General features: G+C 47.1%; 6 protein-coding genes and 1 pseudogene across 7 annotated transcripts; 4 read left to right on the top strand and 3 right to left on the bottom strand.

Annotated features, from left to right (window-relative positions):
- Positions 1–3,565: 3,565 nt before the first annotated feature.
- On the bottom strand, positions 3,566–8,270 carry LOC136466741 (4-coumarate--CoA ligase 3-like). The gene is made up of 5 exons (XM_066465245.1): positions 7,439–8,270; positions 6,508–7,060; positions 4,330–4,543; positions 4,127–4,229; positions 3,566–3,951 (listed from the first exon to the last, which is right to left on the bottom strand). Exons 1-5 carry the CDS (start codon positions 8,114–8,116, stop codon positions 3,835–3,837), a joined length of 1,665 nt encoding a protein of 554 aa, XP_066321342.1. The 5' UTR covers positions 8,117–8,270; the 3' UTR covers positions 3,566–3,834.
- A 15,175-nt stretch (positions 8,271–23,445) lies between these two features.
- Positions 23,446–27,472, bottom strand: LOC136466742 (probable LL-diaminopimelate aminotransferase, chloroplastic). The gene is made up of 11 exons (XM_066465246.1): positions 27,273–27,472; positions 26,486–26,673; positions 26,315–26,400; positions 26,096–26,163; positions 25,886–26,002; positions 25,681–25,743; positions 25,105–25,209; positions 24,964–25,014; positions 24,472–24,792; positions 24,091–24,297; positions 23,446–24,016 (listed from the first exon to the last, which is right to left on the bottom strand). The coding sequence occupies exons 1-11, from the start codon at positions 27,291–27,293 to the stop codon at positions 23,726–23,728; spliced, it is 1,518 nt and encodes a 505-aa protein (XP_066321343.1). The 5' UTR covers positions 27,294–27,472; the 3' UTR covers positions 23,446–23,725.
- Positions 27,473–27,656: 184 nt separating this feature from the next.
- LOC136466744 (probable small nuclear ribonucleoprotein F) lies at positions 27,657–30,247 on the top strand. Its single transcript, XM_066465248.1, has 5 exons — positions 27,657–27,831; positions 29,216–29,303; positions 29,407–29,444; positions 29,583–29,647; positions 29,961–30,247. The coding sequence occupies exons 1-5, from the start codon at positions 27,826–27,828 to the stop codon at positions 30,022–30,024; spliced, it is 261 nt and encodes an 86-aa protein (XP_066321345.1). The 5' UTR covers positions 27,657–27,825; the 3' UTR covers positions 30,025–30,247.
- A 169-nt stretch (positions 30,248–30,416) lies between these two features.
- Positions 30,417–31,531, bottom strand: LOC136466743 (fasciclin-like arabinogalactan protein 3). Its single transcript, XM_066465247.1, has one exon. It carries the CDS (start codon positions 31,481–31,483, stop codon positions 30,848–30,850), a length of 636 nt encoding a protein of 211 aa, XP_066321344.1. The 5' UTR covers positions 31,484–31,531; the 3' UTR covers positions 30,417–30,847.
- A 250-nt stretch (positions 31,532–31,781) lies between these two features.
- On the top strand, positions 31,782–32,459 carry LOC136465238 (uncharacterized). The gene has a single exon (XM_066464054.1). It carries the CDS (start codon positions 31,782–31,784, stop codon positions 32,457–32,459), a length of 678 nt encoding a protein of 225 aa, XP_066320151.1.
- Positions 32,460–33,936: 1,477 nt separating this feature from the next.
- Positions 33,937–38,086, top strand: LOC136462881 (uncharacterized). Of its 2 annotated transcripts, none has more exons than XM_066461919.1 (9): positions 33,937–34,179; positions 34,793–34,842; positions 34,997–35,109; positions 35,615–35,882; positions 36,458–36,554; positions 36,652–36,902; positions 36,995–37,085; positions 37,199–37,274; positions 37,614–38,086. In XM_066461919.1, the coding sequence occupies exons 1-9, from the start codon at positions 33,990–33,992 to the stop codon at positions 37,852–37,854; spliced, it is 1,377 nt and encodes a 458-aa protein (XP_066318016.1). In that variant the 5' UTR covers positions 33,937–33,989; the 3' UTR covers positions 37,855–38,086. The 2 variants fall into 2 exon arrangements, with proteins under 2 accessions (XP_066318016.1, XP_066318018.1); XM_066461921.1 differs by lacking the exon at positions 37,614–38,086 and adding an exon at positions 37,448–37,528.
- A 23,932-nt stretch (positions 38,087–62,018) lies between these two features.
- LOC136465239 (calcium-dependent protein kinase 6-like) lies at positions 62,019–68,398 on the top strand (annotated as a pseudogene).
- The last annotated feature ends 1,921 nt before the right edge of the window (positions 68,399–70,319 follow it).

Consider the following 70,319-nt stretch of genomic DNA (forward strand, 5'->3'; position numbering starts at 1 on the left):
TCGAACATTATAAGCGTGTAGAATACGTATATTATTAGCAGCGTAGAATGCGTATTCGAAAACCTAGTCGAAAACCAAAACGAATCATCAATTGAAAATAGAAACAAAAAAAAGAAAACCTTTAGCCCCGGTTGGTAATACCAACCTGGACTAAAGGGCCGGCCCACGTGGCCAGGCCAGGAGGCCTCTACCAACCGGGACTAAAGGGACCTTTATTGCCGAGCGAGAAACTGGGACTAAAGGAGGGGCCCTTTAGTACCGGATTCGTGCTCCCGGTTGCGAAACTGCCGCTGGGCGGACGAATCACGGGAGCGAGGTTTCCGTTTGAGCTCTTTCCTTTTGCCCCGAGGGGACGGGCGTACGAGCGTCGACTCGTGGGATCGCACGGGCAGGACTATGAGCCCACGTTGGAATATCGCACCGAAAAATATCTACTCTTTGTTCTTTTTAGTTGTGGGAGATTTAACAATTGCTACCAAAGAGCAACTCCAAGAGCCTATCTAAAAAGATTTGCCAAATTATATGATTTAGTCATTATCTAAAATAGAAAACTCACTTAAAAAGTGAAATACTCCAACAGGCTATCTAACAGCCTTTTCGCTTGGTCGTAAACGATCGTGGATTATAAGTCAGAACAATATTTTCTCTCACACCAAACTAGCCAGCAGTAATAATCCACGATCGTTTCAGCCGAAATGAACATGCTGTAAATTTTTTGTTTTCTATAATTAAAACTGTCAGGTCATCTCGATTTCTTCAATATCGGATTGGTAGCGTTGCTGTCTACAGTCAGGTTTCGTCTAGTCCCACAGCACTGAGTCTCGAACTTGAGTTGCTTTGGGCCACCACCTCGGGGACTCAAACCGAATTAGCCTCGGGCCTCCTTCTTGACTTGGACACTCTTGCTGGCCTCCTACCCCTCCATACCATGCGTCAAACATGATCATATGCATGGGTGTCATATCCTCATCATCAATTGTACAAAACAAATTATATGTTTCCCAAGTCCTCCAATGTCATTGTATTCCTCAGTAGGTTTCTCAGCTACTTCCAATGCCATGACCCGTGAGTCATACTCTTAAGGCAATGTGTAAAGTATCAAGTAGTTGTCTTTGTTAACCCAATAATTTAAAAATGAATATGAGTTCTTCATAACTAACAAAATCAACCAACTACAAATGGCATGTGGAAGTAAACATATGCATTGTTGAATTACAATACGTGAAATGCAGAACAAAAATGTAATCCGACTCTAACAATTAGGGATCAGGATACCATGATTTTTTATAAAAAAAGCATAGAGCTTCAGTTTGAGGTAATTTCTAAAATTGAAAAGGCACAAAATGAAAACACTATTCACAATAACTGAATCTCTGAAATTGAAAACACTAAAAATGAATGAAACTCGACACTCATATATTGAGAGATTCACTTGAGGACCGAAGGATATTAAATCGGTGACTAATCGTACACTAAGCACAAATTGAAAATACAACCACCCATGCCTCACCTTCTAATGTGGCAAAGAGGAAACAGAAGGGCTCCTGTTTGTCCCGGGTGGCGAAGTGAGACGTCGGCGACGACGGCCGTCCCTGCGAGCACATAGATCCCGATGCTACGGCGGCGCGCGCTCCGCCGCTGTGTATCTCGAGCATGTGCGGCCGCATGGGCGCCGCAGGATCCACGTCCCACATGACCGCATGGCCAAGGCAGGCAAGGACGGGCAGCCCCATCTGTTCCTGTTCGACTACTCGATAGGATCGACAGGTCGTGTCGTGCGGCGTTGCACGTCGAGAGAGGACGCGCTGAGGGCAGGCGCTCAGGCGAAAAGAAGGCGTGGGAGAGGATGATGCATATGCCAAGCGATTTGACGAGCCAGCGGCGTCGTCTATCTTTGGCAAACGAGATTTACGGAATAGCTCCTAGGTATTTTTATAAAACAAGATAGATAATCTATGGAGGTTAGATCGTCCGAGGCCGCACATAGGCCAAAACATGCAGTAGAAGGAGGCCCAAATAGCGAAGTCGGTTATGCAGTTTAGACGCTCGTTTGTCGCCCAAAACACCTTCCTACATCTCATTGAGAGAGGTGCTAGACAAAAGGGGTTGGGAAAGTTTGTGGTAGAAGAAGAGGGTAGTAGATTGGTTTTTTTTGACTGATTGTGCGTGGAGGGGGTGGTCTTATCACATTAGTAAACCTATTCCACACGAAGGATTTCTCACGGGATTAGACAAGTTCCCATCAAATTAGATTTGAATTGAACTTGTACTGCCAAAACCGGCTCAGACCGGTTTCAAAACTAGCTAGGGTTGGTGTTTTGAGCCTCGCACAAAGACTCCGGAAAAACCAGCCTGGGTCTATTTTAGAAACTAGCATAGGCTCGTTTTGTCTGAGGGTGCCATGATCTAAATTGCTCAAGGTTAATGGTGCAGCTTGAAGTGAGATTTAGGAGGGACAACATGCTAACATCAAGAGAGATTAATTTTAAGCCTAAAATCATTATTTACATGAAATGAATTTCAAAAAACTAGTGGTCATGGTTAACTTTAGTCTCCACTAATGTCATTCACTGCTTAATAAAATAGAATGCTTACAACTACACTATCAATATAGATATGATAGAATGATTTGTGAAAATGCATATATTTCTCTAAGAAATACCTAAATGAATTATTTCTATGGATATTAATATAGTTTTAAATGAAATCTTGTTATATTTGTAGTTAGGAACTTTTCATGATTGATGAATATGGAAATGCTATATTTACATCTCATGTAAGCATGTATGTATACCTGCATGATAGCATAGTATGTATGTATTATTTATCTTAGTATTATATGCACCATTAGTGATAAAACTAGGTAATTTACAAGCATACATAGACTCAATTTATGGTTATTTTTCTAATTATTATGCATGATGTGATTTGAATGAAAATTTGAGGGTTATAATAACTATGGGATGAGTATTTGAGACAAATTGTTAGCAATTTAGTTTTTATAAACAATGACAGGGTAATTTGAATGAAAATTTTGAGGGTATAAAATTCATGAGGTTACCTTAGATTATTATATTTTATAATAGTGAGGTGGGTAATTTAGAAGTAAAAGCAAAGATTTATTTTATGCCATTGTTCATAATGGTAGATTTGGGCATTTTTTAGAAAACAGAGTGGTCGCCATATCTTTATGATTTTTGAGAAATACTTTAGGAATTTTTTCTACTCCTTGTGCTCTAAATTATAAGTCGCTTTGACTTTTTTTTGGTATACGTAGCAAATTCGGTGTACCAAAAAATCAAAGTGGCTTATAATTTATAACGGAGGGAGTAGTGCATCTTGTTGTCCCTTCAATTAGTAATAAGTAATAATAATAAGAAGAAGAAGATGGCTACAGTGGCTTATCTGATTATCCAGTTGTTTTACTTGCAGACCGGCACTAGATTAGCATCTAACAACTTACATGGTATCGCTGTCTTAAGCTGTTTTTTTCTTTTTGACTGTCGTCTTAAGCTGTTCTATAGGTGCGTGATTGAGCTACAATAACTTGTGACAAACAAACATCCAGTCAACTGAAACATGGTACTCCATAACTGTATTGCCGTAATCAGCCTTGTTCTTTGGGTCAAAAACAATATAGATTATACATATATATATATCGTTTATGAACATTACACAAACAGGGCCAACAAACAAACTAACTAAAACCTCTTTTGGCAACATATTTCCACAGGATTAATACGTGCCCCTTCTGTTGCCGTTCCATGAATAATGTTACCGCTATTACATTGCTTTTTCGCAGCAGTGTGACCGTCTGAAAAGCTGTATACGGCCTCAGTGAACGCCGGCGGCGAGCCTGGCTCTCAAGTCCTTCCTTAAGATCTTGCCGGACGGGTTCTTGGGGATGGATTCGGTGAAGAAAACCTTGTGGACCTTCTTGTAGAAAACCACCTGCAGCATTACATTTATTTGAGATTTCAGTCTCAAGACCCAGCTCTTTATTTGCAGAAACTTCTGCAACGGTGTTCTGGTCTTACTACTAAATAATTGTTCCTGAACAAATGCGGATAATTTCTTGTATTGGTTTGGTTCAACGGAAGCATAAGAAACATGGTGTTGTTTTTACCTCCTTGGCGACAAATTGCTTGATCTCATCCTCGGTGACTTCAGAGCCTTCGGTCCGCACGATGAAGGCGACAGGGATTTCACCAGCAAGATCATCCTTCATTCTGTGGGAAGAGATGGAGAGGTTTTTGAAAATTCAATCCAAGAAACTGGCAGTGCAGGCTGCGCTGTGGTTCCATGTGAAGGCATCGATGAGCAACTTACGACACGACGGCGGCGTCCTTGATCTCCGGGTGCGTGATGAGGAGCGCCTCGAGCTCCGCCGGCGGCACCTGGAACCCCTTGTACTTGATGATCTCCTTGAGCCTGTCGACGATGAAGATCTCGTCGTCGTCGTCGACGTAGCCGATGTCGCCGGTGTGCAGCCAGCCGTCCTTGTCGATGGTGTTCTTTGTCGACTCGGGGTCGTTCAGGTAACCTGAATGGTTGATCGGTAGCATCAAGTTAGTTTGGCAGAGCCAGAACCGACCGGTAAAACAAATTCAGCAATGGCAGAAATTGTTTGTCAATTTAATTTTTATTTTTTAAACAAACAAAGCAAAGGTGTGGGTGAAAAGATCCTGTGCGGACAGATGCCATCAAATATAGAGTTTGGTTTGGTCAGGTTTGGCAAGACATACTCTTCAACGATAAGACTGAAAAAAGGCAATAATTGACTTGTGAATTGTGATGCACCGATTTCCTTTCCTCGCCCAAGCATTTGCTTGCTGTCTCGGTCACGCGATGGTTCACCAAACATTTGCTAGCATTTCAGTTTCAGGTCCTCGTTTCTCTGATCGCTATGTCGTCAGACAGAGATAGGTAGGACGAGAGAACGACGGACATGACACTGCAGCGGACGCGACGTGATGCCGTCCTCGCACTCCCACGCCAGGTAGTACCGACGACCAATCATGCGCTCATATTAGGTAGACCAATAACCTAACCAACTGCCGTTCGGAAGTCCAGCGGAAAAGCAAGCTCTCTGCGTCTGTCCTCGGCTAGTGTTCACTGTTCAGTGTTCGCCGACGCGGTGGTGCCGTCGGATCATGCGATTCTGTGGCGGTGCAAGCAGTCAAGCTCAGGTCAGTCGATGGCAATCAGGCAAATGGTATGGAGGTGGATCAAGTGGAGGCCAGCACAGCAGCATTGGGCATTTGGTTGGTGTTGGTTCCTGGAATCCTGGTCGACTGTTCCACCACCGGCGATGGACGTGAACGTTCATGACCCGCCATGACCATGAGCGTCCAACTTTCTCCACCAAAGTTTGACTTCTCTAAAAATTCTTCTATCTATCTATGTGCGTCCAAAATTCTTCTATCTAAAAAACATGCCAACAAGACTTGCTATGCTAGCTGCAGTGCACCCTCAATCATGTGGCGTGGTGGCGACATGGTCCTTTTTTTCGCAAATAAAAAAAAAAGGAGACTTGCGACTTGGACGCCGCGGCCGTGCCCCCATAGCGACGATGCGCTGTTCCCGGCAGCTGGAGAAGCGGGGGAGAATGATACGCAAGTCGCTGCTCGCCATGCCCAACTACCATGCCCGCGGCTGCTATGCAGAAAACGCGAAAACGTGCGGTGGACGGGGAACCAAACGTAATGGAAAACTTGGACCAGATCACCACTAACAAATCCCTTTTCCAAAGTCGCCGGCTACCAAATTGGCGCGAACGAACGGAGCACCACCGAGCACGCCACATGGTTTCTAGCGCACCTTTGTCGACGAGTGGAATTCTTTCTACCCCCTGTGGCTTTGCAGACGGTGTCAATGGCACGATGGTCCCTCATACGACGATGACGAAACCGACGAAAAAGATGTCCAAATTCCTCCTACATTTCAAGAGAATGGTTGGTGGGGTTCGTTCAAAGCAGGGGATCTTCAACTGCTGATTCACGTGGAACGACTAGCCAGCCGGTTTTTCTTGCATTCAGATGCCCCCACCCCCCCCAGTTTAAATGCCGATTTGCGAATGGGTTTTGGGCGACTGTTGTCGCGTGGCCTCGCAGGGAACAAACGGATTAGTTGCAACCTAAGTACTCCGACCAAACAATGGAAATTTCTGTCCACATCACCATTCACCAAAGCTGTACCCACCACTGTTCTCCCCAAATGGGACTCGTGCTCCACTAGTGCAGCAGCACCACATGGGCCCACGGCGCGCGGTGTCCGCACTAGCGGCACATGGGCCCACGTGACAGTGCCACGGACGTGGCCTCAAGCGCCAGCCAGGTCGGCGTCAGGGGCGTGGCGTGCCAGCAGCCGGGTTGGCGCTCACGACATGCGAAAGTGAAGCTTGCAAGGATGGATAGCCCCAGTACGAGTACGAGAGCTACAACAAGCCTACGACTACGACTACAAGGTGGTCAGACAACGACTGGGGCAGTGGCCAGTGGCGCTTACCTATCATGATCTGCTCCCCGCGGATGCAGATCTCGCCGGGCTGGTTCCGGCCGAGGGCGGCGCCGGTGTCGGGGTCGACGATCTTCAGCGCCGCGTTCCGCACCACGGTGCCGCACGACCCGGACTTGACCTGGAACGGCTCCTTGGCGAACGCCAGGCACATCGCCAGCACGGGCCCCGCCTCCGTCATCCCGTACCCCTGCCCGAGCACGGCGTTGGGGATCTTGGTCATGAAGGCGTCCTGGAGCTCCTTGCCCATGGGCGCGGCGCCGGACATGACCATGCGGATGGAGGCGAGGTCGTCCGCGGTCACGCGGGGGCTCTTGGCGATCTCCACCACGATGGGCGGCACGAAGGGCGCGATGGTGATGGCGTGCTTGCGCACCAGGTCCACCAGCGCGCCCAGGTCGAACTTGCGCATGATCACGATGGTGGAGCCCGCGCGCAGGCCCGCCAGCAGCACCGAGTTGAGCGAGTAGATGTGGAACAGCGGCAGCAGGCACAGCACCACGTCGTCCTTGCTGAAGTACAGGTTCGGGTTCTCGCCATCAACCTTCATCATCAGACATCAGTGGTCAGTTAGCATCTAGCAGCAGTCAGTTGCATTTCAGCATTTGCAAAACTAGTGGTAGTATGTTTTGGCGCCAATGCAAAGAAGAAAGAATCGTCTCGGCGCGAATCTCAACGCGGTTGGCTACTACTTGTTCGGTGACAGTGGCGGGGGACGTGAGGTGGGCCTGCCGCATCCGAACAAATCGAGGAAGCTGCCGGCCGTATGAATCCATGCCATTATTTATGAGCCTAGCGAATGTTCCTCGGCACAGGTTGGGCCCAGCTGTCCTGTCCCCACATGGACGGGGATGTCACCGTGGCCGCGGCGACGGCGACAGAGAGAGAAAGAGTAAGACGTGGAGCACGGCATGGTGTGTACCTGCTGCGCGACGCTGGTGATGAGGCTGCGGTGGGTGAGCATGACGCCCTTGGGGAGTCCCGTGGTGCCGGAGGAGTAAGGCAGCGCGACGACGTCGTCGGGGTGGATGTCGGCGTCGGCCTCCAGCTCCTCGGCCGCGATCACCTCGGCGAACTCCACGCAGCCGTCGAAGCGGCCGTCGACGGTGACGACGGGGATGCCCCGCCCCGCCGCGAACTCGCGCACCTTCTCCACGGCGCAGGCCTCGGTGACGATGATCTTGGCGCCCGCCGCCTCCGCCTGGCGGTGGATCTCGTGCGGGGTGTAGAACGGGTTGGCCGTGGTGGTGGCGGCGCCCAGCCGCGCGGCGCCGAGGAAGGTGAAGGCGAACTCGGGGCAGTTGCGGAGCAGGTTCATCACCACGTCGCCCTTGCCCACGCCCATGGCGCGCAGGCCCGACGCGGCGCGACGGGACAGGGACTCCACCTCCGCGTACGTGTACGACGCGCCGGTCTGCCCGTCGATGAGGCAGGCGCGGTCCGCCACCTCGCTCATCTTCCCGAAGCAGTAGGCGTGCAGCGACTGGCTGCTGTTGATCTCGATGTCGGGAAGCTTCGACCGGAACACTACGGTCTGTTCCTCTGCCGCCGGCTCCGCCACCGGCACCGGCACCGCGACCGCCGTGTCCACGGAACCCATCTCTCCGGCCGGCGAGCTTTGCCCTCTTCCTCTCGGATGGACGACTGGCTTGTCGAACGAGCAGGTAACGCTGCGCTGGGCGGTTGGTTGGATGGTACTATTGGAAGGAAGGAGACGATGGCTGGTGCGGTGTGCGACCTCGCCGGGGCTCTGATCTCCTGGAGGGCAGAGGACCGGCAGGTGACGGGTTATATACGAGCAGGGGAGGACAGGGAGTTGGTGAGTGGGGCCTCGTGGGGATGACGGGTGGGGCCCGGGTGGAAGTGGGGGAGTGGGATTGGAGAGCTACGGCCTACGGGGTTGGTGAGGTGAGGGAGAGAGCGGCTGGGGGCTGTGGTTCGTTGACTGGGACGGGGGCGCCACGTCAACGTCGTTTACCAACCCCATTAGCAGCGGCTGTGTGGTGGCCATTTTATTTTACGGAATCCTTCTCCTCCCATGGAGCTGACCTGAGCAGAGCTGCCAGCTTGCCACCCCGCTGCCAGCGTTTCCGTGGGTGCGGACCTGCGGTTGGTGACGGTAATGGCCATTGTTCATCCAGACCTTCTCAAGTGTCTGAAATCTGAATGCCATACCTGTTCGGCTGGTATTAAAGTCGACTGAAACTGTTTTGTTGTGAGAGAAAAATATTATACCTAATAAGCCGGTTGATAAGTTCCCTGCATTTCCAGAGCCTGGCATGGAAACCTTTGTCTTCCCGTCGAGTTTGCCTAACAGAGCCATACCAGTTCATTTGCGTATTGTCACTTGCCCATTTTGTAGCTCGATTCAGCTGGCTGTCACAGCTGCTCAAGTGATGTAGTACGGCCCTCTCGGCGGGACTGATCACTGATGTGGTTCACCTCCCATAGTCCCAATTAAATTCCCGATCGGCATTTTTTCTAGTACAATTTAGCAATCCCAAATAAATTCTTGATCGGCAATTTTTCTCACGACGGAAGTTCCATGGGAAGCAAATGATGTAAAGCTATACAAACAGGCCACATGATGCTGTTGTCACATAATGTTATTCAGCATGGACATTGGACGGTGAACAACAAACGTTATCAGACGATCTACAGTGTGTCCTCGCTGTGGCGCAATGGTGAAAGCTGAACATATGCACTTGGGGACGAAGTTCAGATTCTGCTGTTGATGACTCCTTTGATATCCTACACGGGAGCACGGGAGTAGACATGCTCATATAAAAGGGATGAAAACTACGGGTGGAAAAAATTCTCCTCCCATTTCCGTTTCTATATTTTTAACGGAAACGGGATCGGGTTCAGGAAAAAAAACGGAATTAAAAAAGGATGGAGATATACGGAAATATGGAAATAAACAAATACGGACGGAGAGCCAGAAAATTAATTTAGAATAACATGATCAAATATTCTCGAGTATACATGAACAAAGTTACAAAATAATATACACGTACGAAGTTATCGGTCCAATATTCACTAGCATGCCATTCTTTAACATATTAACATGCATAATTGGTGATTAGTAGGTTTATGAACATATCAATTCCTAGACATATCTCACATAGATTGAAAACGGGATGAAAAACAGAACAAATACGGGTCAATTCCGGATGAAAACGGGATACAGACGGAAACAGACAGAAAAAACCCCTCTCCAATTTCCGTAAATACGAAAACGGGACCTCACAAATACGGAAATGGATGGAACACAGAACGTTTCAGAACGGGATTTTTTCCATCCGTTTTCAACGCTACTCGTATATACCAATTTACACTTGAGCACTACTCTTATATTAAGTACTTTATCCATCCTATAAATTACAGGTAACATATGTCTTCAGCTATAAATTATATTTAGAAAAAATAGAAGTACTTATCATTTGAATCGGACGGAGCTCTTATCACATAATCATCTTTGGTTGTGGAAATTCGGTTTATGTCATGAGTCATGACCGGTTCAGACCGGCCCAGCAGGTTCACCTACCATGGACCGTCGCGGGCGCAACCGGAGAGCGGCGAAGCATTTCGTCCCGGTCAGCTCGGTTGGTGGGAGTCCGACTCGGGGTGACGCCAACGCCAACGCGATGGCACCCCAGGCAGTCGGATCGCCCCCAGCGGCGGTGCCGCACTGCGCGTTGGGAGCGGCATGGTGGGTCGGTACGTGAGTGGCTCTGTGTCCCCCTGCCGGTGGGCCCTCACGCCCGAGTGGGGTAACCATATACGGCCATACGGGGAAAGGTCGCGGGGGAAAAGCCAGAGCGGGTGGGCGGCGGTTGGGGGAGCGGGTGTTGGTGGAAAGCTGCTCCAGGTCGAACGGGAACCGTCCAAGTCCTGTGCGTGCGTACGTCGCTGCGCCTGCGCGTCCAAAGTCCAAACCCAGGCGACGCACGGCACGGTGGTGGGTTGTTGGGTGGGCCCGCGGTCCCGGCTGCACCAGCCCTCAACTACTACTCCGTATATATATCTTCGGTACAAGTTCACGTATCGACGGGCGATGGCCACGGCGGCGCTTGCAGCTGCGCGTACGTCTTGGTGCGGCTAGCTGGTGCGTGCAACGCTACTCCCCAGCCTGCCACACCGTTCGTTCACATGGACCACGTAGGCGGAGGACCCATGCGCTCTATCGGCACGTGTTGGTACTAATTACTGCTCCTAGTAGCTACTCTGGAGCACCACGATGCGACGACGAATTTGAAGGACGCACAGCAGGTGGCTATGATGATGGTCAGGCGTCTGCTGTCTGCATGTGTGTTCGGACGATCGAATGATCGTTGGATGCTGCTAGTTGTGAACCATACTCTAGTAACCTTGTGCAGGATCGGAAGTCGCCTGAAAACCGGGCCTTGTTTAGATACACTCAAAATTCCAAGTTTTTTCACTCTCTCTCCATCACATCAATTTTTAGCCGTTTGCATGGAGCATTAAATGTAGGTAAAAAAAATAACTAATTGCATAGTTTAGTTGGAAATTACGAGATGAATCTTTTGAGCTTAGTTGGTCCACAATTGGACAATATTTACCAAATAAGACGAAAGTGCTACTATTCATCGGATTGAAATTTTTTTCAATCTAAACAAGGCCCGACTGGCGAGGCGAGGCGAGCTTGCGTTTCCTGGCTGTCGACGCCACCGGAAACGGCGCAGCTGCTAGCCTGGAAGTGGAAGGGAAGATGCCTAATCCCTCTAATGCTTCAGTCGCATCACCTAACACGTTGGAGCATTTGATTATGAGCTAAACACTTGACCATTTCAAACGGTTTTTTTTTATATAGTAAATCGGCTTTGCTCATGTACGCACCCTGACCGGCCGGCCGTACTCGTGCGCTTCCACTCACCGAGTTTTAAACTGTTGGACCCACCCGACAGACAAAAAGTCCGGACCGATACGGCACGCCAATCAAATATGTTCCTTTAAAAAAAAAACATTTACCAGTTTGTACGAGCATGATCGACCGTGGCGTGTTATGCACGCATCACATGATTCCTATTCCTAAGCCGAGCCTTTCCTCGTCCTCTTCTTCTCTCCTACGACTAAAAAAAATAAAGTGTGGATATTTTTGATGCGACATTTGTTTTGATTCGTTCGTCTGCCACGCCTACGATCCCACGACATCTCCCGCATGCTACGATCTTAATTACTGATTGATCGTGCCATTCTCCTTATTGAATATTGCATGTCATGTGATAGAGGAATCATGGCAAAATAGAAAGTAGAAAATTATTGTGCTATCTATATACACATTGCATGTTTGTATGCACCAGCATACATGGCAATGAGCAAAAGAAAAGAGAATTAACACAGAAGGAAAGAGAATTAAGACAAAAGGAACATCTTTGCATTTCTGAGAACCTTGCCAAATATGTCCACATTTAATTACTTCCCCTCTTTGTATTTGCAAAAGGGACAACTTTTTCCTTCTTTTATTTGGTTTTACGCTCACATGTTCCATCGCCCTCACTTGCTGTTTCTTGTTGAAATTGCCCTTGTGTCTGTTTATTTTGAATCATTTCCCCATATCCACGTTCCCCAATCCATTGTCCATCGCGACAGTAGAAACCAGACATCATTTCTTACGTGAACCATAGTTGATGTCATATGTCTTTCATGGATTAGCCTCACAATCCTAAGAGAAGGTCCCTACCTCTCCCTGACTCGAAATCCGGCCTACCAGAGAATCTCCTCGAGTCCATCGGGCAGCGTCTCGCGTCAGGCCACGACACGGCGTCCTTCCGATCCGCTTGCTCCCCATGGCGCCGCTGTCCCGTTCGCGACCTTCGGGCCGCTCTTACTGCTCCCGTTCGACCTCGACTCGGACCACGTCGGCTTCTACTGCGTCCTGGAGAAGGTCTTGTTCAAGACGTTGCCCGACGTACGCGGCAAGGTGGCGTGTGGCTCCTCGTGTGGGTGGCTGGCGCTCATGGACGAGGCGGCGTCCATGACGCTGCTGAATCCATTCGTTGGTGCCCGTACTCCCCGCGTTGAGCTCCCGCCAGCAGGCAAACACGTCGCGGCGGCGTCCTCATCGGAACGCGTATCTAGGGTCCACAGCCGGTGGGTCCTCCATCCCACCAATGACTATAGGGACGCGGATGCCGCAGGTAGAGCCATCAAGCTGAAAGACATGAGGGACGTGTTCTTCCGTGAGATCGTGCTCTCGGCGTCGCCTGACGCCGCCGGCCGTGAGTGCGTGGCCATGGCCATGCTTGGGTGCTCCACGGAGTCACGTTCTGCTAGGTTGGAGTCGACAGTGCATGGACACTACTCGACACCAAACTAGAGTTCTTCGTGGGGTCCATCGTCCACTGCCAAGACAAGTTCTTGGCGATCGACTGCACTAGAGAAATCTTTATCTGTAGCAGCAACGCCGCCAACGCTACTCCAACCACGACGCTGCTGCCATTGTTGTTGCCACCTATGGGGCTCTACCACCGTAGCTATCTGGAATCAAACAGTGAGCTACACATTATGGGTGCTATGGTGAGCACGTTCCACGAGACACAGAGCTTCACCTACAGCAGCGCGATCTACAAGTGTGAAAGGTCCATATGTAGTTTTGGTAATTGAGTGACAACCTAGGTAGACTAATTGTGTTTATATGAGATACATAGGTGAATAGTCTATAGGTACATATGTGTGAGCAACATATGACATGAAGGTAGAAATGGCTTGGAGATGTTGCAAAGCTTATACATGTGATGATGAATGAGCTCATTGCACATGAGACATGACATTGAGTCATGTGATCAAGGCAAAGAAGATCAAGATAAGACTTGGCTTGATGGACCAGTTGCAAGCGTGAAGGGCAAGTCGGAGGCTTTGGAGCGATGGACCGCATGGCAGTGAAGCTTGAGCAAGACTTGACGCTGATGGACAAAGGCAACAGTGAAAAGCAAATGAAGTCAAGATCGATAAACCAATATGATCACGTGATGATATGAAGTTGATCATATCATTGTTGATCGTGTTGGTGCAAGTGTTGCATCGATATTGGAGAAGATGGAATAGAATGCGCAAAGCAAAAGTATAACCTAGGGCATTTCATTTCATCGATCATAGGTGTGTAGAGAAGTTGATAACCGGATTTAGGACAGATGGTCGTACTATCAAGAGGGGCAAACTTGTTTACATATCGATCATCTTGCCACTTGAGTGATCTAACTTTGCATCGTCGCTAGGATTGAGTGGCGTGGTAAGTTGAGTGGCTAATCCTTTGAAAAATGATTATGAAAATGCTAACACACATACACATGGTGGTGTACACTTGGTGGTGTTGGCACATTTACAAAGGAGATGAAGTTGGAGTTGATGCGGATCAACTCGGTGATGAAATGGAGGCGAGAAGGGTTCGCAACTTCATCGGCGAAGTATCCGTCCGTAGAGTGTGGACAGTCCGATGGGGCCACCGACGCCATATACAGAAAAGATAGGGTTTCATAGAGTGCACCGGACGCTAGTCACGCAGTGACCGGACGCTGGGGTCCTACGTCCGGTCAGTGGCAGCAGAGAACGCGCAGGCGTCGGTCTTCGACCGAACGCTGGCGTTGAAAGTGACCGGACGCTGGCTGGGTGCGTTCGGTCATGCTGGTGTGGTGGCGCACAGAGGAGATAGTGAGTGATCGGACGCTGGGCGAGTCCGGTCGGGGGTGACCGGACGCGTCCAGTCATAAGTGGAACCTTACTGGAAGTGACTAGACGCTAGGGTCCTACATCCGGTCGTGGCACTGTGCTACGTCCGGTCATCACTTGACCGTTGGGATCGGGTGCTCACTATTTGAAAAGAGATGATGTGGCAGCCATCCGTTGACCGAACACTGGAAGGGTGCGTCCGGTCAATCTGACCAGAGCATCCGGTCACCCCGAGCTGTGCCTAGTGAAGGGGTACAATGGCTCTATTTTTGCAGAGGCTATAAATAGAAGGGGTCTTGGCCTTGGGCCAGTTGCTGAGCACACTAGAGCCTTAGTGGCTTATGTCGTGGTGCTTGGGAGCTCTCTAACTCACTCTAGCTTAGTAGTGATCATCCGATTGAGTGAGTGAGCGATTTTAGTGCGATTGCATCGTGAGGTTGCATCGAGTGGTATTAGGTGATCGAGTTGCAAGCCGATGGTGCTTGTTACTCTTGGAGGTTGCCACCTCCTAGATGGCTTGGTGGTGGTCTCTGTCGAAGCCCACAAGAAGCTTGTGCGGTGCTCCGGAGAAGAGCTTTGTGAGGGGCATTGTGCTCGCCCCGTGGGAGCCACAAAGAGCAACTCTAGTTGAGCGTGTCATTGAGCTACACTCACTTTCGGGGTAGGTTCTTGCGATGCCCGACGTGTGGGCTTGGTGGGTAATGCCAATTAGCCGCCGAACCACCAAGTGAGCGGTCGACACAACGGAGACTAGCGTGTTGGCAAGCACGTGAATCTCAGAAGAAAAATCATCATGTCAACCTTGTTCTTCCTGTTGGTTTGCAATCCCCTTACACAAGCTTGTAATTACTTTTATATACATTGTGCTTGTGTAGTTGCTCTTGTAATTAGTTAGCTTATGTAGCTCACTTGCATGACTAATTTGGTTTATGTAACTTTATTAGTCATATTGCTTAGTTTGTGTTGCTAAGTATTTACGCTCTCTAATTAGGCATTGGTTGCTGAAAGGTCCTAATATGGCTAGAGGGGGGGTGAATAGCCTATTTAAAAATCTACAAATTAACTAGAGTAATTTGATTAGTATGACAAATAGCGTAATGCAAACTTGCTCTAGCTCTACAAGGGTTGCAAGCCACCTATCCAACAATTCTAGTTGCAATGATTACTTAGGCACACAAACTTGCTACTTCAAAGAGCTCAACTAGATGAATGTAAATAATAAAGCAAGCTCTCAATTCTAATTACACTAAAGAGCTTGTATCAACTAGTTTGCAAGAATGTAAACAAGTAAGTAGGGTGATTATACCGCCGTGTAGGGGATGAACCAATCACAAGATGAAGATCAAGCCAATCACCAGGAGAATGCAAATGACAAGAGACAACCGATTTTTCTCCCGAGATTCATGTGCTTGCCAACACGCTAGTCCCCATTGTATCGACCAACACTTGGTGGTTCGGCGGCTAAGAGGTATTTCACAAACCTCGTCCACACGATTGGACACCGCAAGAACCGACCCACAAGTAAGGTAACTCAATGACACGAGCAATTTACTAGAGTTACCTTTCGGCACTCCGCCGGGGAAGGTACAACTCCCCTTACAATCACCGAAGGCGGCCACGAACAATCACCAACTCGTGTCGATCCTCCACCGCTGCTCCAATCGTCTAGGTGGTGGCAACCACCAAGAGAAACAAGTGAAATCCGCAGCGCAACATGAATACCAAGTGCCTCTAGATGCAATCACTCAAGCAATGCACTTGGATTCTCTCCCAATCTCACAATGATGATGGATCAATGATGGAGATGAGTGGGAGGGCTTTGGCTAAGCTCACAAGGTTGTTATATCAATAAAAATGTGCAAGAGTTATCCCTTGAGCCGGCCATGGGGCTATAAATAGAGCCTCCATCAAATAGAGCCGTTATACCCCTTCACTGGGCAAAACGCGCTGTGACCGGACGCTCCGGTCATACTGACCGGACGCTGGCCCTCAGCGTCCGGTCGCCCGATGGATGCCACGCGTCACCAGCTTCAAACGCTGTTCGTCAGATTTCAACGGCTACGAAGCTGACCGGACGCTCCGGTAAAACTGACCGGACACTAAAGCCCCAGCGTCCGGTCGTTTCCACTAAGCTCCCCGAGGCATATTTTTCCGACCAGACACGTCCGGTCCACCTTGACCGGACGCAGCCGGCGTCCGGTGCTCAACCCTTAGCCACTGTGCAGACCCGTCAGTTTGACCGGACGCAGAAACCAGCGTCCGGTGCATCTCAGGTCCAGCGTCCGGTGCAACACCGAAACTGGCGACCTCTCTGCCAGCTCGACCGGACGCAGCCTTTCAGCGTCCGGTCGCTGAGTGACCCAGCGTCCGGTCAGTAGACCGACGCCAGCATCATTTTGACCAACTCCATTTCAACTCTAACTTCTTCACCCTTGCTCAAGTGTGCCAACTACCAACAATTTTGCATCCAACGCAATAGAAAATAGACATTCCATTTTCCCGAAAGCGCCGAATGCACATGTGTTAGCATATTTTCACAAATATTATCAAGGGTGTTAGCACTCCACTAGATCCTAAATACATATGCAACGAGTTAGAGCATCTAGTGGCACTTTGATAACTGCATTCCGATATGAGTTTCACTCCTCTTAATAGTACGGCTATCTATCCTAAATATGATCACACTCACTAAGTGTCTTGATCACTAAAACAAAATGGCTCCTACATTTTATACCTTTGCCTTGAGACTTTTGTTTTTCTCTTTCTTCTTTTCCAAGTTCAAGCATTTGATCATCACCATGCTATCACCATTTTCATGATCTTCGTTATTGCTTCATCACTTGGAGTAGTGCTACCTATCTCATAATCATCTTGATAAACTATGTTAGCACTTAGGGTTTCATCAATTAACCAAAACCAAACTAGAGCTTTCAGTTGCCTTATTATTAAGCATTGCTAGTGAGCTTAGGCGGCTTGGTGCTTTTGCTTACTAGCATGTGTAGAAGCTTCTCCGTTGTTTAAAGTACTAGTGGCATAGATTTGTGTGATCTTGCTTTCAGAATTGATTAGGTAAGTTCTAACTAGCCCGACATCTTAGTTACTTAATTAGGATCTTTGTAAGGTACTAGAGAACTTTGATAGAGGGGTATAGTCCTGACTAGACCGAATTATTTTAATTCCACATTTGTTTTTGTTAGCCGACGTGATTATTTTTAGAAATGACTATTCATCCTCCTCTAGCCCGCCATCTCGACCTTACAAAATGCAACCTTCACGATCGTACGCCGGAGTGGTCTAGGGTGATGGACATCGGTGATCAAACCCTATTTGTGTCTAAACATTTCAATAAAAGCTTCAGTGAAATAAGTATATCCAGGTACAAGAAAACAAAATCTACATATCTAAGTCATTGTATGGGGATCCATACGACTTGGTCCATCGATTGAAGATCGTTGATATTGCTACCGGCGCATCCGAAGTGAAGCCTGTCCAGAAAAAGATGTAGGGTTCTAAGGCTCTAGGTTAGATTCGACCCAATCTTTAAAAGGGAGGTACGTTGATGTTCTTCAGAGGTTTATTACTTCAAATACTCATATTAGGGCAAGCGTGGTTGGGATATTTTTCGCTTCTGCACACAAGCAGTGGCTAAAAGAATTCGATATATGCCACATTTAGTTATTACTATTAGTTCGCGAACTAAATTAATTCAAACAAAATCTTAACTGACATACATTATATGTACGAATGCAGCCAATTCTCTCCTTTTATATTCAACTAGGTAACGTGACCATACGTTGCTACGAGATAATTAAATCTTTTATACTAAAAATACACGGATCCCACGATAAGATAACAATACTGTTAAATTAAATACCGACGTTAAAGTGACATTTAATTCAAAAAGCAAGTTTGTGAAATTAATACAGTCACAAAGAGCGCGGCGTCGTAGGCTCACAAACTCTACCGTATAGACTTTTTCTTGATATGGCTAAGATAATATTTTATATCGGCAGAAAGAATTCTCCGATATCCATTTCTTTCATGCGCCAATAAATTCATAAATAAGTTCCGTTGCATCTCCATATAATTCTGTACACAGGCTCGAGTATATATGTCAGTGCCTGTCGCATGGGTAATACTGCGTCTCTTGAAAAATCTCTCATAAAATTTTAAAACAAAGTATGTTATACTCACCGTATAAATATGTGTAGCTTTAGAACTATTCCACACAGACATATATTGTATAATATTGGTATCCACTTGAATGTTTGTTCCAAGATATTGAATTGGGTGTTGTAATTCTTAATTTCAACACATTTTTTAGGTCAAGGTAACCAATGGTGATACTTTTCTTAGTGGTGCATAATTTTATGGTGCACCTCTTGATTATCTGAGTAAGGACAAGTTAGCACTGCAAAGACTCAGAAAAGCTGCTGAGAAGACCAAGGTTGAGTTTTTCTCTACTATACATACTAAAACATATGTCCCCGTTTATTATTGTCGATGCTTTTGATACAAAACAATTCAACATTACCATGATCAGATATAAGTTTGAGTCTTTTGTGAGCAATCTCATAGAGGGACTCTCATCCTTTATGTGATCTGCCTTAAGGATATTGGTAGGACTATGGACCCATATTGGAATGTCGCATCAAAAAGTATCCACGTTTTGTCCATGATTTATTTTCCATGAATACATGTGGATACTATGATAACACTAACTACACCAAATGAAAGATTAGAGAGAATTTACATTGCCTCTAGAAAAATTTATTTATTAAGTTCTTTGGACTCTACATGTAATTTTTAAATATCTGTGTGCATGTCTTACCTCGTATCCTAATTTAAAATTTTGTAGCTTAATTAGAATATTTAGGTGATTGTATTTATATAATATTCAATACAAGAATAATCTATGCATGATCTTCTTGAAAGATTTCTACAGTATAAAGACATCTTCGTTTTTCATGCATGCCCGTGCTAACGCTACGGTAAAAACAAAAGGACAATATATCAATTAAAAAATAAAAACAAAACTCATGCTCAAAATCAAAGAGATAAATAATGGATGCTTGAATTTTGTCATCCATTATCTACTGGCGTGCCTATAAAATAGACTGAATAAATAATTAAACATAGATTGAAAATTAAATTAATGAAAGGATCATTGCAAGACATCAATCATCTTATAACTTCGGACAATATCGCAAAGCTACTAAAAACTGTAACCGTACCCTCACATCAAACATCGTCTAGATAAATGAATTATAATGAAAGAAATGGATATCGGAGATTTTTTTTGCTAATATAAAATATTATCTTAGCCCTATTACGAAAAGATCTATAAAGTAGAGTTTGTGAGCCTGCGACGCCGTGCACTCCGTGACCGTGTTAAATTCATAAACTTTGCTTTTTGGATTAAATGTCACTTTAATGTTGGTATTTAATTTTTACAGTATTGTTATCTTATCGTGCGATCCATGTGTTTTTAGTATAAATTATTAGTTATCCCGTAGCAACGCACGGGCACGCTACCTAGTCTTATAATAAAAAAAAGAGTCTGGCTAGTCAACAATGGAGTGTTTTCGAAGCTTTTGACACCTAATTTTTTTCCATGTATTTGCACTTACTTTTAGCTATATTTACACTGTCTTATTACTATATTTAAAATGGTTTTCTTCGATGTAATTTATTGGACAGAGTAGTGTAATTTAGGAAGATTGCAGATCTCAGAGAAATATATGCCAATTTTTTTTTAAAATAACAAATTATTTCTATAGATTGCAGATATGAGAGAGATGTATGTCAAATTGTTCATAAATTTTGGAAAATTTTTCAAATTGCTCACAAATTACGGTGGGTCCCACCCTCCCCAACCTTACCCTTCCCTTTCCTTCTGTGAGCAGTACATGCCCGACGCCGGCGAAGCTACTGTGACTGCTCGGCCTGGGGCAGCAATGGTGGAGGGAGCATGCCTAGGGACGCCGGCCGGCTTGGGGGCGGCGGTGGAGGAGAGAGCAGGCCTGGGGCGACGGCGGCGGTCAGCTTGGAACTTCGGAGACGCACGACAGGAAGCAGTGTTGGTTGGGAGAGATAAAAAAATCGGGTGCTGGGTTCGTCTCAAACGCAATTGTCTAAAAATAATGCTCTGAACTTTGACTGCGGTAGATACACAACTGAATTCACTTTGCAATACATTATCGCTTCAACGACTGCATTTTGAGTGCTATATTTGTACTCCCTCCCTCGGTCCCTAAATAAATAAGTGTCGCTCTCGGTTTCCTAGGAGTCAAAGCTCTTTTAATTTTGACCAAATATATATAAGAAAATATTATTATATTTACAGTACACAATTAGTATCGTTAGATAGATGGTTGAATCTATTTTTATAATAAATTTATTTAGAGATATAAACATTGTTAATATTTTTTTATAAATTTAGTCAAACTTAAGAAAGTTTGTCTGGCACAAATAACATAGCGACGCTTGTTTAGAGACGAGGAAGTACGTCAATATCTCGTGTTGATGACTGCTGAGTGATAACACTGTTAGAAACAAGAAGACCGTAGTCCATATACTCCTCGATACTAAAATAATACTCCCTCCATTCCAGACAACAATCCCAGTCCAAACCTTCAAAATATAGACGCTTGGAATTTATACCAAGTTAGTCTTGCCTGGATTCAAACCAAACAGGCCGTTCACAAACCCTGCAACTCCACTGAAACCATCGGCGCCAAATGCGGACATGCCCACATCCATTGGTCCTCAGACCTCAGTAGTCAGTTGTCGTGTGCAAATTATATTGTTGAAGATGAAGATATCACAAGGCGCTGCCAATAAACCTGTATCATCCAGTAGTAGTTTTTTTTTTGGAGCAACAGTAGTAGTTTTTAGTGTAACATACAGTAGTAAATTCAAGGGTACTGATAGCTTCCAATTTTGCCAAACACTAGCATATATCCACCTGTCATTTCTTGAGCAAACATCACGGAGGCCTGACAGCTACGGCTACGATAAATCTAGCGTGGTATGCTGCGGTAGGGTCGTGTTGTGTTTGGACCGCATGTCCGCATAGCGAGCATTTTGTTTCTCCTGGCCAACCAACCTTGACAATGAGAATAGCACCTCTCTCTTACGGGCGTGACGTGTGCAAAATAAACAACAGCTGAGCAACTTGTATCGAACAAAAGTGACTGAAAATGTGTCTGTGATAGTCGATTGATCGTGATTGCATTCATCCCTTACCAACAACATTATTATTTGTTACTGAAACAGTACAAAATATGTAATTGTCATAGGAACATAGCACTCCCAATCATACCATAAGGAATACAAGAGCATCTCCAAAAGTCTTTCTTAGACTATGTATCTGAATCCTCATTTAGAGAACTATTTAAATTTCTCTATATCTTGTGTACACTTTGAATAGTCACTCATGATCCCCGTCTTTGACTAGCGAGAAGCCAAAAATAGATGATGGCAGCATTTGAAGACCTAATTAAAGAAGCTATTCGTATCAATATAGAAGAATATAAAAGATCTCTTGGAGTTGCTCTTGCTTCCATATTATTATGAGGTACCTAATTACATGTTTTCTCCACTAGTACAAAAAAGATTTTTAGGAACGCCTCCCTTTTCTATCAGAGGCGGTTAAACTAATACGCCGCCTCTAACGTCGCCGGGGAGCACCGTAGCTCCGTGACTGTCGCTAAAAATCTATTTTCAGGGGCAGTTCCATTAATAAATCCGCCTCTAAAAATGTATCCATTTTTAGGGGCGATTTCGTTAAGGGAACCGCCTCTGAAAATGTTATTTTCAAGGACAGTTGCTTATGTCAACCGTCTCTGAAAATAAGTGATTTTCAGAGGCGGATGACTTAGTCAACCGTCCTTAAAAATAACTGCAGCACAAATAAATTCATATCTTTTTTAAATAAAGTCGGATGAAGACAAAATTTATATCAAAATTGTAGAGCTCGACGAGATTTAAAACTTTGTAGTTGATAAAATTTTTGTTTGAGATCATTTAGAGTTCCAAATATATAAATTAAGTCTCAGATTTTTCATTTCAAAATTTTGAATTTCTCAAATGACCTTGGATGGAGAAATGTACTATATGAAAGTTGTAGTGCTCGAAGAGCTCTAAAACTTTGTAGTTGAAAATTTTCCCATTTAAAGTCGTTTAATAGTCCAAATATTGATTACAAGATCCATACGTATTAGTACAAATTGATAGCATTGTATATCGTGTAGTGGTAGGGGACGCATCGCGCGGAGCGAGAGGTTGTGAGTTCGAATATTAACTGTTGCACTATACCGGATAGTGGCGAATATGAAATTCTACGAGTGACTGGTTGGTCCTCTAGGCCTCTAGTCACACTAAATATTTTTTTCTTATTTTTATTAGACTCTAAATGATTTTTAAAAAAAATAAAAAATTATTTTTAGGGACGGTTGTCTTAAGAGAAACCGCTTCTGAAAATCGATTTTTTAGGCGGTTTTAAAACCGCCTCTGAAAATCATTTATTTTTACAATTAGTGGTATTGTAGCGATTTTTAAACCGCCTCTGAAAACTTATTTTAATCGCCTCTAAATTTTTTTTGTATTGGTACTCGGAAACAATAACAATGGAGTTTTTTTTTAATAATTTATAAATGTCTTGTGCAAAAAATTGCCTTAGTGGGCTTTAGGGGAACGGGACTCCCGAAAATCAGGGACGAACCGCCACCAGAAAAGTGGTTGGGCTGGGCCTTTTGGGCCTCAACCCGTTTAGCAACTTGAGGATCCTTATCGTCGATATTATTCTTCATTTTTTATTTTTTTTTTTAAATAAAAAAATAATTTTATGAATGAAAATTGTTCGTATTGAGGAGTGGAGTATATTTCTTCAATTTTTTATTTGGGCAATTTTTTTGCACAATAAATTATTAAAAAACACTATTATTATTGTTTCTTTCTTGGAGAAAACATGTAATTAGGTGCCTCATAATAAATATGGAAGTAAGAGCAGCTCCAAGAGATCTCTTTATATTCTTCCATATTGATAGGAATAGATATTTTAGTGAAAAAACATCCTCCATAAGCTTCTTTAATTAGGTCTTCAAATGTTGCCATCATCTATATTTGGTTTCTCGCTACTATTTACATGCCAAGAAACGGTTCCAAATATTTGTAGTCAATTATGTGTACCCTGCGTGTATAACGTGTGGACTCATCGTAGAGGTATTCGGTACCCCGAAACAGCAACAGCACACAAGAACGAACACAGAAGAGACAACTTCACCAGTGAAGAGTCTCAGGACTACAGCAAGCATTGTCTTGAGTTCAAAATGGTTTGAATATAGTTGCACCACATGAAAGCCTATTAAAAAACCATGTTCCAAAAAAAAAAAAAATCATGTCCCACTTAACATCTTCTGGCAGCTTCACCAAGCGAATTTTGGTGTCGTCCCAAATGCTGATGTGTTCTTATTGACATCATTTTCCCAGGAGGGCACAGAAGCTGCATCGGTGCTCACTAGTACAGCTGCTTAAATCTCCTCGCGGCTTCAATGATGTTCTCTCTGTGTCCGAATGCGCTGACCCTCACAAAGCCTTCGCCGCCCGGTCCAAATCCCCTGCCAGGAGTAGTGACCACATTCGCCTTCTCCAGGATCTCGGCGAACACATCCCAAGAATTGCGGCCAGGGAAGTGCACCCATACGTAAGGAGCGTTCTTGGCACCATACACGTTGAATCCAAGTGATGTAAATGTGTCAACAATTATTTTAGTGTTCTCCTTGTAGAAGCCAACAACATCATGCATAGCCTGCACGGGAACGATCGGATAAAACAAACAATGCAGAAGAGCAATATAAGAATTCCAAGAACCAGGAATCCTACCTTTAGACCCTCTGGAGAGAGGCAAGCTAAACCACCAGCTTGTGCAATGTTTGATGCACCATTGAAGCAAGTGCAGACTATGCGATTGAAATCTTTAGCAACTGGATGTCCATCAGAGAAAAGGAGCTCCTTGGGGACAACAGTCCAACCTAGACGGACACCAGTGAACCCAGCATATTTCGAGAATGACGCTGTCTCAATAGCAACCTGCACATAAGCAAAACCACAATGAAAAAGGTGCAGTCTATTTACAAAGGGGAATATGGTGTTCATAGCACTGGCACTGTAATTTTTAGGATAACCATGCAACTGAGGCATTTTAAACACCCCATATGTAGTATGAACAAGTAATTAAAGTAAATATTGGAGCATATTGCCTACCTCCTTTGCTCCAGGAATTTCAAAGATAGACTTTGGGCTGTCATCTGATATGTACATTGCATAAGCAGAATCATAGACTATGATGGACCCATTGTCCTTTGCAAATTTTACTAATTTGTTTAGTTGGTCCCGAGATGCAGCAGCACCAGTAGGATTGTTCGGTGAACAAAAGAAAATAATATCTGTCCGAGGGACAGTTGACAGATCAGGAAAAAATCCATTTTCTGGACTGCATCTCATGTATTCAATGTTTCCATACTTCTGAACATCTTGCTCATATAAATCAGTTTGGCCCATGATAACACTTGAATCAACATATGCCTGTCAAAATGAAAGGCCTGCTTTAATTTCAATGGACAATATGTAAAATGGTAACAGCTAATTGATAAGTAACAATATGACAAAAAAACATATCATCACACATAAGTTTAGAATCATTAATATGAAAGTGTAAGTAACTGACAGTTACAATTAATGCAAGAGTTCTCTCACAGGGTATGATGGATCTTGGACCGCAATTGTCACATTAGATCCAAAAAGGACCTGAAATATTGAATTAGGAGAATTATTAACAAACAATTTAAAATGAATTGTAAACTTAAGAAGGGAGGACGAGTCAAATATTTTTGGTACCTGCAAGCGAGATATGTCACATTTGGCACCATCAGAGACAAATATGTCTGAATCTTCAATGCCAAGGTCCGCATAGTAGGTTGCAGCAATTGCTGCTCTGACTTTCTGCATTAGCAATCAGCAAGAAATTTTATCACGCTGAAGGAGCTTATACAAGAACAAAGCAAAGAGAAAACTACAAATAGGCTTGAAAACTTAAAAATTAATTCATGTAAGCAAAGTAGTTCAAATGTGCAATATGCAAGCATTTGGAAGGATAAGTGACAGGAAACACATCAATTAATTGGAGGAATCGTATATGATCGGTCTTTAAACTAAGAAGTAATACATTACAAAACAGTAACCCTTAAGAATTAGAGAATCAGATATCATAACACTAAGAAGTTAAACCAGTTATCCTTTTATCAACAGATCGTCAATCTGCGTCAAATAATTTTTAAGTAAAAGGCGACCAATCTTAGTATCCAGATTTCTCCATGAAATATTTATGTAAAGCTTCATGTAGTATAGCTGTTAAATAAGTATCTGAATTAGCCTGTTAATGCAATAAAAATTGCTGATAACGCCACAAGGTACCTTTTCACCTTGCTCAGCTCCATAACCGCTGTAGCCATCAATTGTTGACAAGGCATGTGCTCTCTGTGTTTACAAATAGACAGATAAAAAAAATAATGTAATTGTAAGTGTTTTCTCAACTATAAAACTAAGTGCCGGATCACTGGGATTTTTTTGTGGGCTGAATATATATGATTGACAGGACACTAGTTTAACATGAAGGTACCTCTGCCATGGCATTTGTTATGACATTTGGAATGGGCTCGGTGGTGTCACCTATCCCAAGGCTTATAATCTTGGCATCTGGATACTTCAGCAAATGAGCTGCTCTTCTCCTGGCAATCTGCTCGACAGTCAAGAATTGATACTATCAGAAGCCAAATCTCCAACAGAATAGCATCAGTAACAAAAGGAAAAGATGGGAATGATGCGTAACCTCAGGAAACAAATACCCTGCTTGGAGTTTGGCCATGTTAGCATTGCGCGGGACATTAGTCTTGTAAGCTTCAGGACAGTAAAAAGAAATTATTAGCAAACAACATCCATATTTCTGTTCCTACAACATCTTCAAGCAACTCCTTAAAAGAAAGCAACATCGACCAAAAAAAAAAGCCAAAGCATGAATTCCTACGAACGGGATGGAAACGAATAGTACATGTGTCGACGGCCGGAGGTCTACTGACGCAGCGGATGTCGACGGAGACTCTCCCAGCGGGTCGGCGGAGGCTGGTCATCGATTCCCTGGAAGGGAGTCACAGTTAGACGTATCCACAGGAAAAAAACAAAAATCGCATGCTGCGACGGGTACAAGGAAGGAGTCAGCTACTTGAGACAGAACGGCGGCGAAGAAAGAAAGGAGGAGGCGGCGGTGATTGCAGGGGCACCGGCAGGGTCCGCTGCCATCGCGACGGCCTGCACGTCGTCGCTGTGCTCGGGCGAGATGGCTGCACTGCTGCCGTGGTCGCGGGCGCCGGCTGTAGTCTTCGTCAGAGAACGCTGCCGCCGCCGACGATACTTTTTTCAACAGACAAGTCGAAAGGTTGAGTGGAATCAGGGACTTGCTAGGGTTAGGATGGCATTTTTGGGCCGCCACTGCCATTTCGGGCCACCTCCTGAAGAAAAATATATGAAGCCCACTTTGGTTTCGGCCCATTAGTCTGGCAGGAACTGCTTAGCGACGCTAAGTTGACCCCTGTTTAGCGTTTTTAGCGCGCTAATCGCCACTATTAGCGGTCACATCGTTTAGCGCTAAAATGCAAAATTATAGTTTAAAAAAATGCAAATCTCCTAGCGTCAGCCGTGCCAATCCGCTAAATCCGGCTGTAGCGGCAGCTATAGCCGGCTATTTTGAACATTGGATTTAACCCGTCTGCGTGATGTGCTTTTTACAACCAAAAAAAAAAAAAAAAAAAAAAAACTGACGAGCTGGGAACGGGGCTTGCTCGTCGTCTCACCAGAAGACGACATTGGCTCGTGCTCCAAGGCCAAATCAACGCTACACCTCGCGTTGTACCAGCCGCTGTGAGTCGTCGCTGGTGTCACCTGATCCAGTACTCCGTGCGCCAAATCCGTTGTTCCAGGCGCGAGAGGGGTGGGTTTCGAGCAGGATATACCTCGTCGAGACGTCGATCCATTTGTCAGGCTTGAAAGCAGCAGTCGCCTTTGGCGCTGATGCGCTCCGCGCCACCACGCGGGGCACCGGAGCCATTTCTCATGGCCGCGCAGGACGCCGCAGCCCCGGCTCTGCTCGCCGACCTGCGCGTGGGAAGCTGCAGAAGCTCACCTAGCGAGCGGGTCGCCGCAGCTGCCGCTCGTCTTGACCGGACCGCCCTAGCTCGATTTGCTCAATTGGTAGCCGCAATCTTTGTGTTCTTTTTTTTTTTATCAAAAAGAACGTGGGCCCTACTTGAACCCAAACTTTATGGGCTTATTGGGCTGCGGCTGCACAGATAAGCTGCTCGGCTGCAGCCCGCTTACATCTTCTGTGCAGACAAGCGCATCGGTTGCTTCTAGGGTTTGGACTGCCAGTACCGAGCAGGAGGCTGAGCGTGACCGCGGCAAAGGCAGCGGCGGCGCACGCGGCAATCCCGATCCAGCTGGGGCCCTCGACGACGGTGGCTCCAGCCCCGGCCTGAGCAGCGACGACAACCGCTGCTGTGTTCTCCAATGGCGGTAAGCTCTTCTGACTTCCACCGGATCTCTCGATGTCCTTTTCTAGGCGACTTACGAACCGGGTCTGTTCGCTGTTCTTGTTAGTCATCATGTGATTTTGTGTTGTCTACGGTTCTTTTTCACGCTTCCTATCTGTCAACCGCCTGAAATCGACTTCGGTTTCAAGCGACAGCAAGTCGATGGTGCACCAAGCTCACCACTGCCAGTCCTAGAAGAATCGTTGGTTGGTAGGTAGGCCGGACCGGCGGAAGTGGCAGGGGGCGTGCGGCGGCGACGGCACCGGCACCGGCGAAGCCGCGGGGACACGAGCAAGCGGCGGCAGGCGGGGGAGCGCGGCCAACTGCCCCGTCGAGAGGTCGTCTGCTGTAGTTGGGAGGGCATTCACAGTTGAGACACCTAGGTTGAATTCCAGCAAGATTTAGATACTAGCTAGGTGAGGTGTATGATTTTGGGATATTTGAAGGAATCAGCTGTGCAATTGGGAAGAGGGGAAATTGCGGAAGAGTAATTTTGAAGGCGCATAGTGTATAAGTATGTTTAGAGGTTACAAGGGGAAGTTATTTTTCACCTTGATCTTGTATTAGGGCATGATTGAACTGAGTTTTTTTGGGGGAGTGACTACCAAATTTTATATCAGTGTAGCCAAAAACCGGATTTTGAAACATAACTGGCCTTTCTGTATCTTTTTACGGATGTCACTGCTTCTGATCTCAGTCATCATTACCTATAGTTCAGGCCAGTGGTTTCACCTTTACCAGTACTGCTGAAGTATCATATAATAGCTGCAATTGTTTCTGCTAGCTTAATCAAAAGGTGCATTAATATTTGCCTCCATGCACAGCTGATTACTATTTTGCATTGCGGTTGCAAAATTGCTTGTGATCTCAACATCATGTGAAAAGCATCAAGTTCGTAGGCTGTTAAGCTTGATTCCCAGTCTTGTTAATATGTTGAATCGCTAAAGTTGCAGGAGAAATTTTATTAACAGTAATATACTTGACTAGATAAATGGATGAGTGTCTCACTGTCTCCTTCCAAGGTGACTTCGATAATGAGATTTAAAATGTTGACCTGTTTATACATTTTTGCCATGATGCTTAATATGTGCTGTATTATTGGTCTATTTTTTCAGTTAAATGTTGAGCCACTGGGTGCATCATGTCATGCATGCCATATTTTTGTGATATTCTTTACGCACCAGACTGTTGTAAATGCCTACCTTCCAATTAATGGCAGAAATCTATCATCTAGTTGACCAATGGGCTTAGTAATAATGAACTACAGAAATCCAAAGAATGAGAGTCTTGTTATTTATGTTTGCTAGCTATAAGAAAGGAAGACCTTATGGTATACGTACTCACTAATCAACTCTCGTTTTGTGCAGACTGTGCCAGTTAACCCAAAACCTTTCCTGAACAACCTGACAGGGAAGCCTGTTATTGTCAAACTCAAGTGGGGTATGGAGTACAAAGGTAATATCTCCTTTTTATATTCAGTTTGAACCGGAACATTTTATTTTCCAGATACTGCCCCTGCTCTTAATCAAACTGAAAAACTTTTATTATACATTCCCAGGTTATCTTGCTTCGGTAGACTCCTATATGAATCTCCAGGTACTATTTTGACAGTTTGGCTGTCATACTATTAGAGTGGTCATCTATTGAATACATTTTAGATGAATAGCTAATCATCAATTGGGTCTAAATGACATACAAAATTCATTGCTGCCTTTTTTTTCCTACTGTGTGCAGCTTGCCAACACTGAGGAGTACATTGATGGGCAATTCTCTGGAAACCTGGGAGAGATTCTAATCAGGTAATGTTTCTTGTTCCTTTCTTTCTAGCTTATGTCAAGTAGTAGTGTTTTGTAATAAATCTAGATATAAAACTGGGAAAAGCTTGCATACATCCTGTCTTCCTGCTGCCCTACTCCAACTTCCGATACTTGGAAAGTACTATGGTAGTGTTGATCAAGTTACATGTTAAGGAAGGCTAGGGCTTCTTCAAAACTTAAATTGGTGTGAACTGGATCTTCGGTTGATAGTATCTGATCAAACTAAGCCCTGTTGCATTGCATAATCATTTGGCCCCTGTATGATTCATTTTTATGTTTCTACATCTACATACAGGTGCAACAACGTTCTGTATCTCCGAGGCGTTCCAGAGGATGCAGAGATAGAGGATGCAGAGTGAGAAGATGCGATCCATGTTAGATTGATAAATGTAATAGTATGATTCTGACATGTATGTTTGGATATGCCAGTGACAACTAGACCTACCGGATCCTAGCTATGATCTTTTGAGTGATGAAACATGATGACAGTAGGGCTTGAGGTGCTGTTCAAACTGCTTTCAGTTAGACAATGCTGTCATTCTCATTCAGCTGAATGTGAGGGGTATCAGATTTCTTTATCAACTCTTGCCTCATTGCCTGCTACCACAGATTATCTGAATGTGAACTTACACGATATGTTAGACGTTATATCAGGGCAAAACAATCGGCGATTATCTGAATGTGAACTTGCACCATACGTTAAACGTTATATCAGGACAAAAAATCGGCTCTGTTGGATACTGAGATCAACGAAATGAAATTGCATTGTTGCAGATTATAGCAAACTGACTACATAGGCACGATAAAAAGATGAAATGGATCTAGCTAGTTGATCCAAGCATACTTGAACGCCTACCTGTTGCAAGCTACAGTACCTACTTACAGATGCAAATTCAGGCACGTCATGATACCGAGCGCCACAGCTACTCCAGTCCACCAGCTCGCCGCACTGCGTCCGGCTCCGGCGGCCGATGGAACCTTCGCTGCCATGCCGCCGTGCGATCTAGGAATCGGAATGACTCCTGTCTCACCTGGCGCCGCCGGTGGATTATTTGTGAGGTTTGGTGTAGGCATTTGTAACGACCCAGGCCCGGCACACGGTACAGATCCACTCTATCGAGGGATGGGCCCTACCTACGTAGCAACCTGTTTATGCTTTCGTCCTCGCTTCGCGTAAAACGATTAACCGCGTCCTTGGCCCGGTGGCGCTGCCATGTGCCTCGCCCTTGGTGGTGGAAACGGCTTCGGGAGTCTGACGCCCGGTGGGACGACGAAGCCGCTCACCTGCAGCACGGCCAGGCTGTACGGCTGCGCGGCGACCACCCTCTCGACGGTGGCGTTCCGGAGCCCCGCGGGCGCGGCGGAGGAGATCGTGGCGCGCCCGTCGCGCCCGGAGTAGACGCGGAGGAAGCCGGTGCCCCGCGAAACGGCGCGCATGCCCTGCAGCAGCGTGGTGACCACGGAGCCTTGGCCCACGCGCCCGCGCTTCAGCGCTCCCAGCCTGGGCTCGTCGATGTAGTCGAGCACAACGTGGAGCGCGAGGAGGTCCGCCAGGAACGAGCGCGGGATTTTGGGCACGCCGCCGAACGCCGCGGCGACGGCCGTGTTGTTGGGCGCGAGCACGGTGACCTTGTCGCGGCTGTTGATGCCGAGCGCGACGTTGGTCTCGGTGAGCATGGCGCTGAAGTTGCTGAATTCCGGAAAGCCGGGGAGGATCTTGGTGATGTCGATGGTTCCCGTGCCCTCCCCGTAGCCTGCTCCGAGGCTGGGCGGCGCGGGGAGGAGGATGGCGAGCAGGACGAGGAGGAAGGGCGCCATGCGGCAGCGCTGGGAGTGGCAGAGCACGCGGATGCGATGCGAAGGTGGTGACTGGTGAGGGGGCTAAAGGCTGGTGACCGAGAGCTCGGCATATATATAGCCGTGGATGGGAAGTGGGAGGAACCAGATACTATGCAGTCGATGAGGACGACTTTTCTCTGAAGTGACTAAACCGTTCAATAGAATCGGATGGTACACAATTCCTCCCGAATATAGCTGGCCATGCAGGCCGAGGCACGACGGCACGACACGAAGCTTGTTTTTTTAGCCCGACACAAGCACGGCATGGCCCGATGACATGCGGGCTCGGGCTCGGGCTGGCCCGGCCCAAGGGAGCAGGTCGTGCCTGGGCCGCTGCTCAGGGCCGTGGGCTGGCACGGCACGGCCCGGCCTGCGTCAGCCGGCCCGGCAGCGGCCCGGCCACCCTCCTCCCCCTCCTCACTCATCCTCCCCTCCCCAAGGGCCAAGGCCCAACGTGGCCGGCCCACCTTCCCTGCCTCCCCCCTCCGCATATAAAAGCGCACGGGCCGGCTCCACACCACAACAAGCAAGCTCGCCCTCGCCTCGCCTGGCTCGCCCTCCGTCCCCCTTTCCCACACGCGCCGTCCCCCTTTCCCACACGCGCAAGCTCGCTCCTCCGTCCTTTCTTCTCCACTCCGCCGCTGAGGTGCGCCGCCGTGGGCTCGGGGCTCCTCACCTCCCTACCTCTTCTTGCAGCACGCGGCCGAATCCTCCTCGGTGGCATCCACCGTCACCTCCCGCGAGCTGCCCCTGCTACACGCGGGTGCGCGGCCGCCGCCTCCAGCCGGATCCGCCTCGGGTGCGCGGCGTCGAGCTCGGCAGCAGCAGCAGCGTCGAGCGGGCGGCCCTCCTCCATCCTCCTCCTGGCTCCTGCCGCCGGATCCGGCGGTCGCCGCCAGCCCGCCACCTCCCACGACTCGAGCAGCTTGCGCCGACGGCCTCCCCTCGCCTCTAGCCGGATCCGCCTCAGGTGCGCGGCGTCGAGCTCGGCAGCAGCAGCAGCGTCGAGTGGGCGGCCTCCTCCATCCTCCTCCTGGCTCCTGCCGCCGGATCCGGCGGTCGCCGCCAGCCCACCACCTCCCGCAACTCGAGCAGCTTGCGCCGACGGCCTCCCCTCGCCTCCAGCCGGATCCGCCTCAGGTGCGTGGCGTCGAGCTCGGCAGCAGCAGCAGCGTCGAGTGGGCGGCCTCCTCCATCCTCCTCCTGGCTCCTGGCGCCGGATCCGGCGGTCGCCGCCAGCCCGCCACTTCCCGCGACTCGAGCAGCTAGCACCGACGGCCTCCCCTCCCCCACCTCGCTCTCTCTCTCTCTTTTTCTCTTGGCTGTGGTTGTGGGCTTTGGGATGGCCGCACTCACACCCCGCTTCTCCCCACGCGCGACGCGGGAGACGGGCCTCCTGCCCTCCGTGCCACCCGTCGCCGCTGTTGGAGCCGCCGCCGCCGTTTTGACCTCGTCCGTCGCCGCCATGCTTGGGCCGTCGGTTAGGCACTGTGGACTGGGGCGGCACGGCCCGGCGGCCCGTCGTGCCCTACCGGGCCGTGCTTGGCACGGGCCCGTGCCGGGCCGGGCCGGGCAGCCCGAATGGCCAGCTATACTCCCAAGCACTACACCCCTTCACGCACTGGGCCTCGGCCCAACAACGACGTTGCCTGGAGGAGCTATGGCCGGGCTCAAGATGCTCGTCGGCCTGCTTTTCGCCCTTTCGCTTCGCTCGAGCTCTGTCGAGCCAATCACCAGCGTCACCACCGCAGAAGATGCTTCGCTCAAGATGCCCGCCGCCGCGGTGCTGCTGAACAAGCTTGTTCTCACCGCGTCTGACTCTGCCTCCGCGCGCTCGTCACCGCCGCCACAGCTGCCTGCATCACAGACTCTCTCAACCTCGCCGCTGCGCTCCCGCGACAAGGCCGCAATGGCCGCTGCTTCCGCGCCCATCGCCGTCGCGCTCGCGGCTCTGGTCGACTGCTGCGTCGCGCCGCTGGCCCGCGTCGTCACGCTGTCGTGCGAGGCCGCGCGCGGAGACGACACGATCTTCGTAATATGTGGCTGATGTTTTTGAGTGGGCTGTGGCATGAGTGCATGACCGGATTAGAATGCACTTCATTTGCTCAATCTTGAGGCATGTTCTGTGCGCGCATTCGGACTGTAACCCTTCTGCAGGCAATATCTTGTTTGATTATTTTAGAAGGTTGTTAGTGTTTTTAGCTAGGCTTTTTATTCTTTTGTGTGTCCCTACCCGTTAATCTGTTTCCACCTGGACTCTTGTCTCTTGGAGCAAAAGAGGGTATACGTGTTCGATCCTAGAAGGCGTAATACACGTGGGTCTCCATAGATATGGGAAGTACGCTTTCCGACTTAAAAGTAACCCACGTGCAACTGCCCCGGGGATCTCCTCGCGGTTGCTCGTCTGGAGAATTCAAAATTTTCCCCACTTCGGCACCGCAGCCGCAACCCAGCATCCCTCTCGTCTCCGCGCCCCCACTCGCCAATGAAAATCTCCACCGCCGCGGGCGATCCCTCGCCGCGGCCGCCGCCTGGCGGGTGGCTCTCCGGCCTCGTCTCCGGCGCCGGCCGCCTCCTCGCCGCCGTCCTCGACCCGGAATCCTCCGCCTCCGACACCACGCCCTCCTCCCCGGAGTCGTCGCAATCGCCACCGCGCCGCGATCAGGCCACTGCCGGTACTCTCTCTCTCTCCCGGTTTTCCCGCTTCAAAAATCCAAGCACGGCGTGAATGCTCCGCTTAGTTTCGTGCTGCCGGTTTTCAGTGAGGCGCCCGGGTCCGCATTGCGATCGTATATTTCTCAATTGTTGTGTACGCGCGCATGCCATCAATCCATCATGGGTGGGTTGGCGGAGGGCCGGAGTGTCATTATCTATTTAACTTACAAATAGAGAGGGTATCGGATGGCTCATGTGTCTGATGCAAATTCGCGAATGGAACAAGGGCCTCGAGGGCCTCTGTACGGAGCGTTTGCTAATGATCGAGGCCTCGAGGGCCTTTGCATGATGTTGACCATGTTTTAGGTGCTCGGGCATCATTTCCAAAAAAAAAAGCTAACTCCAAGTGTGTTGCTGTATTGTTTGTTTTCCATTATTATATAAAAAAAAGGTAAAAAATGGGTGTGATGGTATCCTAAATCCATTTTATCACTCTATACAATATAGGTGTAGGTGGCCATATAGATGCCCGTGTTGCTGGATTGTTTGTTTTCCATTATTGATGAGCTTTGCAAAAATTGATTCCTCAGCGGCTTAATAAGTTTCCTGATTTATATTTTTCTTATCAAACAGATCATGGTATCGGGAAGTGTTTTCCTTCTGACAATCATCAGTTAAATTTGGTGCGCCCATTCTCTGCATCTGCAAACTTATTAAGAAATAAAATTTATTACAGTCTGTTAGTGTTTAAATCAAGTCCTTCTCTTTGGGCATTGGAAATTAATTTGGTTACTTCGAGATCTGTATCATCAAGTTACTGCTTTCCTGTGGTTCTAGAGTGGCAAGGAGATTGTTTTGAAAGATTCTGGTGAAGGGTCACTTGCAATTGTCTCAGAGATAGATCCAAAGGATGCTGTAAAGCAGTTGCTTATGCAAGAAACTTACTCACGGTATTATGCCTCGTACATCACAATTCCTTGATTTATTAATCACTTAATCTTATGATGATATGCAACCTTTTCTTTTCATTTGATGTTGCAATTTGTATGCTCAAACATTTGAGTTCCATTTTCATTGAGTTTTCCTAGTCAGTTGCGGTACAGTCTGCATTTCATTACTGACATTCAGTTTCTACACAGTCTGCATTTCATAACTGTCATTAGCGAATATCCAACAAGTATGCTGCAGCAAAATTCAATAGATCTGAAACTTGCCCTTGTACTAACCGAAAATGAGCCCATGGTAGTGGTCATTTAAAGAAACATGTTGAATGTGACACCAAAATTTGATAATGTTCTCCCACTCTTATCCCCTAGTATATCTCTTTATGAAGAAATAAAAGCACAAATAATTGACACAAAGATTTGAAACTAATCCTACTGGTTATTTATAGAGCCAGTTGCTAAATAAACTGGACTAGAAAGTTTGACTTCTGCACTATATTTCTAATGCTAGGTCGGAGTGTGATGCATTAATAAAGATAATTCAAGAGAGAGTTGTGGACTCAGACGATGAACCTGCTGCTATTCTTCCAATTGCTTGGCAGGCTAACACACAGCAACATCCTGTTGCATACTCTTCAAGCCCGAACACTGCTGTCCCTGCAGTTTCTAATCCTGCTAATTGTCCAGTGTTTGACAACATTGTTGAGAAGGAATGGCTGAAGAAAAGTTCAGCTGTTGCTGAAGGTCCTTGCATCAATAGTCATGACCGAATTCAGCGTGTGAGTCTTCTTATCTTGAGGAATAATTCACCCTGTGGATTTCATTAACAACGTGTTTCCATTACCAATACATAGAAGTGCATTGTATTTCAACAATTTTATGCTGCATGTTGCAAAATATGCCATATTTGTTTTTTTGTAATATTACTAGTTTGTTGCTTTCTTAGGATAATCATGTTTGGTGTAATAAATTTTACAATTGATGTAGTTTTTTCAATTTTGAGAACCTTCTAGTCATTTTTTAGTATGTGCAATGTGTATTTCACTAAACCATATAATTGACAATTGGCTCTCAAAGTAAACATTTTAGATTGAGACAAGGACTAGACACCTCTGGATTTTAGGATCTTGTTTGATTACTTCCTTCCGTGTGTTCCTGGAATTATGCAAACAGTTCCGTGAAGCTAAGGACCTTCTAATGATCCACAATTGTCAGCTCAAGTAAAATGTTTAATTTTTTTTTTTGTTGATGTTATGGATTAAACATTTTAGGTAAATCTCATATTATTTTGATTTAATTCCTACTATATCAACTCTGCAATTATGCAAACATGATGTCATAATCATTACTGCAGGCTGTGAAAAGAAGTTATTCCCCAGGGGATATTTTTGAGGATGCTCGAAGAATCAGGCCAAAGCGAAACAAATCAAATTCTCTTAGGAATCATGGAGGTATCAATGTTCAAGGATTTGATAATTAACTGACATTGGGGATGCTCTTCTCTGACAAGTTTCAAATTGACTTCTCTGTTTCTTGTGACTACTGCAGTTTCATCCAAAGAGGTTACCGCTAATGCTACTAATGCACCGATGGGACTTCCAGAAGATGTCAGGACGCTATTTAAAGATATTCCCCTTCTTGGGACTAATAACCTGACATTTTCTGACTTGGCTTCAAAGGGTGTGTTCGATGATGAACCCTCTGCTGTAGCTGCTGCTGCACAACACTTCACTTCCACCTCTTGTCAAGCTGATTGGGATAAATGTGGCTCTGGCATGTCATATCCATATTCTAGTCGGGTACTTGAACTACACAACACAACCACTTGATATGCATCTCTTTCTGAGATCAAATAGGTGAATGATGAATATGATACCATCATTTGTTTCAGAATCAGCCGGAGATGTCTCGTGTCAAGGCAGAACTTTTGGATGTACCTGTCCCTCTTGAGACTGACATGACACATTTGGTGCAAAAGAACAGTATGTTGCCTTACCCCCCAACCACAAAAATTCCTCGAGTTTTTATGTGAGGATGAGCCTCGAGGTGCTGCTACCTACCCTTGTCTCATCTAATATTGTTCGGTTATCTGCAGCACTCACAGTGCGCAATGGCTCTTGTTCTGCCTCAAACAAAACTGAGTTTCAAGGTGGTATTGAGGCTGCACCGAGGTATCTTCTATTACAGTTTTTGTACTTTCAAATGGCTCGGTCTGCCTTTTTTGCTTATTTCTTGTGTCCTTTTTACCTGATATTATTCTTACTCGATATAGATATAGTTTCTTTAACATTCTGTAAGTATTATCTAATAAATTCTGAAATGCATGATATTCTATGTGCTTTAGTAGCCATGGGCCTATGAAGAATAATCCCATTCATGTTTTCCCCCAAATGAAGAGAGAACTGTAGTCAATAGCAAACGATGAAGTATGAAGTACATTATGTTCTAAAAGAATTATGTTTCAGATCAAAACATACCTTGTGCTAGTAATCTAATACCATCCGTTTCAGCTCATCAATGGGCTTGCAGACAGAAAAGAGCTCCAGAAATTGCAGTAGGGGATTCAACTTGCAGAACAGCATTCCGACGAAGACAAGGTCACCTGCCAGAAGAGCTCGTCCCTCAAACAACGGGAAGACCGTGAGATCATGGAATGGGCCGCCACAGCAAAGGAACCCAGCGGCGGGACAGGAATCGGGCCGCGTTCAGGCGAAGAGGCCAGTTGGAAGGCCGAGGAAAGAGTGGAGGTGAGGTGATTCCAAAATCCCTATGCATTCTCTGTTTACTATAGGGTTTGAAAAAGAACAACAGTAACCCGTGGTATGCATTGTCACTTGTGAAGGTCTCGATAGGCGAACGATACACGTAGACTACAATTGTAAAGGAAACTTTGAGATTATTACAACTAACATCAGGTAATTGTTGATGTAGTATATATTTAGGTCCATAAAAGAAAACCGAAATGTTCCGTGTAGTAGGTAGCACGGTTGGAACTTGCAGTGAGTGCTGTGTTGTGTTTGCAAGAGTTAGGCCCCGTTTAGTTGCCAAAAAAATTTGCATAGTAACTGTCACATCGAATCTTGCGGCACATGTATGGAATACTAAATGTAGACGAAAAAAAAAACTAATTACACAGTTGGTCAAGAAATCGCGAGACGAAACTTTTGAACCTAATTAGTCCATAATTAGACACTAATTACCAAATACAAACGAAATGCTACAGTGAGCCAAAATCCAAATTTTTTTTGGATCTAAACGCACCCTTACCCACCCATTGGTGATTGGTGCCATGGTGGTTCATCCGGTTACTGTTTGCTAGTCAACTACATATTCAATTCGCAGGCAGCATTGATACAAATCGTACCACTGTACCAGTCTACCACCGCTAGAGTAGATTCAGATGCGATCGCGAGGTGGCCGGCCCGCGGGCCGGAGAGGGCTCCAGAAGGCAGCTGCGAACTGCGATGCAGGTCCCCATGTGTCGAGCCGGGGCAACGACCTCTACCTGCAAACCAGGCCTTTTGGATTTGATTTGACGGATCACTGAGAGCCTCTCGCGTCGCATGGTCAGGTCACAGTCGGCCCAAGTCTTTCCGTCATGGCTTCCTGCAGCCTAGCACTCCTATGTGGGTTTATAGGTTGAAGGCTAGATGAGAAATTGGCCGACAGCTACTGCTCGTAAACTCGCTGTTGGCGTGTACCGTTTCAGCGAGATAAGTTTTTCCTGTCACAGCAAATTAGTATCAATATCATCAGTCATTTTTTTGCCAGCCGAATAGAACGTTTGCCAAAAAAAAAAGAGCTACTGCTCGTAAACTGGAGCAAATTTTTGTGTTTCTGTGATTCGTGCCTCGACTCATGAGACACCATCAAAAGGTCTTTCATTATGTTTTATAAGGTTAACACATCCCAAATTTTTAGAGAATCTGCTGCAGTATGTTCTTATCTTGAGAGGCTAATTTGATTGGGAGTTTTCTAGTTCAAATTTTATTCCATCTCTTGGAGATGCCGAATATTCTCTAAGGGGAGTAGCTTGAAGCAAATTTTGATGAAAAAATATATTAAAACTACATGTGATCACATAAATTGAGGCAGGGCAATGGTATGCTGTGAGCACATCTGCAGTAGTACTACCTAAATTGGACTACCTAAAAGGAGAATAATTTGAGGGCCTGTTTTCTGTTGTCGTATGTTATTATTTTGAGAGGCTAATTTGATTTGGAGACTCACTTTTGGAGTTTTCTACTTCAAATTTCACACCGTTTCTCGGAGATGCTCCAAGGGGAGTAGCTTTGTGGGGTGGGGGGTACGACCCCGGATATCCACGGTAGACCACATGGGCTGCGCCCTTAGGGACGGCCCAGCCCATAAGACGAAGCCTTATGGGGCACGACTCTGCTCGGCGCCTTTCGCAAGACATGGGGAAGATATCCTGAAGATGCTACGAGATCTGTTAGGATACGTGTGATCCCATGATTCTTGTAATATGTTATTACTTTTCGGTTATCTCTCAGATCTAACCGACTTGTAACCCTGCCTCCCAGACTATATAAGGCGGGCAGGGACCCCTCCAAAATCACATAATATTATACGATAGCTAATACAAACCAACAGACCACAGGAGTAGGGTATTACGTCATACTGACGACCTGAACCTGTCTAACTCGTATGTCTTTGTTGCCTTCTTGTTCTTGATCTCACACTCCTCTGCCGATCAATCTACCTTCGTGGGATACCCCTCGGAGGACTATCGACGATATTCTGTCGACAGTTGCCGCGCCAGGTAGGGGTGTGCGTGCTGTTTCCTTGTCGAACAAGATGGCTTTTTCCGCAGGCTCTTCGTCCCTTCCGCAGCCCGGCCAGATCTTCACGGGCGGATCCATCTCGTGGGTCATCAACGCTGACGGAGTCAGAGAGCTCCTTGAGCCGGGGCAGATCGGTTCTGCGCCGACCACCCCCGCACCTGCAACTGCAGATCAGATCTCGGAGCCGATTCCGAGGTCTCCTTCAGCAACGACTCGCCGTCCGCTTCCTCGCTACCAGAGGAGGCAGATCAACAACGATAATCTGATCGAATCCATCGATCGGGTCAGACTAAAGCTCGTCGATTGTCTCTCCATCGTCGAATCGGCTCTGGACACTCTGGTTCAGCGCCGACCACCCTCCGATCCAGATCTATCGGAGGCTGCTCGGGAAACTGCAGGGGCTACGGCCCTACCCTTCGGGTTCACCAACGCCGCCGCCGCTTACCAACACGCCCTGAGGAGCAAACTCACCGACCAGGTGAACTGCGCCCATCTACTCGCCAACCAGGTCGCCGTCCAGCTTCCACCAGCTGTCAACATGCTACACTTAGGCCAGAGCCCTGGGGTGCCCCTCCAGACCATCCCGGAAGAAACTCCGGGCTCCGAGTCTCAGGGCTCTACAGAAACCCTCGCCAAAATCTTCTTCGAGCAACTCCTCCTTCCATCCTTTCGGGGTGGTGCGATCTTCAACGTCAGCATCGATAGCCCTCCTCGAAATGGCAAAACCAAGGAGGAGCGCGTTGCTCGGGAGAACCGGAACGTCAACTGCTTACAACGGTGAGAAAACGAGGCAGCCATTGCAAGGGCCGAGGCAGCTCAGAATAATCAACTTGATTCTCAAGGAAGACCGCTCCCGCTCCACCGTGACCTCGACGAAGAATTTCTCCGTGTTGACGGCCACGACGTCTTCAAGACTCCAAGCGCCAATTTGGCAGTAGCCGCCAATGAGCTCGCTCGTTTCCCTCAAACGCCCGAGCTCGCCAAGATCGCCGCCATGCTTAAAGCGGCTCACTGTCAGGTCAATGAGATTCGCGAGGATCAGAGACCTTCGTGCTCCACGAGCACAATTCACCGATCAGCTGTGCCGAGTTCCAATCGCTACCCCAGTCAAAGCCGTTTCGCCGACCAGTCGCTACCTCTCTAGGGGGGAGCCGGGGGCCATCGCGCCGAACACCATCGCCAACACGACCAGGAGGTCGAACAGGACGCTCGAGTGCACCTCAGCAACCTCCAGGATGCGCGACGGCGTATCGAGCAACATCGCTTCGGTCGCCACGAAGACGAAGTGCGTCACCGCCAGGAGTACGAGCAGGAGTACGGCAACCCGGACTCAGCTCTCGAGCCTATCCCTGACCGCAACGCTGTAGATGACGGTGTCGACAACCCTGAGGGGCCTCTAGCTTTCACAAGGGCACTCCGAACACTTCAGTGGCCCCGTGGTTTTAAGATCACTGGGGTCAAGCCCTATGAAGGAAGAATGAACCCGACACAGTGGCTGCAGGCTTACACCACTACTGTCCGTGCCGCCGGGGGAGACACCAGCGTCATGGCAAATTATCTCCCCATCGTGCTCACGCCACCCGCCATGAGCTGGTTTACCAGCCTTGCGCCAGACTCCATTGGATCCTGGAAAGAGCTGAAAAAGTCTTCACCGACAACTACATGGCCACATGTACTTGACCCGGCACCAAGCATGATCTCAGCCGCATCAACCAAAAGCCGTCCGAGCTCCTCCGTAGCTACATCCGATGTTTCTTCGAGATGAGGAACTCTATTCCCAACATCACGGAAGCTGAGGTCATCACCGCCTTTATCCAAGGACTCCACCATCGAGAGCTCTGCTCCAAGTTCAACCGCAAGCTGCCCACCGGCATCGGCAAGATGATAACTACGACCAATCAGTACGCCGACGTCGAGGAAGCCGAGGTGCACTTCAACGAGGATGCATGCACTCATCGCTCGTCTCACCGCTACGACGACCGCCCTGACAACCGACGCCACAGCGACCGCTGCCCCGACGACTGCAGCTACCATCGCGATAGCGGTCATGATCAGACAGGAGGACCCAGGCCTGGCCAAAATCGCCGCCACCGGCCAGACCACATAGTCGCCACCGTCAGTCAACCTCGCGCCAAGCGCAACTACGACGAACAGTACCAAAAGATCCTCGACGGTACATGCCCTCTTCACAAGAATGCCAAACACAAGATGAAGGACTGCATTGGTTTGGCTAAGAAGTTCTAGGACAAGAGGCTCGACGACGACGCCAACGATGGAGCTAGAGGTCGCCGACCACCTGGGGGCAACAACAATGCCTTTCAGGACCACGATAAGGTGGTCGCCACCATCTTTGGGGGCCTCGCCTCCACTGAGAGCAGAAGAGAGCAGAAGCTCGTAGCATGGCGGGTGCTCTCTGTCACTACGGAAGACGCCACCGCTAACCCCATCTATCACCCATGGTCCGAGGTCCCCATCACCTTCAGCAGGGCTGACCAGTGGGCGGATATTCCCTACATAGGGTGTTTTCCACACTCGTCCTCGACGCAACCGTACAGAAGGCGCTCTTCAGAAAAGTGCTCGTTGACGGTGGGAGCGCTCTGAATCTCCTCTTCGCTGGAGCCCTAAAAGAGCTGGGCCTCGGTTTGTCAGATCTCACACCTTCTGACTCCATCTTTTGGGGTGTGGTGCCAGGCAGGGCCTCCAAACCGCTTGGAGAGATTACCCTACCAGTTCAGTTCGGCACGGCAAGCAACTACCGCGTCGAACATATCAACTTCTACATCGCCGACTTCGACACCGCCTACCATGCCATACTTGGTCGGCCAGCTCTAGCCAAGTTCATGGTCGTACCGCGCTACGCATATCTGGTGATGAAGATGCCTTCACCTGCAGGAGTCCTGGCTCTATGGGCCAACCTCTCTGTTGCCTATGCCTGCGAGACAGAGAGTCTCGCTCTCGCTGAAGCCACCGATCTCTCCATCCAGATGGCTAGCGTGGTCGCCGAAGCCAAGACAGCGCCTGCCGATGACATGGAGATCCCAGAGCTGGAGCTTCCTCGTGCCTCCGCCAAGTCCAAGGAAGTCAAGGAGGTCGGCCTCGGCCTCGTCGACATCTCCAAGATCGTGAAGATTGGGGCTCACCTTGACCCCAAATAGGAAAGCGCTCTCATCTCCTTCCTACGTGCCAACGCTGATGTGTTTGCTTGGAAACCTATAGACATGCCGGGGGTACCATGGGAGAAGATCGAGCACTCCTTGAATGTCTCGCCGGCCGCCAAACCGATCAAGCAGAAACTCCGCCGATTTGTGCCAGACAAGAAGGAGGCTATTAGGGTAGAAATAAAACGACTCTTAGCTGCCGGATTTATAAAAGAAGTGTATCATCTAGATTGGTTAGCAAACCCTATTCTTGTTCGAAAAAAGAATAAAGAATGGAGAATGTGTGTTGATTATACCGATCTTAACAAACACTGCCCTAAAGACCCCTTCGGCTTGCCTCGGATAGATGAGGTTGTAGACTCCACCGCCGGCTGTGAACTGCTCTCCTTCCTTGACTGTTACTCCGGCTATCATCAGATCTCCCTCAAGGAAGAAGACCAGATCAAGACATCGTTCATTACGCCTTTCGGTGCATACTGCTACACAACTATGTCCTTCGGACTCAAGAACGTCGGGGCTACCTATCAAAGGGCCATCCAGATGTGCCTCGACCAACAGATCGGCTGCAATGTCGAAGCCTACATAGATGATGTGGTCGTCAAGACCAAAACTGCCGACAACCTTATCGCCGGCCTCGAAGAAACTTTCGCCAACCTGAACAAGTACCGATGGAAGCTGAACCCTTCAAAGTGCGTCTTTGGAGTTCCATCTGGTATACTACTGGGCTACATAGTCAGTGCTTGAGGTATCAAACCTAACCCTGACAAGGTCTCCGCCATCACCAATATGAAACGGCCGACATGCGTCAAGGATATACAGAAGCTTACAGGCTGCATGGCTGCTTTAAGTCGCTTCATATCATGCCTCGACAAAAAAGGGCTACCTTTCTTCAAGCTCCTCAAGGCCTCTGAGCGCTTTTCCTGGTCGGAGGAGGCAGACTCAGCTTTTGAGCAGCTCAAGGTGTTCTTAACAAAGCCTCCGATCATGACAGCGCCACGTCCAGATGAAACTCTGCTAATATACATCGCTGCTACTTCTCGCGTCGTCAGCACAGCTATTGTCGTCGAACGCGAGGAAGCCGGGCACGCTTATAAAGTGCAATGTCCAGTTTACTTCATTAGTGAGGTACTTAATGAGCCCAAAACTCGTTATCCTTAGGTACAAAAGCTGTTATACGCCATTCTTATTACGTTGCACAAACTTCGACACTACTTCGAATACTACAAGATTGTCGTGGTCACTGAGTTCCCTCTAGGGGACATTCTCCACAACAAATAGGCCAATGGCTGCATCATTAAGTGGGCTATTGAGCTTCGGCACCTACTCCATCGAATTCAGAAGTAGACCTACCATTAAGTCATAGGCGTTTGCTGATTTCGTCGCTGAATGGACCGAGATCCAAGAGCCCATCGCCGCTACTTGCCCCGAGCACTGGGTGATGTACTTCAATGGCGCCCTTAACATCAATGGTGCTGGTGCGGGCATTCTATTCATTACACCGACCAAGGATAAGCTACGTTATGTTCTCTAGATACACTTTCCGGCCTCCAACAACATCGCGGAATACGAAGCATGTCTCCATGGTCTCCGTATAGCCATCGAGCTTGGCGTCAAACGCCTCATGGTGTATGGGGACTCCATGCTGGTTATCAACTAGCTCAACAAAGACTGGTCCTGTTCCAGTGAGAAGATGGACACATACTGCGCCGACATTAGGAAGCTTGAAGGGAAGTTCTACGGTATCGAGTACCTTCATGTGGTATGAGATCAAAATCAACCTGCCGACCAGCTCTCAAAGATAGGTTCTTCTCGCATCGCGGTTTCGCGGGGGGTCTTTGTTCAAGATCTCTCGGTGCCATCCATTAAAGAAGAAAAGGAAGTCGAAGAGGTTCCCCCTGCCAAGCAGTTGGTACTTGCGGTACCGTCGCCGGTCGCTGATTGGAGGGAGGAGTTCATCAAGTACCTCACCAGCGCCGAAGTACCCGCCGACAAGACCAAAACTGAACGTCTAATTCGCCGAAGCAATCATTACGTGCTAGTAGACGGCAACTTGTTGAGGAAAAGTGCTAAGGAAGGGATACTGCAGAAATGCATCACCCAAGATGAAGGGGTAAAACTACTCCTCGAAATTCACTCTGGTTCCTATGGCAATCACGCGGTCTCGAGAAACCTGGTCAGCAAAGCTTTCCAAGCTGGTTTTTATTGGCCCACGGCAATCTCCGATGCCGAAGACCTCGTCCGGCGCTGCGAAGGATGTCAATTTTTTGCCAAGCAAATACACGTACCGGCTCAAGAACTACAGACCATCCCAGCTTCCTGGCCTTTCGCATGCTGGGGACTGGACATGATCGGGCCTTTCAAGCCAGTGCCAGGTGGTTTTTGGTATGTATACGTCGCCATCGACAAGTTCTCCAAGTGGATCGAGTACAAACCGCTCGTCTCGGCTACCGCGAAGAAAGCAGTCAAACTCTTTGAAGAAATCATACACAGATTCAGTATCCCGAGCAGCATCATCACCGACCTCAGAACTACATTTACTGGCCATCACTTTTGGGACTTCTACGAAGACCGGTGCATCTCCGTTAAATACGTCTCCGTTGCCCATCCTAGAGCCAATGGCCAGGTCGAACGGGCGAACGGCATGATCCTTGACGCCCTCAAAAAGAGGCTATATCAAAAAGAAGAAAGGCATCCGGGCAGATGGCTCAAGGAACTACCAGCTGTGGTCTGGGGACTACGCACTCAAGCTAGTCGCAGCACCGGTGTGTCTCCATATTTTTTGGTTTACGGCTCGGAGGCCGTACTACCAGCGGATGTTGCTTTTCGAGCACCTAGGGTGGAAAACTATGATGAAGAGCAAGTCGCAGCTGTTCGAACAGAGGATGTCAATAGGGCCGAGGAGGAACGCTTGATCTCCTGCGTCCGCACAGCCAAATACCTAGAAGGCTTGCGAAGATACTACAACCGCAACGTAAAAGATCGTTCATTCACCGTCGGCGACCTCGTTCTCCGCAGAAAACAAAAAATCAAAGGGTTGCACAAGCTCTCCTCCTCTTGGGAAGGGCCTTACGTCGCCAAAGAGGTCACCCGACCAGGGTCTTATCGCCTATGTGACTTAGACGGAATTGATGTTCCCAATTTATGGCACATCGAACACCTTATACGTTTCTATCCTTGAAACGCTCCAGATATGTACTCTCCACTTTATGATAAATAAAGTTTTGGTCTCCATAATTTGTCTCCATTTTTTCTCCATTGCTTCTCAATCTCCACATACGGTCGCCGAGCATTACGATACTCAATAACGAGCTCCAATACAAAATCGCCAAATGATTTCTCTAAATCGCCGACCACGATTTCACCGAATAAGTTTCTCCAAGCCTCCAAAGTTATCGCCGAACGATCTCTCCAAATCGCCGAAACATTTTCGCTGAAAATCGCCGAAACATTTTCGCCGAAAATCGCCGAAACATTTTCGCCGAAAATCGCCGAATACGTTTTCTCCAAGTCACCGAACACATTTCCTCCAAACCGCCAACGTATTACGCCACACGCTTTCTTCGAACCAACGAACTTTCTCCTCCAAATCTCCAAAGATTTTTGCCAAACAAGTTTCTCCAAATCGCCGAACGCTTTACTCTAAACCTCCAAGATATTTCGCCGATCAGCGAGCAGCCTATTTTCTTTTCCGCGCTCTGCATTATGGGTGGTTGGCTGTGGTTTCTTGGTGATGCCTGTTTCTCCTACACGTGCACGGGCTCCACGCTCGATGTTATGGACTATGGGCTATCCAAGGCCGAGAGCTCAGCACAGAACTAATTGCTTGGTCGCCGCTTATGCTACCTTTATCTCCAAGTTCGTACAACAACCGCCGAGCAGCACACGTTCCGCTCTATTTTCTATGGAGAAGAACCAGTCACCGATCTCTCCCTACACATGCCATGGGCTCTGCGCTCTGCGTTATGGGTGGTCGGCTATGGTTCATGGGTCACGCCTATTACTCCTACGCATGCACGGGCTCCGCGCTCGATGTTATGGACTATAGGCTGGCCAAGGCCATAGGGATCAGTAGCAAACCAACTGTTCGGACGCTACTTGAACGACGCATAATCGCGTCAGGATTAAAACTGCGAAGATTTTTTTGCCAAAATACAAGCAAACCGCATATACTGCATATACATGCACCTTGTAACATTTATTCGATAAATAATTGTTTCTTGCGCTTTCGCGCGTTCTAACTACACTATCAAGATTTTACAGATGATAATCTATGAGCAGATTACTGAGCTCCGCCATTACCATCCGTCTCGCCAAACAGATCTATATCGCTGGCTAGCGTCTTTGCTGCGTCCTCCACCTCATCCTCTAGCTGCTGGGTCTCCATATCGCTCAGTCCTTCGGCGAACCCACCCCCTATTGACTGAAGGTTGATGGTTGGGTAATGAGACCAAACAGCCGCGAGGACATGGGTAGCGACGGTCATAATGGCATCGCGGTTGAAGATCTTGAAGTTCTCCCATGCTGCCTTGCACCTCTGGATGACAGTGTCTGAATGTTGCCGCCTGCCGTCACGCTGAGTGGCCGGTTCCAGGTCGACGCAGTCAAGCACCGACTTAATTGCGGCAACTACAGCGTCGAAGTTCTCCTTTTGGACCTTGGCCTCCTGCACCAGCATGTCAAACTGTGCTTTGGCTTTATGACGATAGCCTACAAGTGTTACAGTGTTCCATCTTACAAGGAAGCTACTTCAACAGTAATTCCGACAAGGAGGAATTCACCTTTTAGCTCCTCAGCAAGTTTGTCCACCTGCTCTACTTCCTTTGCCTTCTCCTAGCGAAGTTTATCGACGGCCTGACGCATTTGGCCGAGCTCAGCGTCTTGCTCTACAAGCGCAACAGTTATCACCGAAAATGTGGCTGTTTAGCAATAGAAAAGTACATTCGTTGATATACCGTACCTGCTTTATGCTTGGATACATTGTTAAGCTATTCAGTTTTCCTCTCCAGCTGCTCAGAAGCACTCTTCAGTTGGCCGGAGACAGCGGCCAGCTGCTCGGACTGGCTCCGCACCTGCTTGGACACAGCAACCAGCTTTTCGGTAAGGACCCCCTTCTGGTATTCTAGGTCCCGCGCGTTGGACTCCGCAAGGTCTCATTCACGTCGGGCCCTTTGGATATTCTTCTCCGAGAGGTTCCTGGCCTCTTTGAGTTTTTCATTCTCCTCAGCAAGGGGCTCCATTCGCTTTATCAGCTGGCGGCGCTGCTCGGCAACTCGAGTTATTTCCTATAAATGCACAATGACAGTTTGGTTATCCAATTCCAAAAAACAACCAGGACCTTTCCAGACATAGTATTAACCTTGATCTGTTTTATCACACTAGTAAGGGTAGTCTCCAGTCTCCTGAATTCCTTGGTGGTGTCCTCCTCTTCGACAATTACTATGTCGTCGCCACGCTTTCGGAGGATCCAGACTAATTAGGGTCGAGGTTCGTCACACATGATCTTCTCCACCTCGTCCTCCTCTGTTGCAGCCGGGGGCACCACCTGGGGGCTTGGTGGCCGGATAGCGGGTCCGACCATGCCCTCCGAAGCATCGGGGAGTGCCGTCTGCTCCTTTGGCGCCGAAAGCTTTTCCGCTCCAGATTCTGCCGTTGCCAAGGGTGCTGTCACCGACTCGTTCATCGTAGTAGACGGCCGTTCGCTACTGCCAAGTCCACCAGGGGCAGCGATTGGCTCCCCCGCGTGCTGCCGAGCACTTGAGGACTCTAGGATGGGGTCTACTGGCATCTCCCCCGCTCCGGGGCCAGCTTCTAGTTGCTACTCGGTCTGAGCGGGCGGGGCTGGATCTATCGTTCGCCTTGCACTATGTCAAATCAGTTATTCAGTCACCATAGAAGTAAAGAAAATACAGCAAAGTAATTTCAACATAAGGACACTTACGGTTTGGTCTGACGGTTCAATTTCTTGAACCAGCGATGCCTGCTCGAGCCTCCAGGCGCAGCCGTGGGGTCGACTCCCGTGCTCTGCGGGGGAATTCTCGGCTCTTCCTCAGTCGACCTCGGTTCTGCCTACTGCTCTGGGGCCCTTTCTACTTGTTGCTCTGGGTCCGCTTCCACTTGTTGCTTGGGGACTTCCGTTGCTCGCCCCGCAGAGACTTCCGTCGTCTGCTGCGCAGAAAATCCCTTCGCCCGCTGCTCGGGGACTTTCCTCGTCGGCGCCTCACGGACTTCTTCGCCTACCCCGGGTTGTTCCCCCGCGCGTGTGCTACATGGAGGCTCTTTCGTGCTCGAGGGAGGATCAGTCAGAATTTCATCGTCGTCAGACCAATCGAACACCGCGGTCCTTCATGTTCGATTGGTCTGATCATCGCCATGCGAGATGCCGCCTGGTTTGCGGGGAGCAGTAGCCGCTGTTTTCCTCTTCTTCTGGGCCGGCTCATCTACCGCCGACCTCTTCCCCAGACTTTCTCCGATACCGGGGAGGACTCTCAGTCCGACCAACATCCATACCTCTGGATTCCGAGGAAACACCAATGGAGCTTTCTTCAGGTTGAGCTGGTGGTCGTGCATCCACTGCCGGTGGCCAATCATTTTTCGGCACGCCTGAGAAATACACTGCCCTGTCCTGCGAATGGATCTTCACATGAGTGGATCAGTCTATTGCTCAGCAATGACAAAATAAAAAAACTTCTCAAAAACACACAGTTGGGATATTCACCCGAGGAGGTAGATTCTTGCAGTTAAAGGGTTTTGTGTACCCTGACAATCTGAATGAGGCAAGCAGAGCGAATAGCTCGGTAGTTCGCTAGTCAATGACGTTCCTGGACAGTATTTCTGGTCTCTCTTGGGTACCATCGGCCTCCCCTTTGAATTCGTAGCCTGGGTGCGCCCTCTCTTTATAGGGTTGAACGCGACGCACTATGAAACTTGCCACTACCAATCCACCATTGGTCCTCATGCCTTTTATTAAGCCAAGGAGTTCCTTCACTTGCTCCATATCATCGTCGCTCGGCAGCTCCGACCAACTCCTCTGGCTTTCTGGGATGTGGTCGGCGTTATAGCGAACCTCTAGGTGGCTTTGTTTCATGTAGAACCACCTGGTGTTCCACCCCTTCAGTGACGTGTTAAGCGGCACGGTAAGGTATTCGCTCGCCATTCCATCCCGCGGCTGAAGGTACACCCCGCCGACCACCTTGGAACCAGCGCCGCCTCTCTTCTTCAGCCAGAATAAGTGACGGAAGAGATTGAAGTGGGGTGGGATTCCGAGGTATGCCTCACAGAAATGGATGAAGATTGAGATGTGCAAAATGGTATTGGGGTGGAGGTTGCACAGAGTATCCACCCAGAGCTCCAACAGATCCCTCAGAAATGGATGAACAGGAAATCCTAACCCACGCCAGAAATATTCCTCTAACACCACTGCTTCATCAGTATGGGGTGTTGGGAAGGATTCACCAAGGGCTAGACGCCATTTGGTGGTAGCACGGTCAGGGAGAACGCCGGCTTCCACCAATATGTTTAGCTCCGCTTCTCCTGTTCACGATGGCACCCACTCCTCGTCGCGTCGGGCCATGGCGCCCGTCTTCTTAGGACTAGTCTTCTTCGATTTCATAGCTCCCTTCTTCGGCGCCATCTCCTAGATCTAGTTAGGGTTTGGCGGTGGAGGCAAATGTGGTTGCGGATTCGGCGATGCGAGAGATGAGGAGGAAGATGAAGTGGAAAAGGTGGGAACGGGGTATGCGGTGGCACTGTTATAAAGCACTTTTCCCACCTTTCCACATTCAAGGGTTTTTTGGGAACCGTTCCCGCGATCTGCACCGCTCCAATTTCTCCGATACGGCATATGGGCCGTTACATGGGCTTCTGCGCAACCGCAGCCCATGTCGCCCATTTATCGCTGCCATCAGTTGCTACTCGCCGAATAATCGCTGACTTCTCCACCATTTATTGAGGCTCAGTAACTGTTACTGTACAACCATTACTCTGATTTTTTCTCCAAGGCTGGATTTCTCCGATATCGTCGCTTGCAGCTCGGGGACTGGCTGCCTGCTCGGCTGGTCATTCATTATTTCTATGTTTCTGACCCTGGCACCACATGACTACGTCATCTACTGTCAGGCTCAGGGACTAAGTGGGCACACTTCACCTTGCGGTGAACGTGTTTTATCTCATTTTGGGGCTATGCCCGGGGACTGGCTGCCTGCTCAGCTGGTTTTTTTATTATTTTTTCCACTTCAGACCCTGGCACCACATGACTACGTCATCTACTGTCAGGCTCGGGGACTAAGTGGGCACACTTCACCTTGCGGTGAATGTGCTTGTTTTTTCTTGAAGACTCCATGCCTCTTGAAGCTAATGAAGATTATCTCATTTTCTCGTGGTCGGACTCTAAGTGGGCACACTTGGTCCACTGTGAAGAAATTTTTAATTCTGGCCTTGAGCTCCTTATACCCTTATGGCAAGCCGTACTTGGAATATGTTGCTCAGCTGCGGTTCACACTGCTCGGCGATGCCGCACGCAGCTCGGCAACTGCTCACAACTGCTCGGCGACTCATCGCGGTGGTCGGACCATGAGTTGGACTGCTCGGCTTTGGTTCGCACTTGCTTGGACAAGCTCAAGACGGCGATGCATAACGGGTACAAGGCGCTCGGGGACTAGCTGTGGGGGGTATGACCCCGGATACCCACGGCAGACCACATGGGCTGCGCCCCTAGGGGCGGCCTAGCCCACAAGACGAAGCCTTGCGGGGCACGACTTTGCTCGGCGCCTTCCACAAGACATGGGGAAGATATCCTGAAGATGCTACGAGATCTGTTAGGATATGTGTGATCCCATGATTCTTGTAATATGTTATTACTTTCTGGTTATCTCTCAGATCTAACCGACTTGTAACCCTGTCTCCCGGACTATATAAGGCAGGTAGGGACCCCCTCCAAAATCACGCAATATCATACGATAGCTAATACAAACCAACAGACCACATGAGTAGGGTATTACGTCATACTGACGGCCTGAACCTGTCTAACTCGTGTGTCTCTGTTGCCTTCTTGTTCTTGATCTCACGCTCCTCTGCCGATCAATCTACATTCGTGGGATACCCCTCGGAGGACTGCCGACGATATTCTGTCGACAAGTTTAGAGCAAATTTTGATGAAAAATATTTTAAAACTACACGTGATCACATAAATTGAGGCATGGCAATGGTAGGCTCTGATAGAATGTCGTTTAGACTATCTCCGACAATAAGACCCTTAGCAAGAGACCCATTTGACAGTATGTATTGGGCTACAGTACAAGGGTCACGTACCTATCTCTTACCTTCTCCAACAGGGAATGCAAGAAGAGAATCCAAAATGGGTTGAGAGGATTTTAGTTATGTCTCGTTTGACACCCAAAATGAATCTTTCGTATGGATACTTTATTGGACCCTCTTTTTTAGCCTATGACTTGTTTTGGGTTTGGGTGCCCTTATGCCTAGCTTGTTGGAGATAGTCTTACAAGAATAACTATGTCATAATTGATGCCACACATGCATTACTTAGACCTCATATATATGTTTTTTTTTTTGCAAAACAGGCTATCATTGCCGGTTTGTGGCTTGAACCCGCAGCAATAGACATAATACTATCACTACCAGTTGAAGCCACGAATCGACAATAATAGTCCACATATCTCCGCTGGTTATGCTATCACTGCAGGTTGAAGCCACGAGTGTAAACAACAATAACAAAAAATTTGGAATTGAGGAAATATATCTTAAGATCAACCAAGTGGTCATAGACGTCTCACGATAGGCACATTGCTGACCATTGAAACAACAATAACAAAAAATGCAACCACTCTCACAAAATGTAAAGCCCTTGAGTTCAAACGGTTTAGATCCACTCTTTATGCATTGAGTGAACCAGGGAACGAGTGAGTCGCTCGTTTGGTCAGCATCGCGAGCCACGAGCTCGGCCACCTGGGTTCGAATCCGGTGTCCAGCGTATTTCCGCTCAATGAGTGGGAATGGGGAAGCTCCTCAGTTCAATTTTTTTTTTGCATTGAGTGAACCACGTACTACTATCAACCCACTTACGTATTCCTTCTCAATTCACGTAAAAGGATTAACAATATCAATATACACATGCGCTACTATAGGCCAAATCCAAATTAGGGTGAAAGCCATAACGGCTTATAGAGTATAGTTAGGATCCTAGAGTAATGCGATTTCAGTTCGTCATTCTTCACTCAATTGGGATCTTAAGAGCATCCGCGGTGGCCTTTTTGGTGTGAATTGACTCGATCATGCCTTAATTCAACCAAAACAGTGAATTTTTCTCTCTGATCTAGTACAATCCTTTGTTAATATAAAATATAAACTCTCTGAAAAAACATTTTTCCTTCGAGGTTTTTAACGTACGTAGTTTCTCAACACTACAGAGCTACACGAGGTCCTGTTTCTTTCTTTAATGTGCGTGAATGACTGTATACTGTATTCGCAGGGCGGTCTCAACGATTACAAGGGTCCTTGGATAAGCCAGCGGTAAAGGCCTATAGCAATCTAATCTTTGGACCTATTTAGCATGGCTCTGACTCCCCAGTCCCCAACAGCACCTTCAGTGGACGCTAAGCGATACTCCTACGTTCTAAAAGGATGTGATTTAAAGCGTGCAGGTATATGTTGTAGAGGCCCAACGTAACATACCCTACTTGATAGAAAAGCTGGCGATCGATGCGCATACAAGATTCTTACTGTAGACTTGTATAGTACGTAGTCCGTGCATGAGGAGAGCCAACCACGTGCAGAAGGTATATGTAATACTCGCTTCGTCCCAAATTATAAGTGGTTCTAACTTTTTTGAAGAATCAAAGCATCTTAAGTTTAACCAAATTTATATAAAATGATAATATTTATAATATCAAATAAGTATCATTAGATTTTTTCATTAATTATATTTTTATAATATAGTCATTTGATGTCATAAATCTTTATAATTCTCTCTATAATTTTGGTCAAGCTTGAAATGCTTTGATTTAATTTCCAAAAAAGTTAGAATGACTTATAATTTAGGACGGATGAAGTAATAAACTAGCGCCGTAGCTGACAATGTCCTCAAATCATTTAATTAGGGGATGGAGGGGGAGATAAACATATTATTACAACTACACTTTTGATATCTTTAATGGAAAAACTTCGTGAGACCATGGACAAACATAGCAAAAAGGATCGGAGCTACTATAGTTTCCTATTATCCCTCCATTTTCAAAATATATCTCTTTAAATCCGAGACAAGAAGTCCTGGCTCAGTCTTTTGGACGTACTCATAAGTGTTTATGTGCGCACACATGTCTATAAAATTAATTCTATGTCTATGATCATAAAAAAATCTACAAGATTGCCATATAATTTTTTTTGAGCATCACAGAGCCCTCAACTACCAGCTCAAGCCCCTCCTTTGCCGCCAATGCCTCGGCTGTCAAAACATCTCACTACCGGAGGCGTCTTCTTTGCCGAGTGCCTGAGGCACTCGGCAAAGGCTTTGCCGAGTGTTACACTCGGCAAAGGGCGCTCGGTAAACAGTTTATCGGCAAAGACCTCTTTGCCGAGTGCACTTTATCGGGCACTCGGCAAAGGCTTTGCCGAGTGCCAATCCGACACTCGGCAAAGAAAAGTGGTCGTGACGGCGAGCGCCACCGTGATGGCGGCTTTGCCGAGTGTCAAGGTCAAGCACTCGGCAAAGGTACCCGCTTTGTCGAGCGCCGTTGACTTAGACACTCGACAAAGGTGGCCACTTTGCCGAGTGTCGCCGACAAGACACTCGGCAAAGTGGCGACCTTTGCCAAGTGCCTGGCCCGTGGCACTCGGCAAAGCATGTTTCCAGGTAGTTCCCAGATGGTCACTTTGCCGAGTGTCATGGCCATTGCACTCGACAAAGTGACTGAAAACAACCTTTTTTATTTTTTTACATCCCATCCAAACAAACAGAAGATATATATAACAAACATCACCAACATCACATATATATCATCAACATCACATATATATCACCAACACCACATATATATCACAAACGTCACACGTCACAAACGTCACAATATATCACAAATAAGTTCACAAGCAATCCAAGTGCTCCATCATCATCAACCACAATTGCGAATAGAAGTATCATTAACAACCACAAGTATCATCACTGATTTGGTGAAGGATTCGCTGAAGCGTGAGGATCGTTCGATGTCGCCGATTGATTCTGCACAAAGGAGAAGAGATTGCATGTGTGAGACAAGATAAATATATACCATACATGAATAAAACTTTCATACTCCACTAGGTTTGACCGTAAGCATGAACATACAAACTAAAACATTTATACTCACAGGAGTAGAATAGTGAGGAGGTGGAGGTGGAGCGAATAGCGAAGGTGGCGGAGCTACACCCGTAGCGGCGCTAAGACTTTGCATATACTAAAGAATCGCCGCCATCCTCCGCTGCTCGGCCTCCCGCTTGGCCTCCACCTCTCCATCTTCGCCTGCATCTGCTCCCGTATCCTCCTCTCTTGTTCTAGCTGGGCCTACAATATATTCACCCCAATGTTACAATAATGCAAAGGAAAGGTATAAAAAAACCAATGAACGACGAATAAACTAGGAATAACCTCGAGTGCCTCCATTCGATGGTGTGAAGTGTCCTGCCGAGGTCATATGGCCGGGCTCCTGCTTGTGCTGCTTGCTCGAATCTGAGAGAGACTGGGAGTAGCATCCTAGCAGATTCTGGACGCACCCCCTAATGGGCCCATACACGATACACGGTCCATCGGATCAAAAGACGGTGTCGCAGCACCCTGGCAGATTCTGGACACTGACTTGTTTCGATGATTCCTGTTGATTTTGAAGGCCTTTTGATGTGAAACCACTTGGATTGGCTTTCTTATCAAATTAGCTTTCCAACCATATGTGGATCGTCGAAAACAGACTCCGTATGCGTCCTGGGTGACCAGTTTAAGGCAGACTGGTCCTGGAGGCCGAGCAGACTCGAACTTGAGTTGCTTTGGGCCTCCACCTCGGGGACTCAAACCGAATTAGTCTTGGGCCTCCTTCTTGACTTGGACACCCTTGCTAGCCTCCTACCCTTCTATACCATGTGCCAAACATAGTCATATGCATGGGTGTCATGTTGTCATCAATAAGTTACTCTACCCTACCGATAAGTTTATGGATGGAGACATTAAAAACCGCCATTCATATACTTAATTGAGTGCCAAGTAAGTCGGTGCCCAAAACACCGTATGAGTTGTGGACAGGAAAGGAACCCTTACTAAACTATTTACGTGTGTGGGGTTATCTAGCTAAGGCAAAAGTATTTAACCCAAACATAGGGAAGCTGGACTACAAGACAGTCAGTAGCCATTTTATTAGCTGTCCAGAAAAGTCAAAATATTATCGCTTCTATTGTCCTGACAGATAAATGAAGTTTGTAGAAACAAGACATGTTGTCTTCTTGGAGGATGACATGATCAGGGGGAGCATGGTAGCGCGTGAAATTAGTTTTGAAGAGAAGTGGGTATACATGCCCACTCCTATGGTTTAGGAGCCATTCTTCACACTACCTGTTGTTGCGGTACCAACAGTGTCAGACACTGTAGTAACAACACATGTTGTTAGTTCTCCTATGGCAACAATGAATGAACATGAGGAACCTGTCCTTCAGGATCCCATAGAACCCGTTGTCACACATGAGGAAGAGCAACAACAGCCTCATATAGAACAAGCGTCATCTAACAAGGCCCCTAGAAGGTCTCAAATAGTCAAGAGATCAGCCATTCCTGCTGACTACGAAGTTTATGAATATGAAGAATTTCAAATAGAGGATGATCCCACCTCATTTGAAGAAGCCATGAGAAGCGCTCACTCATCCAAGTGGCTTGAAGCCATGGAAGATGAAATGAAATCAATGAAAACCAACGGTGTTTGGAATTTATAAACAATTCCTAAAGGAGCCAAGACAGTAGGCTATAAATGGGTCTATAAAACCAAATATGACTCTAAAGGGAATATAGAAAAATTTAAAGCTCGACTTGTGGCGAAAGGCTTCACGCAAAGAGAAGGTATAGATTATAATGAGACGTTTTCTCCAGTCTCATGTAATGATTCTTTTAGAATCATAATGTCGCTTGTAGCATATTACGACTTAGAATTACATCAGTTAGATGTAAAGACGGCGTTCCTAAACAGGTATTTGGAGGAAAATATTTACATGGCACAACCGAAAAGTTTTGTTGTGGAAGGAAAAAACGCATGGGATGCCACATGAAGAAATCCATTTATGGATTAAAATAAGCTTCAAGACAGTGGTATTTGAAGTTTGATAGTACAATAAGAAAGTTTGGGTTTCAAGAAAATATAGAGGACAATTGGTTTATGCAAAGTTCAAGAAAGAAAAATACATTTCCCTAGTCTTGTATATGGATGACATCTTGCTTGCTAGCAGTGATGTTAATCTACTACTAGAAATAAAGAAGTTCTTGTCCTCAAAGTTTGATATGAAGGATCTCGGTGAAGCTTCGTTCGTCCTAGGAATAGAGATTCACCGAGATAGAGAAAATGAGGTTTTAGGATTATTACAAAAGACATACTTAGAAAAAGTTCTAAAGAAATACAGTATGCAAAATTGTAAGTCTTCACCAGCTCCCATAGTCAAGGACGACAGAAATAGAGAATTTCAATGTCCCAGGAACCAATATGAGATCGATAAAATAAAAGCGGTTTCATATAGTTCAGCTGTCGAAAGTTTACAGTATGCTCAAGTGTGTACTCACCCTGATTTAGCATTTGTTACCGGGTTGCTTGGCAGATATCAGAGTAATCCAAAAATAGAACACTGGAAATTAGTAAAGAAAGTTCTGCGTTACCTGCAAGGTACGAAGGGTCTCATGCTAACGTACAGAAGATCTGATTCCCTACACATAGACGGGTATACAGATTCTGATTATGTGGGAGATGACAGAAAATCCACGTCAGGATACATATTCATTCTCACAGAAGGAGCTATATCGTGAAAAAGCTCAAAGCAAACCGTCACTACATCGTCCACAATGTATGCCGAGTTTGTAGCATGTTATGAGGTCACAGGGCAGGTGAATTGGCTAAAGAAATTCATGCCCGGGTTGAAAGTGGTAGACGGTATACATAAACCACTTAAGTTATACTGCGATAATAATCCAGCAGTATGTTATGCTCACAACGATAAGTCAAGTGGTGCTGCCAAACACATTGACATAAAGTATTATATTGTGAAAGATAAAGTCCGGGATCGTATAATTAGTCTTGAGTATATAAGAACAAAAAAGATGCTCGCGGATCCAGTTACAAAAGGCTTACCACCCAGCGTGTTCAGAGAACACTTAGTCGGCATGGGTTTAAGGGAAAGCCTATGATTTCTGAACAATAAGGGTCTAGTTGAGAATCTGTTTCAAAACAGAGAGGTGCATTGTAGCTGTTTAATCTAATGGCAACTGACCGTGATGATGAAGCACGCTCTATGCACTGATCTGTGATGAAATGGGAACAAGATAAAGTAAGTAAGTTGAGTTTAAGTCATAAAGTGAGATCAATGAGGAGAATGTTAGATGATCTCTATCGACCAATTGGGCCCCTGGATCCGCGCCCTGATCGGGGGCGCCCAACCCTACATGTTTGGTGGGCCCCCGTCATTCTGCGCTATAAAAGAAAGGTGGGAGCCGGTGGCTCAGATCATGAGGTTCAACGTGCGCAGCCAGATCGCCCCACCAACAGACCCTAATCCGATCTAGAGTGTGCGCAGCAAGTGACGGGAAGCTCCATCGCCTCGCCGCCACCGGATTGCATCACCGGACTCCACAACTACATCGCCACCGTCTTCACCGACTCGGACCGCACCACCGCCATCGACATGGACAGCTCCAGCAGCTCCTCCGCCAAGCCCTCTGGCGGTCAGAGACCACTGCCCCTCTCTTTTCTCCTTAATCCCATACTAGTAGATGTTATAGGACTCGCTGTTTATTTTAAATACAAGTACACATGGTAGATCTATGGCTAGGGATCCTGTTCTAGTTCTATCACTGCAGCCACCGGGTCAGCCCCTCTTTTGGACGCTTGAGTGAATATCAACGAGTCGTCCGCGAAGAGGAGGTGGGATATCCAGGGAGCGTTCCTGCTCACCCGCATGCCCCTAGAAATATATAAAGGGCCAGTACTCTTCAACATGCAGGAGAGACCCTCAGAGCACAACAAGAAGAGATACGGCGATATCGGATCGCCCTGCCTGATTCCTCGCGTAGGTTTAAAACTGTCTGAAAAAATTCCATTAACTCTGATAGAGAAAGAGACCGACGAGACACACTTCATAACTAGCGAGCACCAGAAATTTGGAAACCCTAGTGCCTGCATGACTGCATTCATGTAATCCCACTCCACTCGGTCATAGGCCTTAGCCATGTCAAGTTTAATAGCGCAGCCACCAGTCTTTCCCTTCTTATTTCGCAAGTAGTGAATGCACTCATACGCGATCGGGCGATCGGCACGTTATCTGTTATCAAGCGCCCCGGCACAAAAGCGCTTTGCTCCTCTGAGATAATCTCATCAAGAATCAGCCATAGCCGGTTTGCCATTGTCTTAGAACACAACTTGTATAAACTATTGCATAGGGAAATAGGCCGATACTGTGACAAGTCCTGTGGATTGCTAACTTTTGGAATGAGCTCCAACAGTGTCTTGTTCACCTCCTCCGGTATATCTCCCCCATTCAGAAACCCCAGCGCCGCACTCACCACGCACGGCTTGACTAGCTGCCAATGCGTTTGGAAGAACCCAGCGTCGAAACCATCCATACCCGGGGCCTTGTTCGGCGCCATTTAGAGAGGGCAGCCTCCACCTCCTGTTCGGTAAAAGGTTCCTCCAACAACTCACACATACCTGGTGTAACCTTCCGTGGCACATGCCGACATATGAGCTCAGGCTGTAAGTTGTCCTGCGCCGCAAAAAGGTCTTTATAGAATTGGCAAGCCACAACCGTTCAAGGTCCTCTTGGTCAGTGAAAACGTGGCCTGCATCATCCTTAAGAACCTTGATTCTGTTAGTCCGGTGTCTTGCTCGTGCTTTGGCTTGAAAAAACTCCGTGTTACGATCAGTCGATCACCATCCCTGAGCCAGGCGATTCTTGACCTCTGGCGTTCCATGGTCTCTTCCCTGGCTAGCACGACCACGATTGCCATATAATTAAGTTGGAGTATTTGTGATTGAAGGGACTACAAGTTTCCTCTCTTGTTTCGTTCGGCTATGCCCAATGACCTGGACAAGCTTCTGGGAGAAGCTTAAAATCCTCACGGGTATCAAGCTCCACCGGAGGCGCTACAGGATGGAATTCGTTTAATCCCCGAAGGAACGTGAGACCACATTATAATGAGACAAATGTCTAGGAGCTGGTTTATGGAGGAGTAAGGGGAAGCACCGCTCGGAAGCTACTGCAATCTTGGAGGACGTCGAGGAGATGGTGTCGACATTTACATCCTTCAGAGTAACACTTACGAGGAGATTGACGAATTTGCAGCTCATCTTTGTGCTCAGTATGCATCAGCTACTTTACAAAATTTTATATGGCTTACATCCCCTAGCTTCTTGCAGAAATGTCTGTAATCTAATTGTAATGAAACATTTTAAGTAATGACACATTTTAAGTAATGAAGCGCTGTTTCCCAAAAAAAAAAATCGTTTCGCTCGGCACTTCGGCACATATAAATATAATTCTCTCACTGCTCTCACGTCCTGCCATTCGGGCTTACTCCATACTCCCTCCATACTAATAATTGATGTCGTTTTGGACAAAGCTTTAATCAAACATTCAGAATATAAATCATGGATAACTTTTAAGTTGTTGAGTTTAAAAATATAAAAACCATATAAATAGATTAGTCTTAAAAAGTATTTTCATAAAAGTATACATATATCATTTTTTTAATAAATATTTTTACAAAAATAAAAATCAAAGTTGTGATTTAGAGACCACGTCACTGTCTAAAAGACTTGAATTACCGGGTTGGATGGATGCTACCTGTATATTCCGGCTACCTGGCCGATCCCTACCCATGATCGTACTTTCCCTTTTAATTTCTATTAATTCGTATCCATAACGAGCTCTTATTGCTGTCTATTGCTACAGTGAAGTAGTAAATGTGCAGCGGTCCCAGCTTTTAATACGCAGATGCACCGTTAATTGAGTACAGTGATTATTACCGTGAAAAGATCGCGCGTTTCAATCCGATCCAGTGTTCAGAACAGTAAATGGAATGAGCGTTATTTCTTAGCCATTTAGGATTGCTGTACCTGGACATATGATTTACTCCACTTAGAGCAAGGCTAATAATACAGCAAGCCTGTATGTATCTTTGCAGCTTTCTCTCAACCCACCTATATAGTAGTTAACTCTTCACTATTAATACATGACCTATTTGTCTTTCTCACAAAGTTTTTCGGTTTTTGTGTCTAAGCCGGTTGTAAGCTTACAACCAATTTCTCCTCTCTCTCCTCCTCTCTCTCCTCTAGCCGACTTACAACCTGCTATTATACTTGTTCTTATGTGACTAATCATTCAACAAATCATGTTGCCAGTACAACACATGCATTTTGAAAATGAGAGAACTGCTCCGGTACTCCCATCTAAAAATTAGTATGAATCTTAAGACAAACTATAATTAACCGAGTTATTAGTTACTACTTTTCACTTGGGCCTCGTATGGGCCCAACCCTACCGGCTTGAACCTATATTGGTCCTTATCCAATCCCGTTCTTCTCCTTTGATCTCAACACGCGCAAGCGACGACCACGGTAGCGTCGGCGACCTACAGACCATTCAATCTCCTTCGACGAGCTCAAGGACGGGCTTAAGGAAGCACGGCTCCAACCTCAGGGAGAGCGAGATGCCGAGATCAGGGACCTAGCTCATGGACGCCGCTGACGCCGACAACAGCGGCACCATCGACTACGACGAGTTCATCGCCGCCACCGTGCACATGAACAAGCTAGAGCGCGAGGAGCACCTGCTCGCGGCCTTCGCCTACTTCGACACAAGGAAGACAGCGGCTACATCACCATCTGTTAGTTGATCTCCACCAATAGGCCCAACGGCCTATTGGGCCCTTGTCTTTGCTCCCTGATCGGGGGAGCCCAACCCTAATACAGTTGGTGGGCCCCTGTCGCACAACACATATAAAAGGTAAGGTGGGGATTAGGGCTCGGGTTACGAGGTTCAACGGAGCCGCCGTACCTACCGAGAGAGTAAACCTAAACCGATCTAAAGCAGTGCTGCCAGCGATGGGAAGCTCCACCACACCGCCGCCGCCTCTGCAGGGTCACCACCGGGCCACTAGACATCGTCTCCACCACTACGCCGGAACCGCCATGACATCGGCGTCCGTGGACCGAATGGTGGAGAAACACCTACCTCAGATCTACGGTTACACAGAGGTAATCTACGATCCTAACATTGGTACCAGAGCCAGGTTACCAGTTTGTAACCCTAACCCTAACCGGATAAAAGCAAAGAGAAAGAGAGACCAGGGTGGCGGACGTCACTGTCTACCGGTCACCACCGCCACCGCGCGCCGGGGGGGGGGGGGAGATGCCGCACCGCCGTTCTCACCGGCGCACGGCAAGAACAGAACGGATCTAGTTCGGATCTAAGGAAAGAAGTACAGTGGTTCCCCAATCCCTAACCCTAACTGGGTGAAGAGGAAGGGCCCTCGGCTCACGAAGTCGAACCCTAACCGTGGGGAAGAACAATAGTGAACCCGATTCGGATGAACTAACCCATCCTCATCCCAATCGGAATCAAAACCGTGAAAAGAAATAAAAAGAAAAAGTGCAAATTCCGTAACCCTAATTTTTAACCCCATCCCAAATCAGGTTAATCCCAAAAGAAGAAGGGGAAGGGGGGAAGAGACCGATTCAGATGAACTCCGAAAAGAAAAGAAATCAAAGAAAAGAAAGGAAATCCAAAGAAAGAAGAAGAACAGGGGTCGGAACCCGAACCCTAACCCTAGATCCCGATTCGGATGAACTCTAAAAGGAAAAGAAATCAAAGAAGAGAAAAAAACCAAATCGGTCAAATCAAATTAGAAAAGAAACCCTAACCCTAACCCTAATCCCCACCTCCGATTCGGAAAAGAGAAGATCAATCCAAATCGAAAAGAAGAAGGGGATGGGAAAGGAGAAAGGGAAAGGGGAACGAACCAACCTCGCCGTGCGTCGGGAAACCCTTCGTCGGCGCGGGAGAAGAAGGGCCGAGCTAGGGGGCAGCTGCTCGCCGGGCTCGGCCAAGGGGGCGCCACGGCCAGGCCGCTCGATGGCGGCGTGCTCACCCATTGAGGAGCACGCACGCCGGTGAGGGGGCCGGTGACGGCGCCATGGCCGCCTCGCTCCACCGCCTTTGCTCACTCTGGCTCGTACCTCGCTGCGGCTGAGAGAGAAAGAAAGAGGAGAGTGGCAACAGAGAGAGCGAAGAGAGAGAGAGAGAGAGAGCAAAGGAGCAAATGACCTAGGGTTTTCGGGTCGGAGGCCGCGACCGCGTTTTTGTTCACGCGAAATCGACGCGTAGCCATCGATCTCCATCGGACGGCTCAGATCGAGCGGGCCAGCGATCGGCCCAGGCGGGGGCGCGCGGCCATGCAGCTTTGGTGGCCCAGGCCCAGGTTGCGGCCTGGGAGCCCCAGCACGCGCGTCAAGGGAGATGGGCCAGGCCGTTTTCCCGGCTGGGCTGAATACACGGTAAGAAATGTTTCAGTTTTTTGTTTTCCCTTTTCCAGTAAATGTTTATTTCCTGGAAATTGATTAATGGCTTAAAGAAAATAGAAAAAGTAATTTTTCCCTGTGGGTAATATTCATGAAATTGAATTATTTTTCCGCTGCTAAAGAGAAATTGTTAATTCTCCAGTTAATTTGTACCAACGTGATATTCAATTGGAGAAAAGGAAAGTTTTTCTGCTGCTAAAGAAATTATTTATTCTCCAGTTATTTTTGAACTAACGTGACATTTAATTGGAGAAAAAGAGATTTTGACATGATTATGATGTTGTTATTTTCTGACCAACGTTGTTAATAACAATATCGTAATTTTAATGATTTTATGCATTAATTCTATTTCTGCCCAACGGTGATGTAGAATTAGTGTATAAGAGCAGTTGTAAATTTTAATGATTTATGTATTAATTCTATTTCTGCCCAACGGTGATGTAGAATTAGTGTATGAGAACAGTTGTAAAAGTTAATGATTTATGCATTAATTCTATTTCTGTCCAACGGTGATATAGAATTAGTGTATAAGAATAATTGTATGTTTTGATTGTGACCAACGTTGGAATCAAGGCATGCAAATGGTGTTATTTTTATGTTAAGAAAATGTTTGACCTGGTTTTCATCTTGGCTGAGGTGGACTGGGTAGTCACCTCATCGTGTTCCACTAAGTGTGTGGTACCGGTGAGGGAGACAAATGAGCATGATGCCACTTGGGCAACTAAAGAGAGGGATTTTGAATCCCAAAAGATATCATATGCCCTTGTGCATAGGAAGTGGGTCACTGCCAACAAGAAATGTTTGGCTGTGATAAAGAACACGATTGAGCCTGGAATTGTGGGCTCAATCCCAGAGTGTGACATGGTCACCGAGTACCTCGATAGAATAAAGAGTCAGTTCACTGGCTTTTCAAAGACATATGCTACCCAGCTGATAAAGCAGCTGGTGACAGAGTGTTACTCTGATAATGATGGCATAAGAGAGCTCATGATGCGTCGTTGAAATTATGGCACTGTTGTTTAGGCCATATTTCGAGGGGGAGAAAAGAAAGACTAGTTAAGAATAATATTCTTCCTTCATTAGAGCTCTCAGAATGCATAAAAGGAAAGTATGTAAAGAAAGATGACAAATGAAGCGTAGGAATTCTATAGATTATTGATACAGATATCTGTGGTCCATTTCCTGTAAAGAGTATGGATGGTTATGATTCATTCATAACATTCACAGATGATTACTCCCGTTATGGCTACATTTATCCAATCAAAGAAAGAACAGAAGCATTGGATAAATGTAGATATTTAAGGCAAAAGTTGAAATCCAACGCAATTTAAAGATAAAGATAGTTAGGTCTGACCGTGGGGGAGTACTACGGTCGACATACCCCATATAGCCAAGTTCCTAGACCTTATGCAGGGTTCTTATAGGAGAATGACAAAGTAGTCTAGTATTCTATACCGGGCAAACCTCAGCAGAATGGAGTAGCTGAAAGACGCAATCGTACAATGAATGGATATGGTGCACAATATCATAAGTTACTCCACCTTACAGTTGAGCCTATGAATGGAGGTGTTAAAACCGCCATTCATATTCTCAATAGAGTATCAAGAAAGTCGGTGCCCAAAACACCTTATGAGTTGTGGATAGAAAGAGTACCCTCACTAAACCACTTGCGTGTGTGTGGGGGAGCCCTGCTGAGGCTAAAGTATTTAACCCAAACATTGAGAAGTTAGATCCCAAAACAGTAAGTTGCCATTTGTTTGGCTACCCAGAAAAGTTAAAAGGTTTTTGTTTTCTACTGTCCAGAGAGACATACAAAGTTTGTGGAAACAAGACACGCTATCTTCCTAGAGGACGAATTGATGAGGGGGAGCATGGTAGCTCGAGAAATTGACCAAGCGGGTGTAAGCGCCCACTCCAAAGATTCATGAGCCATTTTTCTCACTACCTGCTGTAGCTGCACCGATAGTGCTAGATACTATGGTGCCAGCACCTGTTGTTATCCCACTTGTGGCAACAATGAATGACGATGAGGAACCTATTCTTCAGGATCCTATAGAACATATTGCCACACATGAGGGCGAGCAACAACAGCCTCAAACAGAAGTTGTGCCAAATGTGAAGGCCCCTAGAAGGTCTCAAAGAGTTAGAAAATCAGCTATTCCTACTGATTATGAAGTGTACAACACTGATGAATTTCAAATGGAGGATGATCCCACCTCATTTGAAGAAGCCATGAGAAGTGATCATTCATCAAAGTGGCTTGAGGCCATAGAAGATGAAATGAAATCAATGAATGCCAATAAAGTTTGGGACTTGAAAATAATTTCTAAAGGAGCCAAAACAGTAGGCTGTAAATGGGTCTATAGAACAAAACTTAACTCTCAAGGGAATATAGAGACATATAAAGCGTGACTTGTGGCAAAAGGTTTTATGCAAAGAGAAGGGATTGATCACAATGAGACATTTTCTCCAGTCTCATGTAAAGTTTCCTTCAGAATCATAATGGCATTAGTGGCACATTACGATTTAGAATTACATCAGATGGATGTAAAGACGGCATTCCTCAATGGGGACTTGGAGGACAATATTTACATGGCACAACCGAAAGGTTTTGTCATGGAAGGAAAAGAATGAATGGGATGCCGCCTAAAAAATCCATTTATGGATTAAAACAAGCTTCAAGACAGTGGTACTTGAAGTTTGATCAGACAATAAAGAATTTTGGGTTTTAAAGAGAATATAGAGGACAATTGTGTCTATGCAAAGTTTAAGAATGGGAAGTTTATCTTCCTTGTCTTGTATGTGGATGATATCTTACTTGCTAGTAGTGATGTCAGTCTACTACTGGAGACAAAGAAGTTTTTGTCCTCGAAATTTGATATGAAAGATCTTGGTGAAGCTTCGTTCGTTCTAGGGATCGAGATTCACCGAGATAGAAGTAAAGGGTATTAGGACTGTCACAAAAGGCATAGATAGAAAAGATCTTAAAGAAATTCTGTATGCACAAATGTAGTCCCTCACCTGTTCCTATAGTCAAGGGCGACAGATATGGGGATTTTCAATGCCCCAGGAACCAATATGAGCTCAATCAAATGAAAGTGGTTCCATATGCTTCAGCTGTCGAAAGCTTACAATATGCTCAAGTATGTACACGCCCTAACTTGGCATTTGTTACCGGGTTACTTGGCAGATTCCAGAGCAATTCTAGAACAGAACAATGAAATTAGTAAAGGAAGTCTTGCATTATTTGCAAGGAACGAAAGGCCTCATGATGACATATAGAAGATCTGATTCACTCCACATAGTGGGAAATTCAGATTCTGATTATGCGAGAGATGATAGAAAATCCACGACGGGATAGTATTCACTCTCGAAAAGGAGAGCTATTTCATGGAAAAGCTCAAATGCAAACCGTCACTACATCGTCCATAATGTATGACAGTTTGTAGCGTGATATGAGGCAACGGGGTAGGTGAACTGACTAAAGAAGTTCATACCCGGTTTGAAGGTGGTTGACGACATCTATAGGCCACTTAAGTTATACTGCGATTATAATCTGGCAGTACAGTATGCTCACAACATAAGTCAAGTGGTGCTGTCAAACACATTGACATAGAGTATTATGTTGTAAAAGATAAAGTCCGGGATCAAGTCATAAGTCTTGAGCATATAAGTACATAAAAGATGCTCGCGGATCCGCTTACAAAAGGCTTACCACCCAACGTGTTCATAGAACATGGTGTTCAGAGAACATATAGCTAGCATAGGTTTAAGGAAAAGCCTAAAATTCCTGGATAAAAGATGGCCCAAAGATAAGTATCTATTTCAGAACAGAGTAGTGTGTTGTAGCTGTTAAATCTATCGGCAATGGACCGTGATGATGAGACATGCTCTATGCACTAATCTATAATGGAATGAACAAAAGTAAATGATATGAAATTGAAAGATGATAGTGAGATCAAGAGGGAGAATGTTAGTTGATCTCCACCAATAGGCCCAACGGCCTATTGGGCCCTTGTCTTTGCTCCCTGATCGGTGGAGCCCAACCCTAATATGGTTGGTGGGCCTCTGTCACACAACACATATAAAAGGTAAGGTGGGGATCAGGGCTCGGGTTACGAGGTTCAACGGAGCCGCCGTACCCACCGAGAGAGTAAACCTAAACCGATCTAAAGCAGTGCTGCCAGCGATGGGAAGCTCCACCACACCGCCGCCGCCTCTGCAGGGTCACCACCGGGCCACTGGACATCGTCTCCACCACTACGCCGGAACCGCCATGACATCGGCGTCCGTGGACCGAATGGTGGAGAAACACCTACCTCGGATCTATGGTTACACAGAGGTAATCTACGATCCTAACACCATCGATGAGCTGTGGAGTAGGCATGCAGGGAGCACAACATGGCCGACGTCATCGGTCTGGATTGGTTTGTGGCTGATATCCAGGAGTACGTAGTTCTCGCCTTGTCTCTTCATCTGGCCGTCGATGCTCCTCGCAACCACATTTCTCGGTGTTGGAAATGCTAGCGGTTGATAATTCAGAAGACTTCACTGAGATGGATCTATGTGAGACTGGGCCTAGGCAGTGCGGGCTGGGTCTAACCGACCCATAAGTCAAATAATATTAATTAAATTAATTAATGAAGTGGTTGCTTTGGGATTCGTGCTAATTTTTAAAGGAGGAGTACTCACTACCGGAATCCTTAAATTTGCCAAGTGTTTATTTGTTTGCCAAGTGTATTCCCTCGGACACTCGGCGAATAAATTCTTTGTCGAGTGCTATCCTAAAAACACTCGGTAAAAAACACTCGGCAAAGAGAGGAGTTTATCGAGTGTCAAACAAAAAACACTCGGTAAATAGAGGGTTCGCCGAGTGTCACGAAAAAACATTCGACAAAGGGAGGTTCGCCGAGTGTCTAAAAATAAACACTTGGCGAAGTAAAAAAATATAGAAAAAAACCCCACCCACAATAAAATCCCTCCTCGCCCCGCTCGTCCCGCCCGCCCTCCCATCCCTAGTCCCGCGCACCCGCCCTCCTCCTCCCGCACCTGGCCCAGCTCCGGCGAGATCCCCTCCTCCTCTGCTACCCCCTCCCTCCCTCCCCTCCTCCCGCCGCATCGGATCCAGCCCCTCCCCTCCCACCCCTTCTTCTTCCCCGTCGACGGCTGGCTCCTCCCTCCCTCCCCTCCCTCCCCTTCTTCTTTCCCGTGCGGTGGCCGCCAGATCCAGCCCCTCCCCTCCCTCCCCTTCTTCTTCCCCACTGGCGGCCGCCGGATCCGGCCCCTCCCCCCTCCCCTTCTTCTTCACCGACGGCGGTTGCCGAATCTGGCCCCTCCCCTCCCACCCCTTCTTCTTCCCCGCCGGCAGCCGCCGAATCCGGCCCCTCCCCTCCCCTTCTTCTTCCCCACCGGCGGCCGCTGGATCTGGCCCCTCACCTTCTTCTTCCCGGCGATGGTGCAAGGCGGCTTGGCCCCTCCCGACTGAAAGCTCTAGTTTGGTTTTGGTGAATTGATGAAACCCTAAGTGCTAACGTAGTTTATCAAGTGATCATAACATAGGTAGCACATGAAGCAAATGAAGATCATGACATGATGATGATCAAGTGCTTGGACTTGAAAAGAAGAAAGAGAAAAACAAAAGGCTCAAGGCAAAGGTATAAATGGTAGGAGCCATTTTGTTTTGGTGATCGAGACACTAAGTATGATCACATTTAGGATCGATAGACGTACTATTAAGAGGGGTGAAACTCGTATCGGAATGCGGTTATCAAAGTGCCACTAAATGCTCTAACTCATTGCATATGTATTTAGGATCTAGTGGAGTGCTAACGCCCTTGAAAATGTTTGTGAAAATATGCTAACACATGTGCACAAGGTGATACACTTGATGGTTGTCACATTTGAGCAAGGGTTAGGAACTTCACCGGCGGAGTGTCCGCCCATAGAGTGCAAATAGTCTGACGGTGCCACCGGTGCTCTATACTAAAAAGACGGAGGTCACTGTAAGTGACCGAACACTGGTCTCGGAAGGACTAGCGCATCCAGTCAGTGGAAGCGTGATGACGCTGGCATCGGTCTTCGACCGGGCGCTAGGTCACTTAGTGACCAGACGCTGACGAGGTGCATCCGGTCCTGCTGACGTGGCAGCGCACAGAGGAGATGCCGAGTGACCAGACGCTGGGTGAGTCTGGTCAAGCATGACTAGACGCGTCCGGTCATGATTTCTCGCTTCTAGATGCTTACTGAAAATGACCGGACGCTGAGGTCCAGCGTCCGGTCACTTCGCAGCAATGCGTCCGGTCATCACTTGACCGTTGGGATCGGGTGCTCAGTATTTGAAGAGAGGGGACACATGGCGTGCATCGCACGACCGGACGCTAGGGTCCTACATCCGTCGATATGACTGGAGCGTCCGGTTACCCTGTGTTGTGCCCAGTGAAGGGGTACAATGGCTC

The sequence above is a fragment of the Miscanthus floridulus genome, chromosome 7 (genome assembly GCF_019320115.1).
Source record: "Miscanthus floridulus cultivar M001 chromosome 7, ASM1932011v1, whole genome shotgun sequence".
Classification (NCBI taxonomy): Eukaryota; Viridiplantae; Streptophyta; class Magnoliopsida; order Poales; family Poaceae; genus Miscanthus; species Miscanthus floridulus.

Excerpts from the sequence above, each read along its gene's own strand:
- LOC136466741 (XM_066465245.1), bottom strand. The coding sequence starts at position 8,116 with ATGGGTTCCGTGGACACGGCGGTCGCGGTGCCGGTGCCGGTGGCGGAG. Across the intron at positions 7,061-7,438 it reads TCACCAGCGTCGCGCAGCAG|GTTGATGGCGAGAACCCGAA; the intron begins GTACACACCATG and ends CTGATGATGAAG. Across the intron at positions 3,952-4,126 it reads AGCAATTTGTCGCCAAGGAG|GTGGTTTTCTACAAGAAGGT; the intron begins GTAAAAACAACA and ends GTAATGCTGCAG.
- LOC136466742 (XM_066465246.1), bottom strand. The coding sequence starts at position 27,293 with ATGGATCGACGTCTCGACGAG. Across the intron at positions 26,674-27,272 it reads TGGATCGACGTCTCGACGAG|TATCGTCGGCGGCGGCAGCG; the intron begins GTATATCCTGCT and ends TGTTGAAAAAAG. Across the intron at positions 25,744-25,885 it reads TAACAAATGCCATGGCAGAG|AGAGCACATGCCTTGTCAAC; the intron begins GTACCTTCATGT and ends TTGTAAACACAG.
- LOC136466744 (XM_066465248.1), top strand. Across the intron at positions 29,304-29,406 it reads GTGGGGTATGGAGTACAAAG|GTTATCTTGCTTCGGTAGAC; the intron begins GTAATATCTCCT and ends ATACATTCCCAG. Across the intron at positions 29,648-29,960 it reads CTGGGAGAGATTCTAATCAG|GTGCAACAACGTTCTGTATC; the intron begins GTAATGTTTCTT and ends ATCTACATACAG.
- LOC136466743 (XM_066465247.1), bottom strand. The coding sequence starts at position 31,483 with ATGGCGCCCTTCCTCCTCGTCCTGCTCGCCATCCTCCTCCCCGCGCCG.
- LOC136465238 (XM_066464054.1), top strand. The coding sequence starts at position 31,782 with ATGCGGGCTCGGGCTCGGGCTGGCCCGGCCCAAGGGAGCAGGTCGTGC.
- LOC136462881 (XM_066461919.1), top strand. The coding sequence starts at position 33,990 with ATGAAAATCTCCACCGCCGCGGGCGATCCCTCGCCGCGGCCGCCGCCT. Across the intron at positions 37,086-37,198 it reads ACATTTGGTGCAAAAGAACA|CACTCACAGTGCGCAATGGC; the intron begins GTATGTTGCCTT and ends GGTTATCTGCAG. Across the intron at positions 37,275-37,613 it reads GGTATTGAGGCTGCACCGAG|CTCATCAATGGGCTTGCAGA; the intron begins GTATCTTCTATT and ends CATCCGTTTCAG.